The sequence below is a fragment of the Adiantum capillus-veneris genome, chromosome 22, assembly GCF_014529385.1.
Source record: "Adiantum capillus-veneris isolate H3 chromosome 22, ASM1452938v2, whole genome shotgun sequence".
NCBI classification, from domain to species: Eukaryota; Viridiplantae; Streptophyta; class Polypodiopsida; order Polypodiales; family Pteridaceae; genus Adiantum; species Adiantum capillus-veneris.
The window spans coordinates 88,611,267-88,677,710 of NC_140952.1; the positions used below are offsets into that span (position 1 = coordinate 88,611,267).

Below are 66,444 nucleotides of genomic sequence, written 5' to 3' on the forward strand. Positions count from 1 at the left end.
TGGAGGATTTTGACATGTGTCTTTTATGCTTCTTAAGTCATTTGGTTTGAATTGAACACTTCAAGCACTTAGTCAATTAAGCATGGAAACCGTTTATGTCTCTTGAGAGTTTATGTTTGAATTGAACACTTTAAGAACCTTAGTCATTAAAGCATATGAGAAGCACTTCAAACTTGAGCAAGGATCCCACAAACACTTAGCAAGCCGACAAGCACCTCATGCTTGGGTAGGATACTCACCTCAAGGTCAACCCTAGCTTGCCTAAGGTCAAAGGACTTTTTAACACTAACCTTTTGAAAGTCTTTAATGAAGCTAACCCTAAGGTCTTTTAAGCTCCATTAGATGCACATTGCTCTTTGATAGACTACCTCCTTTTGGACCCTTATTGAGATGTAACCATCTCTCCTCTTGGTCCCTTGCTGAGGTAAATCTAGAAGCACTTATTGCACATTGCTCTTTGGTAGACCGTCTCCTTTTGGACCCCTACTGAGATGCAACCATTTCCTCCTTTTGGTCCCCTGTTGAGATAGGTCTAGAAGCACATATCTATATCCTAACTCTTGTACCCCTTTTATCTTCCCATATTAAATGATCAGTTTAATATGAGAAAATCATTTGGTAAAGTTAGATATTATATTTTATGAAAATTATCATCATTGGGGACAACACAAATTATGTCCTTTTTTAAAAATTAATCTGCAAGTGCACAAGAAGCCTGTGATGTAGAAAAATACTTTGGAGCTAAAACATAAACAAACTAAGTCAATTTGAAGACACAACTTTTTAAACTTAACATGGAAACTAGAGAGGACATTGCTAGTTTAGTCAATGACTAAAAAGCATTGTTACATAGCTCACGTACCTCAAGAGCAATGCTAAAGTTGCAAGTCTATTAGGAGATTTGCCAAGCCAATATGACAAGACAATCACTATATTAGAGAAAAAAGAACCGACACTCACACTATAAAGTGTAATTTCCTTAGAAGAAGAAGAAGTGAGGAAGCTTAAGAAAGAAACACAATCAAATTCAAGGAGAGGATTTTAGCTAGCATCAACATCAAAGACCAAGTGCCACACTTTGTGGTAAGCTTGGACACATCTCAAAGGATTGCTGTAGGAACAACAAGTGTACCCACCACGAAAAGTCTTTCACCTATTAAATGTTTTTTTCAAGGACCAACCAAAGAAAAATGCCATCAACAAGAAGTATGTGAAGATCAAAGCAAATGTTGCAAAAGAAAAACACAAAGAAGAAGATCAAGGGAGCACACACTTTGCCTCCTTTGATTCAAACTCAAGATATTTTGTAAATCACACATGATTACCTCTACCTTATGTTTATTGTATCACTGTGGAGATAGCTTGGGTGTATCTACATTTGCAATAGTCTAAAACAAAAGGGGATACTTTAGAACATTCATTTGGCCTCTAAGGAGTGTATACCTACATCATATACCACGTTATCACAAGCTTACCTCTCGACTATAAAGAGAGCCCCTTTGCTTTTGATATCTCAATAATCAAGTTCTACTTTCATTTTCAATCTCTATTGGTGTGTGTGTTTATGATTATGTTAATCATGAATGGTAGTTCCCTTAATCCTCCATAGCTAATGTTGTTCCACAAGAAAATCATGAATCTCTTTCCATTATGGTCCTTGAATGTGGTATTGAACACCATTGTGTGAAATGCTTGTTGATTGACATTTTTCACCCCAACATGTGGCTCTTCTTGTCCAATTAGAATGGCTCTAAAGCTGATAAATCATAATGTCTTTGACATCCATGGTGGTGTCGCCAACAACCTTTCAACTCACGTTCTTTGATTGAGGTGATTTTTGGTTAGCGTTTGCAGGCGACATAACCCTCGAGTGCGATCATTGATCTTAGTGCTATCAAAATTTTCATTCGAGCCCATTTTGACCTCCATTGGCACTATTGACAAAACCATGCAAGCAATTTCATCCTATTATGCTTGTTTTTTCATAGAAAAAAATATTGTAAAAGAATCACTTTGCAAGCTTATAGGTTCTACTACATAGCATTGGTTAATGCTGTACAATTTTTTCTTTGATACAAGTAGTTCTTGCATTAGGTGCAGTCACCAGCCATGGTTGACAACAATGATGTTTTTTGCATGTTGTCTACTAAGGACAAACTAGATGGGGAACACTCTCCACATTAGGCATACATGTTGCACTATATCCTTGTTGACAAAGGCATTTGGAACATTGTGCAGGGTTATGATGTAAGACCAAGTTTTGTGCATAGAGGTTCTAAGAATGATGGTGCAGGTTCTAGTAGTTTGGCTACTAGAGCTGTTTTGTCTACTAGATAGTAGGCATGTTGGGATGCTAGAGATCCATAGGCTCATGCATTGATTGCATTTTTCGTGAAGTGTTCCATTATTCCGCACATTCGATTGATAAGAAAAAAAATAGGCATGGAAAAGGGTAGCTTCTTTTTATGCAAGTACAAATTTGGCATTACCTGTGTAAAGAGCTAGAGTCCAAGGTTATACACAAGGAGGATGATGTGGATGTATTTCTTATAGGGATTGAATATTTCAATGAGCAATTAATTTCCATTGGCAAGACCATCCCTTGACATATCCTTGTGTAGAAAATTCTTAGTGCTTTGCCATATTCTTATCAAGCTTTTGTCTCCACCTATAAGCTTGTGACAAATATTAAGCTTGATAAAGTGAAGTTTGAAGGACTTGCATCTATTAATATTGCAAGAGGGCTAATCCAAAAGATATAAGGCTAAGCAAAATGCTAGAACATGCATTTAAGGTTGCACAACAAAAGAAGAATGTTGTTGTTGCCACTTCTAATGCTTTTGTAGCGGGCCTACCCCCACAAATCTTGCATCTTCAAGCAACAATAGGTATGAGATGCTTAGTGATAAAGGGCAATAAGAAGTTAAAATGTCATTATCGTAGGGCAACTAATCATCTTATCAAGAAACTCCCTAAGCTTAAGGCTAGAAAGGCCCGAAAGAAAGAGGAAAATGCAACCATTGCGGATGTTTCTTCTAATGCAGATTTGACAAAACGTTGTGCGTGATGTAGAATGCGCTTTTAGTGTGTAGTGTCAATATGCCTTATCTCTTCATTACGCACACATTGCAAAAGTTGTGGATCATGTGTGGTACTTTGACAGTGATGCAACTAAGCACATTACATATCATGATTTGTTCATTTCTTTTGAGACTGTTCCTAACAAGAATACTATCCTGTGTGCCAACAATACCTCTTATCTAGTTCAGGGCATTGGGAAGATTGTGCTTAATGTTGCAAATGGTAGCTCTTTCATACTTTTAGAGGCTTTGTATGCACATGGGATAAAGAAAAACCTTATGTATATATGTACGCTTGCAAAACTTGGTCTTGTAGTTAAGTTTGTGGATGATAGATGTAATATGCATGTTCTCAATATTAATAATACTATTTATAGAAACTAAAACTTTGTTTTGTGGGTTGTATATGCTCAATGCTTACAAAAAATGTATGGAAGATTTAGCATGTGTAGTTTCTAATTCAAAGGCTATTTTAAATGCAAAACTTTGGCATGCTCGTTTTGGTCATATGAAATTTTCCAATTGGCTACATTTGCAGAAATTTGATATGGTTGCTTCATTGCCCCCTCTTGGGGCACCATTGGAACATGTATGCATATGGTGTAATTTGGGCAAAACGTGTTGGGATTGTGGTCTTTGGCCTATACAGACAACTGTTGTGTGAACCATTTCTTCTACAGTCAGTAGTCTAGTCATGATATGAGCATGTGAAGGCACATGGCCTAGCACATATGGCATGGTGAGTTGCACAAGAGTCTAAAAGATATTCTCAATCACCATACATTTCCCCATTATGTGGAGTCAACCTTGCCCTTTGGGAGTTTCCCCTTAAACCTTGGGAAAGATGCTTATGTGACCCTTGAGAGGTGTACCTAGCCATATGCAGCTACTATATAAATGGCCACTTCTTGTACATGTCAGTGTCGTTGCTAGTTCATTATCAATCAAGTTATCTTTGAGTCTACGTAGTCTCTCTCTTTCTTGCATCGAGTAATTAGTGAAATAACTATTAAGTATAGAGCCTGATTTACCCTTGTAATTTTCTGTGGTAAAAGCGCACATTTGTAAGGCCCCCATTATGAGGAGAAGCCATCGTGCGTGAAGGAAAATCACTCACCGGAAACCAAAATTTTCACGGACAAGAATCAGGGGCAACTGACTTTTTTTTTCGCCGGAATATTCTTTTTCGCTGGAATATTATGGCTGGACGGCGGCCAGAAAGTGGTCGGAAAACAACCGGTCGGTTGGTCGGTGGCCGGTAGTCAATGGCCGATGGCCGGTGGTCGAAAGTCAATGACCGGTGGCCGGTGGCCGAATTCAATGGCCGGTGGCCGAATTCAAAAGCGGACTTGTCTTCTCAAGGGCGACCACACATGGGCGGATTGGAGGGTCCGATTTGGACTTATTCGCACAAGGGCGGCTACACATGGCTGTCTCTCATAAGAGAGGGCAACCCTTTTGGCCTATAAAAGGAGGCCATTTCTACACACATTTCATAGTGTGAAGTTGATGCAACAAGGTGAGTGTGAGGTGGTGAGAGTGAAGCAAGGCGGGAGCTCCATTAAGGGTATAATCCCTTTGTAAACTACTTCTTGTTTTGAAGTACTAAAGCCATTGAGTGGCTGCTTTCCCGTGGACGTAGCCCACATTGGGTGAACCACGTATATCGTGTGTACTCTCTCTCTCTCTCTACTCTATAATCTCGTGTATATAAATCTATCTCTCTCCATTAAGTAATCTACTCAATTATCTATTTAGCTACGTCTTATTTCCTAACAACTGGTATCAGAGCAAGGTTTTCGCGTAGCTAAATTATCTCAAGGAAAGGATTCCTTGAATTGAGTGGGAGTTATGGCGGAGGAAGGGAAGCTCAAGATTGAGAAGTTAAACGGCAAAAACTACCAGCATTGGAAGATGCAGATTGAAGACTATCTCTACCAGAAGGACCTGTATTTGCCACTAGGCGGTCTTGCGAAGAAGCCCGCAACAATGGCAGATGAAGCATGGATTGTCCTTGATCAAAAGGCACTGGGAACAATCCGGTTAAGCTTGGCGTCAACGGTGGCCTTCAATGTTTCGGAGATGAAGACCACGGAGGACTTGATGAAGTCACTTGACGACTTCTACGAGAAACCATCGGCATCCAATAAGGTATTTCTTATGAAGCGCTTGTTCAATCTAAAGATGACAGAGAATGGTTCAGTTGCAGAACACCTAAATGACTTTAACACAAACATAAGTCAACTTCGATCAGTGAAAATCAATTTCGATGACGAAGTGCGAGCTCTCCTTATACTATCATCTCTACCGGATAGTTGGGACAGCCTTGTGATGGCTGTAAGTAATTCTATCTCTGACACAAATACTCTTAAGTTTGATGATGTTGTGGGTGTTCTCCTAAGCGAGGAAGTGCGAAGGAGAAGCACAGGAGAATCATCAAGTGCTGCACTATCAGTGGAAACAAGAGGAAGGTTTAAGGAGAGGTTCAAAAACCAAAAGGGTCGTGATCGCTCAAGGCGGAGCAAGTCACGCACAAAGTCAGTTCTTGAATGTTGGAATTGTGGCAAGAAGGGCCACGTCAAGAAGGATTGCTGGTCCAAGAAGAAGAAGGAGACAGAGTCTCAAGACAACAAGCCAACATCGGAGGCCAATGTGGCAGGTAAAGTAGAGCAAGATGCTCTAATTCTCTCATTAGACAATATGTCTATAGTAGATTCCGGGGCTTCATTCCATGCGACACCACACAAGCAACATTTCCAAGACTACACCAAAGGTAATTTTGGGTATGTATACTTGGGAGATGATGAAGCTTGTGAGATTGTCGGCAAAGGTACAGTTTCTGTCAAAACTGCTAACGGAAATGAATGGAAGCTTAAAGATGTTAGGCATGTTCCTTCTCTTCGCAAAAATTTGATCTCTAGAGAACAATTGGACGATGAAGGTCACAACATTGCATTCGGAAACAAACGGTGGAAGATCTCAAAGGGATCTTTGGTGGTTGCCAAGGGTGAAAAAGTCGGTACACTTTACTTGTGTACTGTTAGCATGCAACCTTCAGCTTGTGCAACAACTACAGAAGTTGACAGTGTGGTGTGGCACTACCGACTTGGGCATATGAGTTGCAAAGGAATGCAAATCCTTCAAACAAAGAAGCTTCTACCAGGTTTGAAAGAAGTGGACTTAGAGTTCTGTGAAGATTGTGTTTATGGTAAACAAAAGAGGGTAAAATTTCAAAAATCAGGAAATAAAAGAAAAAATAAAAAACTTGAGTTAGTTCATTCTGATGTTTGGGGTCCTGCAAGTACACCATCACTTGGTGGCTCATTGTAATATGTAACATTCATAGACGATGCGACTAGAAAAACATGGGTTTATGTCATGAAGAATAAATCCGATGTATTTTCCATATTTCAAAGGTGGAATGCCTTTGTGGAGAATGAAACAGGTACCAAGGTTAAATGCCTCAGATCCGACAATGGAGGCGAATATTGCAGCCAAGCTTTTGAAAGCTTTTGTGCTAGCAATGGCATTCGGAGGCAAAGGACAACCCCAAGGACACCTCAACAAAATGGGATTTCGGAAAGGATGAACATGACAATCATGGAACGAACACGAAGCATGCGGCTACATGCAGGCCTACCGCTTGAGCTTTGGGCGGAAGCTGTAAGTACGTCTGTGTACTTAATCAATCGGTCACCCTCAACGACATTGGATGGGGGAGTTCCAGAAGAGGCATGGACAGGTAAACCGGTGAATTATGCATTTCTCAAAGTGTTTGGGTGTGAGGCTTTCATGCACATAGATAGAAGCCTAAGATCAAAGTTAGACGCAAAGTCCAAAAAGTGTTTCTTCATTGGCTATGGAGAAGGAGACTTTGGGTATCGCCTATGGAATCCTGAAGATGGTAAAATCTTAAGGAGTAGGGATGTAATTTTTAACGAACAAAATATGTACAAAGATTACTTGGAAAGAAAAGAAACAAGTGATGAGTACATGGAGCTTGAGGACGGTGAAGACTCAAGGACTGCAAACGGTGACAATGTGCAACAACGTCAACCAAATGAGGAGCCTCAACCTATTCCCCGAAGATCTACAAGAGCAAGTAGACCTCCAGAAAGGTTTGTTCCTTCCTTCAACCATCTCTTGATCTCAGATTCTGGAGAGCCGTAATCATATGAAGAAGCTATGCAACATGAATCCAAAGAAGAATGGACGAAGAGCATGCAAGTGGAGATGGACTCACTACATCGCAACCAAACATGGGAGTTGGTTGAGTTGCCTAAAGGTAAGCGTGCATCTCAAAACAAATGGGTGTACAAGCTAAAGGAAGAAGAAGGTGGAAAGAAAAGGTACAAGTCTAGGCTTGTGGTAAAAGGTTTTTCTCAAAAGAAAGGTATTGACTTCAATGAAATATTTTCTCATGTTGTAAAAATGAACTCAATTAGGCTTGTCTTAAGCCTTGTGGCTGCTCATGATCTAAATCTCGAGCAAATGGATGTAAATACGACATTCCCTCACGGTGACTTAGAGGAGGAAATCTACATGCTTCAACCAAAGGGGTATGAAGTAAAAGGTAAGGAGAAAATGGTTTGCAGATTAAAGAAGAGCTTGTATGGTTTAAAGTAAGCATCAAGACAATGGTACTTGAAGTTTGATCGATGGATGTTGGATCATGGATTCACAAGATGCAACTTGGATCACTGCGTCTACACGAAGAATTTGGGAGATGGGAAATTCATCATCCTAATGTTGTATGTTGATGACATGTTGATTGCAAGTGCTAACATGCAGGACATCAAAGACCTAAAAGAGGAGCTGTCCAAATCTTTTTCAATGAAAGATTTAGGTGCTGCAAAGAGGATACTTGGTATGAAAATATCAAGGGATAGGACGAAGAAGACAATAAAGCTATCTCAAGAAGATTACATCAAGAAGGTACTAGAAAGGTTTGCAATGCAAAATGCAAAACCAGTTTCTACACCTTTGGCTGGTCATTTTAAACTAACGAAGGATATGTGTCCAAAGACACAAGAGGAGATAGCCTATATGTCTAAAGTTCCATATGCTGCAGCGGTAGGTTCTCTAAAGTATGCTATGGTCTGGACAAGGCCAGACATTGCACATGCAGTGGGAGTTGTGAGTAGGTTCATGGACAACCCAGGTAAAGAGCATTGAAAAGCTGTGAAGTGGATACTTAGGTATCTAAAAGGGACAACAACAAATGCTTTGTATTTTGGAGGAACTGATATTTTTCTAGAAGGGTATGCTAGTGCAGATATGGCAGGTGACAAAGATACTCAAAGGAGCACTACTGGCTATGTGTTCACGGTTGGAGGCACAGAAGTAAGCTGGGCTTCAAAGCTGCAGAAAGTGGTTTCACTTTCTATCACGGAAGCAGAGTATGTAGCAATGACGAAGGCAAGAAAAGAAATTCTGTGGCTTCACAGATTCTTAGAAGAGCTTGGATTCAAACAAGACAATTGTGTCTTGTACAGCGATAGCCAAAGCGCTATCCATCTTGCGAAGAACTCAGCCTTTCATTCAAGGACAAAGCACATTGAGGTGAAATATTACTTCATACGCACTCTTTTGGAAGAGGGACAACTAAAGCTAGGAAAGGTGCATACAAGTGAAAATCCTGCAGATATGTTTACAAAGGTGGTCAACAAGGAGAAGTTGAGCTTTTGCTCATCTTCAATCGGCATTCAAGGATAAGAAGCCAGAATGGAAAGCAGTCACAGGTTTGGTTTGGAGATCAGTCTCCAAGTGGGAGATTGTTAAGTATGGAGCCTGATTTACCCTTGTAAATTTCTGTGGTAAAAGCGCACATTTGTAAGGCCCCCATTATGAGGAGAAGCCATCGTGCGTGAAGGAAAATCACTCACCGAAAACCAAAATTTTCACGGACAAGAATCAGGGGCAACTTTAAAGGCCTCGGGGGCGGAGACCCCCGAGACTTTTTTCCCGATGGAATATTCTTTTTCGCCGGAATATTATGGCTGGACGACGGCCGGAAAGTGGTCGGAAAACAACCGGTCGGTTGGCCGGTGGCCGGCAGTCAATGGCCGATGGCCGGTGGTCGAAAGTCAATGACCGGTGGCTGGTGGCCGAATTCAATGGCCGGTGGCCGAATTCAAAAGCGGACTTGTCTTCTCAAGGGCGGCCACACATGGGCGGATTGGAGGGTCCGATTTGGACTTATTCGCACAAGGGCGGCTACACATGGCTGTCTCTCATAAGAGAGGGTGGCCCTTTTGGCCTATAAAAGGAGGCCATTTCTACACACATTTCATAGTGTGAAGTTGATGCAACAAGGTGAGTGTGAGGTGGTGAGAGTGAAGCAAGGCGGGAGCTCCATTAAGGGTATAATCCCTTTGTAAACTACTTCTTGTTTTGAAGTACTAAAGCCATTGAGTGGCTGCTTTCCTGTGGACGTAGCCCACATTGGGTGAACCACGTATATCGCGTGTACTCTCTCTCTCTCTCTACTCTATAATCTCGTGTATATAAATCTGTCTCTCTCCATTAAGTAATCTACTCAATTATCTATTTAGCTACGTCTTATTTCCTAACAATAACTAAGTATGCTAACATGTATTCTACGCTTGTTGATCTACCATACCTTTCAACTGGTATCAAAGCCATTAGAGTGATTAATATCTCTTCACCACCATTAGATCCATTGGGAGACCCATGAAATCGATTTTTGCGGCTATGAGACGTGTGCTTTCCATAATCAAACCCTAAATGGACACTCGGGTCCACAAGCTGTCTATCTCACGTGCACCCATCCCACCTCTTAAAACCCCAAGCCTCTTCTAGGGGAGAATTCCCATGCTCAAGCTATAAGGCACAAGCTCAAAAGCCGAGCCCCACCCTCTACTTAAAGGGATTTCTCCGAAAAGAGAACAAAGGAGATATTTTAATGAGATTTCAAAGGAGCTTCAAGCAAAGAAATACAAAGCCTTTCGCCTTCAAATAATTTCAAAACACTCAAAGGAGTTCTTTTCCAAAAGACTTCAAAAAGGGCTTCAACAATTGAAGCTTCGAGCTTCGAGGGAAGCTTAAAAGGTTTTTATTAGAAAAATTATTCAAAATATTTTCCATTGAGGATTTCAAGGAACCAAGATTCAAGGAGCCCAAAGAAAAGAAAGCTCCAAAGAATTTTTCTCTCCTCTCTCTAAATTATTGTAATTCAAAGCTAAAATCTTGCATTCAAGCACAACATATTGCAATGTATGCCCAAAATTTCATGTACGCAAATGATATAGCCTTGTGCTACTGTGAGGAGACAGACACTACCCTTGAAGATTCTTCAAGTGGTAAGACCTCTCCATCTAGCACCATGAGAGAAAATAGAGATCTACCTTCAAAAGGAAGTGCACCATCCCCAAAATTTAAAGTGGAGGGATGATATAGTCTTGTCATATAGCACTATCAAGCACCATGAGATAAAGAGAGATCCATCTTCAAGGGGAGGAGCACCATCACCAATATTTCAAGTGAGGAGCAAATGTATGCCCAAAATTTAATTTACGGAGATGATATAGTTTTGTGCTACTATTAGGAGACAAACAGTGCCCTTGAAGAGTCTTCAAGTGGTAAGAACTCTCCATTTGGCACCATGAGAGAAAAGAGAGATCCACCTTCAAGGGGAGGAGCACCATCTACATCGCATTTAGTTTTCCATTTCCCAACAGTGCATCTAGTTTTACATCGAATAAGAAATGCTACAAATGTAGAAATCTTGGACATATATTAAAGGAATGTTGGAGACGTATGTACATACTGTGAAAGATGGGACATTCCTCTTCCAAGTGTTGAAGTAGCAACAACATCTAGAGATCAACACAATAGGAGAGATGAACATGAAGCCAGTGTCTCGTGACTTGGCAATGACAATGACAGCTTGTAGGAAAAATATGGGTGAATCCTAGCCTCATTTTTAAAGTCATCTTTGAGGATAGATCGATCTATGTGGACAGCTTGGTCCTAAGAGACTTGTGGTTTGAAGGGAGGTGTCTTTGGCCTCCATGGCACCATAGTCCATTGGGTCACTATATCTTTGTGGTCTGGCCTTTGTGGTAGTGTGAGTGCTAGCCTTTGTGGTAGTTTGAGCTCCTTGTAGTGGGTCACTAGTCTAGTCCAAAGCCTAAGCGAAGGTTTGTTGGGATTGTGGCCTTTGGCCTATATCGACAACTGGTGTGTAAACCATTTCTTCTGGAGTCAATAGTCTAGTCATCATATGAGCATCTGAGGGCACATGGCCTAGCACACATGGCATGGTGAGTTGCATAAGAGTTCAAAAGCTATTCCCAGTCACCCTACCTTTCCCCATTTTGTGGAGTCAACCTTGCCCTTTGGGAGTTTTCCCTTGACCCTTGGGAAAGATGCTTATGTGACCCCGAGAGGTGCACCTAGCCATATGTAGCTACTATATAAGTGGCCACTTCGTGTACAGTTCAATTGTTGTTGTTAGTTCATTATCAATCAAGTTACCTTTGAGTCCACACAATCTCTCTCTCTCTCTCTCTCTCTCTCTCTCTCTCTCTCTCTCTCTCTCTCATTGTGTAATTAGTGCAATAACTAAGTATTCTAACATGAATGCTACGTTTGCAAATCCCCCCTAATCTTTCAAAATGTAGCGTTCTAAGTTTCCAAAGGATGGTTCTCTATGGGCTACTCATAAATTATAGTTTGTACATAGTGATGTTTGTGGTCCACCAATGCACACCCCTTGGACTTTGTGAGCTCCATTGATAATTATTCTAAGAATGCATGGGTGTATGTCTTAAGGTAAAGTCCAAAGTATTTATGTGCTTCATAAATGTTTGCTTATGGTGGCTAAAATGTATTTGGTTCTAGTATGGGCACCCTCCATTCTTCGTAAGGGGGGAGTACATGTTTGAAAAAATAAGTGCATTTTTCGCTAGTCGTGGGATAAAACACCAATGTACAATGTCATATACCTCTCAACAAAATTGTGTTGCAAAGAGAGAAAAATGCCATTTTTGGAGGGCACAATCGATGGTCAAAAGCCAAGCTTTGCCACATGTATTTTGACTTGAGGCTGTCATATATGCTACATATGTACTAACTAACTTGGTGTCCCACTAAAGCATTATAGTCTATCACTCCTAATGAGGCTTAGCACGGTAAGAAGCCATCTATTATCCACCTGCATGTGTTTGGTTGCTTGGCTTTTGCCTTGGTGCTTGAGCAAAATCCTAAAAATTGGATGATAAGGTTGTGAAATGTATATTTGATGGTTTCAATATCGAAAGAAAATTTCATAGATTGAATCATCCGCAAACAAAATATATCTTGATTAGTTGAGATGTTGTTGAAGATCTCGTGGTTGTTTGTAATGTGTGTGTACGGCGAGGAAGGAGAAGAATAAGCAGACACGCACAGTGGGTGGAGCACATCTCAAACCAAAAGTGAGAGAGCCCCTTATTCTATATCTGGAAAGAATAAGGTATCATGTGTATATAGTGGTGGACCGGCCATTGACGTGTGTGCGGCTCGAGAAAGGTAGTTGCTTTACCCCAACATACTCCAACTTAAAGGAAAATGTACCAATAAGTATACTTATTAACTGACTTTAATATATGCAAGTGATAGGGGAGAAAAAATCTCAACCTATGCACACTGTCCCTCTTGAAGTGTATGCATGCAACTGTATGCATTCTAGTGATAGCCAAATGCTAGAGCCTCCATGCATATTTTGTAGGTATCCTATAAGAACTTGCAAAGCTCCACCATGCATCATGCCAATGCTAGTCATCACACAAATGACAATCCCAAGTGCAAATGCTCCCACTGCAGCTACTAGGTCCAAGGCTATCTACGTCAAATGCATCATCACCATTAGGACTACTCACGTATGGATGTATCTCCCCCTTATCCATAGGGACTTGATGCGTGTGTCCTGGCATAACCATGTCAGCTTCTAGCATGAGCATATCAAAGAACTCCATATTCGACATCTCTAACTCAACCTGATATGACTCATGAGATCACTCCGACTCTACCTATGTATCCACAAAATCCATAGACATGTCATGGACAACATCCTGGAGCTCATCCATGAAAGATACGTGTTGCATCTTTCTACATGCCTGCAAAGTGAGAGAGACACAACCATCGTACATGAGAAACATGCAAAAGGTAACCAAGACACTCCGGGCACCTTTCGCAATCACTAGCAAACCCTTATGCATCTAAAAATACTACTGTCCAAGCAATGCATGGCATACACTATTTCGCAATTGTCTCACTAAGATCAAACTCTATCTTAGCTTAGGAACATAATGCACTCGATGAAGCGTGTAAGAAGCACCACTAGTCAATGACAAACATACATCTTTTTACCAATAAAATTGCATGTTGAACCATCAACAAGATGTACACAACTAAAATATCCCACTAGAAAAACTATTGAACCACTCACGGCATGGCACGACATGAAAAATAACATCATCATCTAGCAACCAACACGGAGAAAGTGTGTGCATAAAGTAGATAGTAGGTAAATTGGAGGCAAAGGTGACATCATCGTCACTGTCATATTCTACCACTACACGTGCCTCACTAATTGGCATCACTACCATATCTACATCATGTACGTGTCTCTTGTGTTGCCTCATATACATAAAGCAACACCGTTGAATGTGCCTTGTATGACCACAATGCCAACATCGCATAAGCTCACAAGAACAAGACCATTGTCTCTCAAGAGTCAACCCTACACACTCAACATCATACATATTTGAACGCATGTGGTATCAAAACATGGCGAGAAAATTGGAAAAAATCAAATAGAGTCTCCCCAAAAAATTGATCAAAACCTCAACCAAAATTGGCATAAAAAGCACATATAGAATTGCTATTAGAAGAGCACAAGCAATCAATATTGCATAAAGTGCATAAGTGTATGCATGACAATATGCATCCCACAATAAATCTTACACATTCCTATATTTGTGTTCAAAATACATGTAAACAATGTAAACCGCAAGCCAATCGGTGGCTAAATGCAAAACCTCGCAAGATGGCCATCGCAAACTTTACAAGACTAAAAATTGGTTGCACCTTTGTCTAGGCATACTTGTTCAAGTTTTAAACATGCCTCTTATGCATCAGATTGTTACGTTTTGTACATTTTGGCTATGTCTAGTATGTATGATGAGGAAGCGCCTCTATCATTTGATGAAGCACAAAATTTTGGATATTAGTTGGCTAAAATGCAATCTAAGTATGATGCTATTGTGAAGAATGGAATATGGTCTTTGTGTGATTTGACTCCTAGCAAAAAAGGCCATTGGTACTAAGTGGGTTTTCAAGTTGAAATGTAAGCCTAATGGTAGTGTTGATCGTTGCAAGGCTAGACTTGGAGCAAAATGGTATGCTTAGGAGAAGGGCATTGATTTTGAGAAGACTTTTGCTCCCACTTGCCATATGAATAACATTTGTAGCATATGTGCATTGGTAGCACATACTGGTTGTAATGTACATCAATTGGGCATAAAGACTACATTTTTTAATGGAGATTTGCATGAGGAAAGTGCATAGATCACAACCTTGTGATTTTGTTCAAAAAGGGCATGAAAACAAGGTGTGCATGCTTAAGAAGGCATTGCATGTTTTGAAGCAAGCACCATGTGATTGGTATGAAAAGATACATGCTTACTTAAGTGCACATGATTTTTAGAATAGTCCAACTAAGAGCACTTTGCATGTCAAGCATACAGATGATGTATTTTTTATCACTGTGCTCTATGTGGATGACATGTTGCTCACTAACTAATGAAGAACATATCGTTGATTTTAAGATTGATTTGAATGGCTCTTGTGAGATGTCGATTTGAGCTTTTACGTTATTATTTGGGCATACAATTAAAGCACTTTGATGGAGGTATTGTTTTGTGCCAAACAAAGCATATTGAGACACTATCATGTAGATTTATTCTTGAAGATTGCAAGCCTATTTCTACTCCTATCAAGATGAGCTAAAAGCTTAGTCTTCATGATGCTAGAGATTACTTTGATGTGACACTCTGTCAACAAACTATTGGTTTCCTTATATCTATATGCAAAATAAGGCCACATGTTCGATATGCAGTCTAATAGATGATAAAATTTATGCGTAGCCTAGGGTCCATGCATTGGGATCTATTGGGTCCACATTGCATCACCAACTTCCAGCCCCCCCCCCCCTCTCTCTCTCTCTCTCCCCCCATCTCTATATGTACCTATCATAGGTAGCACCATCTCTATCTATCCATCTCCATCTCTATATCATATAGCATTGTCTCTATCTATCCATCTCCATATCTCTCCCTAATTTCCTTAGTAGGTAGCCTCTCTCTCTCTCTCTCTCTCTCTCTCTCTCTCTCTCTCTCTCTCTCTCTCTCTCTCTCTCTCTCTCTCTCTCTCTCTCTCTCTCTCTCTCTCTCAGACACCACAATGTGGTTTGTAGAAGATCTTACACCCACTCAACTCAAACAAAAGAAGGCAGAACTTCAAAAGATGCAAGAAGCGAGCGCAGCAGGAAAATGGGCAGTTTATCGTGGAGGTAAAGCTATCATTGAGGATTTTAGAACTCCTAAACCAGCTCTGTCCTCGTCTTCCCCTCCATAGGTTTTTCCAACTTATCTTCCTTTTTATTTACCCCTTGTTGGACACTCAGTCCTTAACTGAAAATGTATCTCACAACTCCCTCGTTTTGATGAACTTTTTTGTAATGTCTGGTTTTCGGTCCCATGGGTCATATCTGACCTCCGTGGACGATAATTAATCTCTCTCTCTCTCTCTCTCTCTCTCTCTCTCTCTCTCTCTCTCTCTCTCTCTCTCTCTCTCCCCTTTTTTTATATGGATTAACACAAGGTCTTTTGCATTCTTAAAAGCTCCTTTCTGAGGGAACACCCCCTGATAAAATGAGAAGGAAGTGGTAAATGGACCAATCTCTTAGGAGGATTAAGGGCCTCCTTTCTAGCCTTCAATTCTCCACTCCTTTGAACGTACCCTCCTAGAAAAATCAAAGAGGAGGCTACATGGGATACCCCACCCCCCACTCCTCCCTAACCGATTTTGGAGATTCTCTCTCTCTCTCACTCTGTTTGTCCCTACCCCTTCCACTCTCTCACCCCCACTCATTACTCCTGACAAACGACTTTTTTTGCAAAAAATTAACAAAGGAAATGCTTACACCTTGGAGGCCTATTTAAGGGTATGGGTCTTGACTAAGACAGTACACATCAAAGAAACTTTTACCCACAAGCTGCAAGAGGATAACAAACACACACCACCTACCTCCTTGGAGTTTTTTGATGGATCCTACTACACAGGCGTGGTCTTTAAGATTAGATTTATTAATTGGACATCTATAGCATGTAAGAGCCCCCCTTGACACCTGTCTTCCACCTTGAACTAACTTTTTGTTTGTTTCTTTTGGTGATGGTGGCAAGTTCAGAATGCTATACCTCTTGTAAGCAGGATCTAAGTATCCGGGCAGTCCCACCCCTTACTTATGGGCGGATCCTTCCTCTGTAACTTTTTATTTTCTAATATAATTCTACTCTTCTTTAAAAAAAAAGGGGGGGATTCGATCTTTTGATTTATATACCTACTCCCAAGACTCATCTATGCTCTCTTACCCTTGATTTCCCTAGCATTTGTTCAATTTGAAACAAATACTAACCTCTACCCTATAATTCTTGCTCCTTTAACTCATCTATACTATAATAAAAGGGGGAGGATTTTTGGTTCCCTCCCCCGGACACGTGGCAACATTTGCTTCAACCGGCGACCTTTGATGGTGTGTGCCCTACAGTTTGGCCGCTGAGAGAGAGAGAGAGAGAGAGAGAGAGAGAGAGAGAGAGAGAGAGAGAGAGAGAGAGAGAGAGAGAGAGAGAGAGAGAGAGAGAGAGAGAGAGAGAGAGAGAGAGAGAGAGAGAGAGAGAGAGAGAGAGAGAGAGAGAGAGAGAGATTGACTATGTCGAGAGGCGGCCGAACACATGTCAGCACCTCCTGCTGCGACTGTGCCCTGCAGCTCCCCTACCTGTGAGAGAGAACGAGTGCCTTAATGCGAATGAAGTGAGTCCCGGCTTCTTTACTTTGCACGAGGCTCGCTTCAATTAGTCATTTCCTGTGTGTGTCACGTGTGTGAGAGAGAGAGAGTAACTCTTGAGATTTGAACCGGGAGAGCTAGAAGAGCTTGCAGAGAGAGAGAGAGAGAGAGAGAGAGAGAGAGAGAGAGAGAGAGAGAGAGAGAGAGAGAGAGAGAGAGAGAGAGAGAGAGAGAGAGAGAGAGAGAGAGAGAGAGAGAGAGAGAGAGAGAGAGAGAGAGAGAGAGAGAGAGAGATGAAAACGGACTGCAGTGTCTCCATACACACACAGAGAGGCTCCACAATAGCTCGCTTCCCGGATTTCGTGATGCTTTGCAACCTGTGTGTGTGTGTGTGTGTGTGTGTGGATACTGCACCAAATGTTCCTTGAGAGTCTTGGCGAGCTAATTGACACCTTTCGAAATGTGATCAATGGTCCAACCGTCCAACTGATTAGTGCTCATCTCCATCGCCCACCTGAGTAACTTTGTGGACTATGTGCCCTCCATCATCAAAATTGACACGAGCATGCATTTGCAAAGCTTGCCACAGGCGCTTGCATGCAAGCTGACTGTGGAATCGAAGCACTGATCACCTTTCAACCCCGCTATGTTACATGATCATGGAATGGAATTGATTACACCAGACCGCATGTCATAAGCTGCCTTGAGACCTCCATAGTTGACAAGATCAGAGAGAGAGAGAGAGAGAGAGAGAGAGAGAGAGAGAGAGAGAGAGAGAGAGAGAGAGAGAGAGAGAGAGAGAGAGAGAGAGAGAGAGAGAGAGAGAGAGAGAGAGAGAGAGAGAGAGATTCATAGCACTGATTGCACCAGAGCATTGCATAGGCTGCTTGGTAGCTGCATGTCCAACAGTACTAAACGTTCTTCTCTGTGTGTGTGTGTGTGTGTGTGTGTGTGTGTGTGTGTGTGTGTGTGTGTGTGTGTGTGTGTGTGTGAGTGAGAGAGAGAGAGAGAGAGAGAGAGAGAGAGAGAGAGAGAGAGAGAGAGAGAGAGAGAGAGAGAGAGAGAGAGAGAGAGAGAGAGAGAGAGAGAGAGAGAGAGATTTTATTATCGTCCTCGGAGGTCAAATATGACCTATGGGACCAAAGTTACATGTGATGTAGTATGTGTATGGCTGATGAGTGACTCTCGATGCTCCAAAATTGTAGTGATGAGAGTCGCAATGGAGAGCCCACACTTTGGCTGGGAGAGGAAAGTGTGTAGGTCTAAGTTATGGCTGAAAATGTGAGAGAAGCAAGTTCGGATGTGACCAAAAGCTGAGCACTCTAGTAGTGTGTGGTACTCAGATTCTCGAACTTGCAATGAGCATAATGTGCACAGTCGATTTGACTCTTCTCCATTGCCCCAACACCCTATCTCGCATCGAAGGAGCTAGGAGCTAAGCCGAATCACTGTGATAGTGCGTATCGCAGACAAGAGAATAGGCTCAAGCATGTAAGTGTGAGTACGGTTTCCTCTCTCAACGAAGAACATGGTTTTGTAGCTGGGGGCAATATGGGTGGTGTAATGTATGAAGCATGACCCACCGGATTTCTCCCAAGTCGTAATACATTGGCATTGTAGAAAAGCTTCATTCACTTGAGAGTCAATTGAAGCATCATGTAGCAAGTGTAATGCATCCCATCTCCCAAACCACTTCTTTATGTCTTGCATCCATCCCTTGCTCAAGATCTTGCTTTTATACGTCTTTTGAACTTTTTTGCTTGCTTCCCATGCAATTGTAGGAAGTCGATGTGAGGGGTTTTGACGCATCTTTATCATGTACTCCACAACCCTTTCCATGCCCATAACCTCAATTGGAAGGGATCCCGACTCAAGAAGTAGGAGCATATATGGTGTTTGTGTCTTAACTTGGAGAAAGTTTGTAAGAAAACACTTTTGGACATTCTCAAACTCTTTCCAAGTAGACTTTGAGATGCTCCCGCCCCACACTTCAACTCCATAAAGAAGAACCGATGTCACCAATGCATCAAATAGATACTTCTTGAGAACCCAAAACTTGATGTTTCCCGCATTACACATCTTCTCAAATGCATAATATGCTCTCTTTCCCGCTTCCAAATGACGCATAACACATTCATGCCACTTGTGATTGGATGGAACCTCAAGGCTAAGGTACTTAAAGCTCTCAACAACTTCAAGTGTCTCATTGTTGTACACAATGCATGGCTTCTCCTTATGGTTGGTTTTCACAAGCATAACCTTTGTTTTGGATTCATTTACAATCAGCCCACTATGCAAGCAAAATTTCTCAAGGACAACCATAAGCTTTTGTGCATCTTCTAAAGTGTGTGCTAGAAGCACTACATCATCCGCATACAACAAAAGCATGATTACCGCATTGCAAATAGTGACCTCTTCAATGCCTTCTTCTTGCATAAAGTCAAGTACCATTTGTTCCAATTGATCGATGCATAGACCAAAGAGAGTTGGTGACAATGGACATCCTTGTTTAACTCCAATAATGCTTACAAATTTTTTTGAAATTTCTCTTTCCATGCGCAATTGACAAATCACCTCCTCATAGATCCGAGAAACCGCAAGCATAAACTCACTTGGCACTTGGAGTTCTTCCATCCTTCTCCACAAATTGTTACGTGGAATCATATCAAAGGCTTTCTTAAAGTCCACAAAACAACAATACAATCGCTTGCCTTTCAACCGACTTTCCTCCATGAGAACACGAAGAGTGACAAGATGATCAATGGTGCTATGGCATTGACGAAAACCCGCTTGTCCCTTTGCACGCTTGCCATTCTCTTCAGCCCAATCACTCAATTTCATCTCCATTATGCACCCAAACAACTTTGCCATAAGAGAACCAATCATTTTTAGTCCGGTAGTGGCTTACATTCTTTACATCCCCTCCTTTATGCAAAGGCTTAACCCAATTAGTACTCCAATCATAAGGCATACCATGTTGAAGTGCAAGGTTGAACATATCACACATCCACTCATGGGTTAAATCTCCCGTCCATTTGATCATCTCCGGCTTGATACCTTGAAGATCTCCCGCTTTGCGAGTGGCCAACTTTTCAAGCCCACCGCATACATCCTCATATAGTAAAAAAAGAGGGCATACATGGGAGTGAACCATAAAATGGCATTTTTTCAGCATTTTCTTGCTCATATAATTGCCTACAATGTGTGTACATATCCATAGAGAGAGAAAGAGAGAGAGAGAGAGAGAGAGAGAGAGAGAGAGAGAGAGAGAGAGAGAGAGAGAGAGAGAGAGAGAGAGAGAGAGTGTTGCAGCCAGATTAGCACCGTGGGTTCAACTTAATTGTTGAAGCTGGTTGATTAGTAGCACCATGTCTAGTATAAGTGCGCGCAGCAAGGGAATCTCTCTCTCTCTCTCTCTCTCTCTCTCTCTCTCTCTCTCTGAGCGATGCTAGCATCTCGAGTAGTGCAACAAGAGAATCTATCTGTCTCACAACAATGCCAGCATGCAAGCGATGCCTTCAAAGGTGTGTCATACATTCATCTAGTGACACATGCGTGTCTCCGTGGGGAGAGAGATAAGAAGAAGATAATTTTAACACCGTAGGAAACTATCCCGAGAGCTTCAACATCTATCTGACGAAGGGAGTTGAACTCTAGACATGTTATAACACAGAGAGAGAGAGAGAGAGAGAGAGAGAGAGAGAGAGAGAGAGAGAGAGAGAGAGAGAGAGAGAGAGAGAGAGAGAGAGAGAGAGAGAGAGAGAGAGAGAGAGAGAGAAGCTACATTGCTATTTGGCACTCTCTTGACCAGTGATGCCAGCATGCAAGTGGCACCCACTAAAACTCTTTAAATAATTTGATCACCGACACTACTGCCCATCTGCCCATCTTACTACAACGTCCGAGGCCTCATGAGAAGAAGCTGCATTCTGCTTACGTAATGGTGTTGACCTGGTGCATTTGCAATGGACCTGGTGTTTATTACCTCACTTGCAAAGCGGCAATTTGATGCTACAAAATTTGTTTTCTCGAGCATTGGGGGGATTCACCACAATCTGGGTGAGCGAGAAGGCGTTCAATAAGAAGCCAAAAGAGTGGTCAATCTTGCATGATTTTTGATCAATGGAGGCAAACATGGGATGCATGTGCCAATTCTAAAAATGCACTTGCCTATTACTTTGGTAATCTATACTATAATAAAAGCGGGACACATGGCATACGCTCCTTCCTCCGGCCAGTGCTGCCTGCAACTTCGGTGACACAATAGGCAACTGAACGAGAAGAAGGGAAGAGAGAGAGAGAGAGAGAGAGAGAGAGAGAGAGAGAGAGAGAGAGAGAGAGAGAGAGAGAGAGAGAGAGAGAGAGAGAGAGAGAGAGGTGACGGCGTCTCGAAGTCAAATGAGGACACAAAGGCGTTCAATCTCATCGGGCAAATGCCTGAAAGGGACTTCGTCCTCAGTTGCAAATGTAAAGCATGTGAATGCCGCTATCTTTGCAGAACTCAGGTGTCTAGAGAGAGAGAGAGAGAGAGAGAGAGAGAGAGAGAGAGAGAGAGAGAGAGAGAGAGAGAGAGAGAGAGAGAGAGAGAGAGAGAGAGAGAGAGAGAGAGAGAGAGAGAGAGAGAGAGAGAGAGAGAGAGAGAGAGAGAGGTCATTGCAAAAGGTGGCCCCTACCCCTACATGTGTAGGTTGGTTATGCTCGGGTGGACCACCACCTTGGCATAGATTCAGGCTGCAGGGCAAGATTCACTCTCTATGGACCCTTTTTTACATTGCATGTACGAGCAGCATTAGATGCAATCAACACGAAAATGCCAAGAAATCAAGAGTGCAACAAGTCCTTAACAAGCTTCATGTTCGCAATGTTGTCTCATGCAGTGCATTGATTGCACGATATGTCCAACACAGTCAAGGTTAGTGAGCTCTGTGCTATTTTCAGCAGATGCAGAGAGGGTATCTCTTCAAATGCAATCACGTACTCTTGCACCTTGGCATAGATTAAGGCTGCAGGGCAAGATTCACTCTCTATCGACCCTTTTTTACATTGCATGTGCGAGCAGCTTTAGATGCAATCAACACGGAAATGCCAAGAACTCAAGAGTGCAGCAAGTCCTTAACAAGCTTCATGTCCGCAATGTTGTCTCATGCAGTGCATTGATTGCACAAGGTCAGTGAGATCTGTGCTATTTTCAGCAGATGCAGAGAGAGGGTATCTCTCTAAATGCAATCATGTACTCTTGCACCTTGAAGGCCATGTGGTTGTATCACGATGTCCTTTGATTAGGTTGTATCATTATGCAATCTCTCACCCTCAAAACTCCCATGGCGTGTTTGTCATCTCTCTCTCTCTCTCTCTCTCTCTAACCAATCGTCTGAGCTGTCAAGCAACACCAGGTTTTGGCCAAGGTGAGAGAAGGCGAGAAAGGGGTTGGGAGAAAAGAGGGCGAGTGGGGCCAAAGGCAGGGCAGGGTGAAGAACCGGTGGACGAGGCAATGTTGTCCCATGGCTATGTCTAGCAATGAACTATCTTTAAAGCTCAAAAAGTGCTTGAGGAGCTTCCTATCGGGGATGTCATCTCTTGGAATGCATTGATTGTGGGATATGGCCAACTTGGGCAAGTCCAAGAAGCTCTGGGATGTTTTCGCCCAAGCGAAGCAAGGGTGTCTCTCTAGGCGAAATCACATACGCTGTCAATACGAAGGCAAGTGTCAGGGTTAGGAAGTCTTGCACCGTTTTTGATAGATGGAGAGAGAGGGAATCTCTCCAAATGCAATCACATACACTTGCACCTTGAAGGAAAGTAGCATTACACAAGATGCTGATATAGGCATGTGTCTCCGTGGGGAGAGATAAGAAGAAGAGAATTTTAATGCCGTAGGAAACTATCCCGAGACCTTTAAGATCTATCTGACAAAGAGAGTTGAACTCTAGACATGCTATGACAGAGAGAGATAGAGAAAGAGAAGCTACATTGCTGTTTGGCACTCGATTGACTAGTGATGCCAGCATGCAAGTGACACCCACTGCAGCTCTTTAAATAATTCGATCACTGACACTACTGCCCATCTTGCTACAACATCCGAGGCCTCATGCGCAGAAGTTGCATTGTGCTTACGTAATGGTGTTGAACTGGTGCATTTGCAATGGATGTGGTGTTTATTAGCTCGCTTGCAAATCGGCAATTTGATGCTACAAAATTTGTTCTCTCGAGTACTGGGGGGATTCACCACGGTTTGGGTGAGTGAGAAGGCGTTCAGAAAGAAGCCAAAAGAGTGGTCGATCTTGCATGATTTTCGATCGAATGGAGGCAAAAATGGGATGCATGTGCCAATTCTAAAAATGCACTTGCCTATTACTTTAGTAATCTATATTATAATAAAAGCGGGAGGGATTCCCCTTTCCCCCCCCCCCCCCCCCCCCCCCCCCCCCGGGACACATGGCAGACGCTCCTTCCTCCGGCCAGTGCAGCCTGCAACTTCAGTGACACAATAGGCAACTGAACGAGAAGAAGGGAAGAGAGAGAGAGAGAGAGAGAGAGAGAGAGAGAGAGAGAGAGAGAGAGAGAGAGAGAGAGAGAGAGAGAGAGAGAGAGAGAGAGAGAGAGAGAGAGAGAGAGAAAGAGAGAGAGGTGTCATTGCGAAAGGCGGCGCCTACCCCTACATGCGTAGGTTGGTTATGCTCGGGTGGACCACCACCTTGGCATAGATTCAGGCTGCAGGGCAAAATTCACTCTTTATGGACATTGCATTGAGGTCAGCTTTAGATTCAATCAACACGAAAATGCCAAGAACTCAAGAGTGCAACAAGTCCTTCACAGTCTTCATGTCCGCAATGTTGTCTCATGCAGTGCATTGATTACACGATATGTCCAACACAGTCAAGGTCAGTGAGCTCTGTGCTATTTTCAATAGATGCAGAGAGAGGGTATCTCTCTAAATGCAATCACGTAATCTTGCACCTTGAAGGCATGTGGTTGTATCAGGCTGTCTTTTGATTAGGCTGTATCATTATGCAATCTCTCACGTTGAGAGACTCTCTCACCCTCAAAACTCCCATGGCGTGTTTGTCATCTCTCTCTCTCTCTCTCTCTCTCTCTCTCTCTCTCTCTCTCTCTCTCTCTCTCTCTCTCTCTCTAACCAATCGTCTGAGCTGTCAAGCAGCAAACAGGTTTTGGCCAAGGTGAGAGAAGGCGAGAAAGGGGTTGGGAGGAAAGAGGGTAAGTGGGGCCAAAGGCAAGGCAAGGTGAAGAACCGGTGGACGAGGCAATGTTGTCTCATGGCTATGTCTAGCAATGAACTATCTTTAAAGCTCAAAAAGTGCTTGAGGAGCTTCCTATTAGGGATGTCATCTCTTGGAATGCATTGATTGCGGGATATGGCCAACTTGGGCAAGCCCAAGAAGCTCCGGGATGTTTTCGGCCCATGCAAAGCAAGGGTCTCTCTATAAATGAAATCACATACGCTGTGAGCGGGATGAAAACACACACAGCGCCTCTATAACGACCCGACACACACTCTTGGGAAGATACACACACACACACTATGGGGCACCACTCGGCTTACACAACACACCTGGCCGAGACAGGGAACACACCTCTGGAGTGAGAGGAGAGAGACTATCCACTTGCCCACTCCACACAGACACACACACACACACACCCAAAAAGCTCAGTTCAAAAGAGGAGAATTTCTGATGTTTAGATACAAATGAGCTTGGGCCAACACCAATGGGGCAAACAGCTCACACAATATGGGTAAAAGATACCAGATACAATCACAAGCTAGAGCAGAAACTTCGCTCATAGGAGAAACTTACACAGAAAAACAACAGGAAAAGAGTGAGGAATTTGGCAAAATGAACAGCGCCATCGCGTCCGGAACGGCCCAAAACCCCAGTCTACAATGTCAAAGTGCTCAAATCCGACCTCGGATGAGCAGTTTACGGCCAAAATAGGCTCCAAAATGAGCAAAAACACACCTGCGGCTGTTCCTCCTCTCTTCTCCACGTTTTTTTCTGGTCTTCTCTCTCTTTTTTCAGTTCCCACACTTAGCTTTATTACTTGGGCACCCTTGGCCTTTTAGATGACCTCAAACGGACCCCGAACAGGCCAAAAACTGACCTCGCAGTGCATAGTTGTCACCTTTTTGCATCATTCGCACACCTGGCACTCAGCTTTTTTCCAATAATGCATCTCGCCACCACGTAGAGTGGCCCCAAAAAAAGGTCCTCATGATGACCTTTCTGCATAATTCTCACAAGCAAACACCCACGTTGTGTTCGTACTTCTCCGCGTGCAAGAATTGACCCCATTCGACGTCCTGACACCACTAGATGCCATCTGACGCACCTGCTTACCTCATGTCTTCGGCCCGCGGATAGCTTCCTCGAGAAGTTTTACGCGCTACCAACTCCTCATTATTGTAGAAAAAACACACTGGTACTGATAATAGTGAAAATTGCTGCACTATGTACACCCTGTCCTACTTGTACACACGTGGGCCCCACGTAACCACCTGGCTCTGAAAAATGGGCAATCCTTTATTCGATGCACCATGCATGTGTATGTACATATGCGCAATCCCTTGCTCCAAAAAACTCCTGACAACGCTGTCAACTCGAAGGCAAGAGTCAGGGTTAGGAAGTGCTGCACTATTCTTGATAGATGGAGAGAGAGGGCATCTCTCCAAATGCAATCACATACACTTGCACCTTGAAGGAAAGTAGCATTACACAAGATGCTGATATAGGCACGCGTCTTCGTGGGGAGAGAGATAAGAAGAAGAGAATTTTAACACCGTAGGAAACTATCCCGAGACCTTCAAGATCTATCTGATGAAGAGAGTTGAACTCTAGACATGTTATGACAAAGAGAGACAGAGAAAGAGAAGCTACATTGCTATTTGGCACTCGCTTGACCAGTGATGCCAGCATGCAAGTGGCACCCACTGTAGCTCTTTAAATAATTTGATCACTGACACTACTACGCATCTGCCCATCTTGCTACAACGTCCGAGGCCTCATGCACAGAAGCTGGATTGTGCTTACGTAATGGTGTTGACCTGGTGCATTTGCAATGGACGTGGTGTTTATTACTCCGCTTGCAAAGCGGCAATTTGATGCTACAAAATTTGTTTTTTCGAGCACTGGGGGGATTCACCACGGTCTGGGTGAGCGAGAAGGCATTTAGTAAGAAGCCAAAAGAGTGGTTGATCTTGCATGATTTTCGACCGAATGGAGGCAAAAATGGGATGCATGTGCCAATTCTAAAAATGCACTTGCCTATTACTTTAGTAATCTATACTATAATAAGAGAGAGAGAGAGAGAGAGAGAGAGAGAGAGAGAGAGAGAGAGAGAGAGAGAGAGAGAGAGAGAGAGAGAGGTGTCATTGCAAAAGGCGGCGCCTACCCCTACATGCGTAGGTTGGTTATGCTCGGGTGGACCACCACCTTGGCATAGATTCAGGCTGCAGTGCAAGATTCACTCTCTATGGACCCTTTTTACATTGCATGTGCGAGCAGCTTTAGATGCAATCAACACGAAATTGCCAAGAACTCAAGAGTGTAACAAGTCCTTAACAAGCTTCATGTCGGCAATGTTGTCTCATGCAGTGCATTGATATGTCCAACACAGTCAAGGTCAGTGAGCTCCACGCTATTTACTAGCAGATGCAGAGAGAGGGTATCTCTCTAAATGCAGTCACGTAATCTTGCACCTTGAAGGCATGTGGTTGTATCACGATGTCCTTTGATTAGGTTGTATCATTATGCAATCTCTCATGTTGAGAGTCTCTCTCACCCTCAAAAGTCCCATGGCGTGTTTATCTCTCTCTCTCTCTCTCTCTCTCTCTCTCTCTCTCTCTCTAACAAATTGTCTGAGCTTTCAAGCAACAACAAGTTTTGGCCAAGGTGAGAGAAGGCGAGAAAGGGGTTGGGAGGAAAGAGGGTGAGTGGGGCCAAAGGCAGGGCAGGGTGAAGAACCGATGGACGAGGCAATGTTGTCTCATGGCTATGTCTAGCAATGAACTATTGTTAAAGCTCAAAAAGTGCTTGAGGAGCTTCCTATCGAGGATGTCATCTTTTGGAATGCATTGATTGCGGGATATGGCCAATTTGGGCAAGCTCAAGAAGCTCCGGGATGTTTTCGGCCCACGCGAAGCATGGGTGTCTCTCTAGATGAAATCACATACGTTGTCAACTCAAAGGCAAGAGTGAGGGTTAGGAAGTGCTGCACTGTTTTTGATAGATGGAGAGAGAGGGCATCTCTCCAAATGCAATCACATACACTTGCACCTTGAAGGAAAGTAGCATTACACAAGATGAGGATATAGGCAAAAGAATTCACAATGATATAATTGTTAGTGAGGGGTCGTTGAAAGAAAATGTCGTGCTTGGCACTACCTTGGTCGCAAGGGTGTCTCTCAGATGCATTCACATAGCACCTTTGGAGGTGGTGCCGCAGCCGAAGGCGGCGCCGTTGTACTAGTGAGCATAAAGGGCACACCCCTTTACCAGATCTGTACAAATAGTAAATAACTTTAAAATACTCTCTGCTACACTGTGGAGAAGACCACCACATTACTCAACTCAAGTTCTGTTTTGGGATTACTCGATTTGCTGCTACGCCAAGGGACTACCTCTCTGCGCATGATTGATTGCTATGAACAACCTAGGCAAGGGGGTTTCAGGTTCAAGTGGCCCTCTCTCTCTCTCTCTCTCTCTAGTTGCGTAGCTCGTGCTACCGTGGCACACAAGATGTTGGTAGACGGAGACAACGTCATGCAGAAGGGCGGGGTCAGGGACTCCCCACCCAAGGTGCTACCATGCCAAAGGACGATGGCTGCTCCCTGAGGAGAGAAGGGCATAGCCACCATATCTACAGCCTTGGTGTCTGGGCCTGATTCATGTGTGTGAATGTGGAGACGGATTTACTGATTTGTTGCTTGATTTGATTGCAGCAAAACCTCTGCATTCAATTCACTGATTCGTGTATGGAAACGGTTCTAGAGAAAGTTGACTCGCTATGCCTTTCAACAGGTTTTCTAGTGGAATGGAGCCTTGTCACAACTACGCTACAATGCCCTCGCCCCGCGTTTGTCACCGATAGTCCAAGGGCTGCTGTTATGCATCTCAGACTTGGGATTTCACAGCACTATCGTGCAATTGGACCGCGCAGGCTTGACGAATGATGCCGCTGACACATTAGTAGGTTCTCTTGACACATCTGCATGGTTCAAGCTCTATGCTATGGCACACACAAACCCTCAGTCGGCTGTGGAAAGGCTAAAGAGCATCCATGCAAACCTACACACCATCCAAGAAGCAGACAATGGCGAACAGAAGGAATGGCTAGAATAAGCTCCGAATTTAATGAGGAAATTCATGGAAAGCTATGGCAAACGATTGCGAAATGACCCGCTGGTGCTCAGCGCAGAAAGTCCCTGCTGAGTGGCTACACCAAAACAATTCTTAGTCCTCCGACGGTCGCGGATTGCCTCCTTCTACCTGCTGATCTGGACGAAGAAGAGCAGGACCTTGTCAATCGTGACCTCACTATGGCTACACCAAGTAAGAGTCTATGTAAGAAGCCCCTCAGGCTGCTGGAGATTTATTTGGGGGAGGCCCAACATAAGGCCTAGAACTTTGGTAACTTCACCCTCTTAGCTCCTTTTACAGAAAACTTGCTTCTTTTACTTCTTAAGACATGGATAAAGCCTCTGTTAATCTTGGACTGTAACAAATTCTCGAAACTAATGCGTCTAACCTTATTGAAAACACCTTGATAGCTACACCATTCGCCATGTCCTGTTTTGAAACACGCAGGTGTAAGGCTATGTTTGGTTGTACAATTGGGGTAAAGGGAATGATCTCCACCACTGGGAGAGACACTAACTATACTATGCAAATATGGAAAGTGCATCGACCCTTCATAAAATGCGGGTGCGAGCACGTAGGCCAAGGAGAGTTCTACCGAGACAACAGTGTCCTGTGGTTTGACCATGCATTATGGCTGATTCTCGACCAACTCCCCTCTTTCTTTCCCGCCCCATCTCTCAAAAAATCAACAATTGCCTTCCTTAGTTGGATGGCAAAGGAGGCACAAGAGGTCATTAAGGCCCTCTTGCTACATTTTTTCTACAGACAAAAACTGAGAGAAGCAATTTCACGCTCTGTATTGTTCAACCAAGCCCCTCCTACTCATGACTCCAGGAGGACGGTTTTATACAGGCAGCTGTATTTGCAAGAAAAATGCTACAAGAAGCCCGTCCACACAAGAAAGCAAGAGGCGATGGTGGCCAAGGTGGTCGTGGACGTGGTCGTAGCCACACACCACAACAGACCCACTCATCATCAAATTGGTGGGCTGCCTCATCACCAACAATCTCATCCGAGAGCAGCCACTCACCTTTCCTAACTCCTACCCTTCCTTCCCCCTCACTCCACTCAACCCCCCTGCTAGCCTACCGGCTGCCCAACCTACTCGCTCTAAGATTATGACAAATCCGAATTGCCTTACAAGCGCTAAAGCATTGCTCTATGACTGATGCAGGTAACCACAGGCATACATGGACGCTATCGACTAGCCCCCCACCACCGCAAAGAAGGCTGCTGTATCCCTCTCTTTTTTGTAAACCCTCTCATGGATTTGAAAAATGTTGCCTCGTTCTTCACTTGTTTTTCTTCGGTCTATGCCTCACTACTACTCCGTTGTGGGATGAATGCATATTTACTTGGGCTTTTGACCCCCCACTCAAGGTAACCCCTCTAATGCTAAAGAGTTTTTTACCTCAAAACATGATGTTACTTGCATTTGTAATAATTTTTTGGATCATGACCTTGGTGATGAACATATAATTACTTTGAAATTGCATAATTTTATGACCCCGACATTAGCAAACTTATGCAATAATGGGTTAATAATGGAACATGCATGTGAAGAACTTAAACGAGTACTTCAAGTAATTTTAGAGTGTGGATGTGTGATTCTCCCACCACACCTTGAATTGAGATGATGTTCTCCTTATTTCACTCCTATTGCATCCTACACCTCCCCGTGAAGAAACAACATAACACTCACCCCATTATCACGAATGAGATTGTAGACATTCAATCTAGTTTTTTTATTACATGCATTGACAAAGCCCCCAATAATGTAGTTCTCATATGTAAAAAACTCATCACAAAAGAGGCCAACAAAAGATTGCAAGGAAGAGACTTCACTCTTTGGCAAAAAAGCAACGAGGAGATCTCACAATACCTCATCGATTTCCTAGCCAAGATCATCCCCCCACTTTACTTGACACTCCCTTACCTTACTGCCGTATACAAGCTCCACAAGGCATCTTTCAGATGGATCACTTGTGGATCCTCATGTTGTTATTTTGAGGCTTCACTTCTTATGGCCTGTCTCTTAAAGACATGCATCCCACAACTCAAGTCTCGAGCCAGGAAGCTTAATCAAAAGGCATTACTATGCCACAACATTCACTTACAATCCTGGTGGATCATTGAATCCGTCTATGATTGTGTCATAAACCTACCCCAAAATGCAACAACCCTTTTTGCGGGGGACATCAAAAAATGTTACAAAAACATACTTATATGAGTGAATAGGGCCTTATACATCAGATCAATAAGCTCATCACATATGCTTTCAGCAACACACATGAAGATTTTATCTCTTTCAAGAGATTTCCCTCTCAATGTAAGGAAGGGACTTGGTCACCACATCCCTACAAATTAGGACTCTCCTTCAATCTAGAAGAGGTAATTGTGCTCATTACAACAACATGTATGTGCAATGTTTTGGGGAGGTATACAAGCAGACCAATGGAATCCCAAAGGGCCTTGCTTGTTCACCTCTGTGGTGCAATCTTTTTTTACATGCCCTAGAATACAATTTTTTGTACGCTACTTTAAATTCTCCACAACCCCAGGAGGTCCTCTCCAAATTAGGAACACCTTATAGGTATTTTGATGACATGCTGCTCATAGATTCTATAGACCCAAAATTTTTTATCCTACAAAGTAGAATTTACCCCAAATGCTTGACCGTGGAATCATCCTCAGGAACAATATCCAAATTTCTTAACCTCTCCCTCTCTTTGGAGAACGATTGCCTAATAACACATCTAACAAAAAAAGGTATGGAACACGGGCATTGCTTTGTTCGACAATTGCTCACACAATACACAAACAAGCACGACATTGTTGTCTAGGTTGAAGGAGAATGTGGGTGCGTTGGTTTTGTTGGGGACCCAAATGGGTCATACCGTGACAATATTAAAGAGCAACAAGCAATTCTCCACCAAACTACGCAATGTTTTGGATATGCAAGCCCTTCGGCTTATAGATGCAGGAGCAAGGCAAGATGCATGCAAGTGAGGCGAATTGTGCGCTAGGGGAAGCATCTTTGGTGGGGCCACTTCCAAACATTTTGGAGTTACATCTAGCAGTATAGTAGATATTTTAGGTTGCGCTTCACATTATGCAAACAATGATCTTTTTTGTAAACCGTTATAAATGGTCGCTTTTTACATGCAATTCAATAGAGATGTGTTTATTGTCAAGTGGTATGATCTTGTAACTATATGGATTTATTATGTTCTTGTGACCTTTACGTGAACTTGAGAGAGAGAGAGAGAGAGAGAGAGAGAGAGAGAGAGAGAGAGAGAGAGAGAGAGAGAGAGAGGGGGGGGGGAGAAATTGCGAAAGAGGAGTGAGATGGAGTAGATGATGCATGGCTAGACCTACTTTTGCAGAGCAATCTTTTTTGAGACAAGTAGGGAATCCAAGACAAACTTGTTGGAGAGAGATTTTTCAATAATTTTACCATCTGGTCCATTTTCTAGAAAAAGCTCCCTCCAAAGCTCACTCCATACCCCTACTCGATCGCGTATGGTTTGACACTTCCCTATAAATGGATGCCAGCTCATGTTCAGCACATCACTCCCAAGGGGCATTTGTTACCATATTATGGTAATGATATGTGTAAACACACCACAAACCTAACAATTCAAACCATTAAAATCAGTGAAACATGCTGACATGCATGTATGTTTACTATAAACAAATCCCTAGATGGCCCAAATCACAATTTGACAAATATAGGCTTTGCTTTGATTTCACTTGGTATCTTGTATATTGGTATTATATAGATGACATCCCCAAAGTTTGGCAAGGTTTGGATCAATAAAAATTGACATAAGGGTGAAAACTTTTCTCTGCAAACCTTTGTGTAATGGCCACTTCTCCTTGTTAGGTGATCATTTTGGGTTGAAATTTGCACTAGATTGTTGGATTGGCCCAAGGGATTGAATAGAGGATACTTGTTAATTTGGTTCATGGTGAGCTGTAGGAGGTGAATTTCATAAATTCATAGTGTCAAAAGTTCCTCACTAGGCTTGGCAAATCGTTTGATGAAGATTCTTAGTTGTTTTGAGCAGGTCAACTCTCTCTACCTTCTTTCTCTAAGAAATCTTTCTCATGAGGACTTCAAGGCCAACATTTGAGACAACATAGCCGGCCATGGGATCTGATACCATGTTAGCTTGTCATATCTAAGGGAGATAGAGGAGAGGTGGAAGGTGTAAAGCAAAGAATTGCATAAGCAAGAAACTTCACCATAAAAAGCGCGTTGTTTACCACATCAAAGTATTACATATACAAAGGTTTAAGGTGTTGACCCACTTTTTGTGTTGTAATCCTACCCTCTAAAATTTGATTTATGAACTAAGGGTTGACTTTCGTGTATAATAACACTCGATTATCCAGTTCAAACAATGCCACTTATTGAGAAATCCCACCCCTAGGGGTCTGTGACGTATTGCTGACCTATGGAAATAAATTTAGATCATTGGATTATCTTTCAAAATCTAATGTGGTAGATGCTAGATGCTCCTAGATAAACCAACTCTATTTATAAATGCTCTATCTCTATTCTTGTATTTATGGCATATTAGTAAGATTCTTAATGTATGGCATTTGACATCCACAGTTAGATTTTGAAAGATGATGAATTACTGTACATCTACAAGCTTATGGTCTTGTAGAACCGATAGGATTATAAACGTGCTAATCTCCTCCCAACCTCTTCTTATAGGGGCTTCTACCCACTATCTTTAGAATACCCCTTTCCTTAGCACTAAACATAGCTTGGCCTTATCTCTTGGCCTAAGGACCATGTCCCACCTTGGGATAGACCTACCCTAGTCTTGACATCTACCCCCCTCCTGAAGGAGGAGTTTTCATCTTTAAAAACATCAGTGAAAAATAACTTCCTAAAAGCACCAATATATTCCTAATAAACCAACATTTGATCTATTTATTTCCTCATAAAAAAGGTTGAACATCCTTGATTGCAATTAGAGTGTTAACTAGAAAGTCAAAAGGGAATTTCCATTTGGCCAAGAGGGATTTCAACTAATAGAAAAGCCTACCTCAATCAAGGTGCCCTAATTGAGAAAAACTTATTGCTCCTACTCTTGAAGTAATTTTGTCCAAAAACATGGTATGCTTACATATTAATTCCATCCCTGACTGAGCAAAACTTATTGCTCCTACTCTTGAAGTAATTCCATCCCTAACAGAGCAAAACTTATTGCTCTTACTCTTGAAGTAATTCATCCAAAAACATGGAATTCTTACATATTAATGTAGATCAACCAAGTGAATGATCATTAGCTAGACTTGCTTGTGCTTGTTTTTAAGTCTAAGGGTACATTTGTTGTCCACATGTGGAAGAAATCCCAAAAATGGTGTTGTTCTCCCAACAAGAAGAAGAGCCTTGTGTGGAGTTTCTTTATTGCATTGACGTAATGGGATTCCAATTTTTTTTACCACACAAGCTATTGGGTCTAAATCTTGACGCGTAAAGAATTGAGGCCTATGCTACTGCACAAAAGTTCCTATGTGAGTAAACAAAACGTGATCCTACATAAGATCAAGGCTAACTCAAGCTACACACTCATAGTGTCCTGATGTAGTGAGAATGTATTTGGTTTTAATGTCGATCAAGGCATTACACTCATAAGTCACACCATACCTCCCCATATAGGTATTGGTAAAATCTACAATAGAAGTACATGTAGTACTTGCACTTAGAACATATCACATGAACACCATAAAATTACTTGGAAAATCTGAGAAAGCACTTCCCAAATACTTTTGGTGTCCCATACCACCAAATATGCAACAAACAATCACTTTGACAAACATCCGATATCCTTGCAACAAGCTCACACAAGTTTGTATCCCATACCACATAAAATGCATAAGGGTTTGATAATTGTGGACTGCCTTAGTCCAAAAAAAACTTAGCAACATGTAAAAGACCCTACAATGGGCACGTCACATTAGTGTCTCTTGGTATTTAAACAATATCCTAGTGAAAGATACCCCTTGGTATAACCGTCCATTGAGCACTTTGGTGTAGGAAGTCACTATCTAGGACCCCAATCAAATCAATTATGACATTTAACTTTGATTGGATCTAGTCATAGGAAACACTCGAACTCGTAATTAAGGAATACAAACTTCATGGCTCTTTGTCTCTTTTATTCTTCTACTACAAGCCAAAATTGCTTTTGGATACTAGTATAATTTACCACAAGTCCACTATCTTGCCAAAAAAAAAGAAGAAGAAAGATCGTTTAGTCAAAACCACTTAAGGCGGTTGCAAAACCATGCTAAATCAAAATCTCAACGATATTTATGAATTTTCTTAAAGGTGGAAAGAAATGCATTCAAAATTTTTACATTCTCCATAGCCAATGTGTAGGCGACAAGAAAAAAATGAGCCGCTCGTAGTGTGCTCTATAAGTCAAAACATGTGAAAATTGCTTATGGCTTGGATGACCCTTAGACTTTTAGATAAAAACCAATCGATAAACCCTTCAAATACAAGGAGGTGTCCTAACAAGGGCTGCACTTAAAGTTTCCTTGAATAATTAAAAGAGTGAAAGCTTCTTTGCAAGCATCTAAAGAAAAAGGTCCTTCACACAGTGTCCACAATACCACTATAGAACCATTGTGACTTGGAACATACTAATCTCCTCCCAACCACCTCCTCTTACGAGGGCTCCTAACCGCTATCTTTAGGAGACCCCTTTACTCATCACTAGACATTGCTTGGCCTTATCTCTCGGCCTAGGGACCATGTCCCACCTTAGGGATAGAACAACCCTAGTCTTGTCAGATACCAAGCAACACTTCCATCAACATGTTAATGTAAGCCCAAATAATGATGCAAAAGCGCCAAGTCTTACATCTCAAAAGAGGTAGTTAAGCTAACCTTAATTTAACTATATATCCCTCACTTGGTCCAATGAGTAAAATTTCCTCAACGCACATCATAATGATAAAAAATACATCATCCATACAATGGACATACAAAATTCTCTCAATTGGACTATTCTAAATACCAAGTGTAGCCAAGTAAGCAAGAATCTTTTCATACCAAGCATGTGGAGCTTGCTTTCAAGGACTGGATTGCATGTTCTACAAAAATGTCACCTCGGATGATCAAGTTACACTTAGTTTGTCGATGATGCAACTTGTAACCTTTGCTTTCTAGAATGTAACCAACAAAAATACATTTCAAAGTCGCATCCTCCAATTTTTTGCATCGTTGCTCAGGCATCAAGGAATAAACTAAGCAACTAAACATATGTAAGTGACCAATGGATGGATTCTTGCCATGCCAATGCCTTAGTGGGACAAATGCTTAGTACATATGTAGCACACATAATAGCTCTAAGCCACAATGCATGTGGCAAAGATTAAATTTTGGCCCATACATCATGCATACATCATGCTATCTCCATAAGGGCTATACATGTGATCTATTTTCCTCTCAGTAGCACCATTTTGATGAGAGGTATACGGCATTGTACATTCATGTTTAATCCCATGACAACTCGCCAAAGGTGCATTGAATTCCTATTTTGCCAATGTAGATATAAACAAAAGGTTATTTATGATCCCATGTAATCCAAAAGTGTGAAGAGCTACCACCTACAATAGTAAGCACACTCTTTCCACTTCCCTTGATTGGATAAGAGGCATTGTTGGCAAACGTGATAGTATTCCCATTAGGGATAGCCTCAAGAGAAGTGAACGGATCACCATGAAGACTCTACAAATCCTTACTCGTACCATTATCGAAGTACCACACATGATCCACAAATTCTACAATGTATCCATCATAAAAAGATGGTCATACTGACATTGCACCCTAAAATCCCATTCAACATCTTGCACAACGTTTACCAAATTTGCATTGGAAAAAGCATACAAAATGATTGCATTTTCCTCTTTCTTTTTAGCCTCTTTAGCATTAAGCTTACGACATTGCTTGATGAGATGATTGTTTGCCCTATAGTCATGAAATTTCAACTTCTTTTGGATTTATTACTTGAATTTTAGGACTTTTTGCGGTTTGAAGAAGTAACAGTTATGGGGCCAAGCTTGCTACTTGCACAAGCATTGGAGGTGGTAATAATGATATTCTTTTTTTGCGGTGCATCTAGAAATGCATGTTTAATAGCATGTTGTTTAGACCTATTATTTTGCATTGGGTCTCTTATAGCAATATAGAGACAAAGACCATCAAACTTCACATCATCAAGTTTATTCTTTATCACAAGCCTAAAGGTGGAGGCAAACATCTAATAAGCATTTGGCAAAGCATCAAAAACTATTTGCATAAGAGTATCGACATCACCAATGGAAATCAACTACTCATATGGATATCTTTAATCTCTACAAGGAATACATCCATATCATCCTTCTTTTGCATAAGCTTACACTATATTTCTTTATGTAGGTAAGCAATGTTTACCAAATTTGAACCTACAAATAGAGAACCTAGTCTATCCCATGCTTGTTTTGCTATTCTTGATGAGAAAATATGTGGCATAATGAAACGCATAGTAGAAAGTGCAATCAACTCATGAGCTTGTGCATCCTTAGTATCCCAACGTGCTTCCTTAGTAGTAGGCAAAACAACTCTAGCAATAGAAATGATGGAACCTCCACCATCATCCACAAATTCTGTATCTCCACAGAATTTGGCCTTACATCATAACCATGTACAATCTTCCTAACACCCTTTGCAAAAAGAAAATGTTGTAGCATGTACACTCAAAGTGGGTAGTTGTCCTATCTAGTTTTTCCTCAAGAGATAGCACGCACCATGGTCAATGACTACACCTAATACATAAGTTTCCTATACATGAGAAAAATTCCACAAAACCAACCTATGCTATATAGCACAACCCACAATGAACTACGAAGTGCTTGCTTTGCAAAAAATCTGCACTATCAAAACACTCACACAAAAGGATGGAATTGCATATGTATTTCTAGTACTCGAAACAAAAAAATCACCTTAGTAGGAGAGTGTGAGCTAGAAGGGTACTAACGATGTTTCCCTAGATATAAAAGCCTTCTTTGATACCAATTGTTAGAAATACACATGCACGAATGCATGCAAAGATGGAAAAGATGAAGGAGAAGCACACAACATAAGAAGTAGTATTACTGAGTGTGCCAATACAAAGTTAAGGCTTGCTCTACAATGATGGGTGTCTATACAAATTAGGGAAAAACAACCCTCCTAAGAAGGGAAAAAAGTGTCCCAGCGTCCTAAGTGTGTTTACAAATTTTGGTTGAGGACCTAGTTTAGAACTATCATATATTGGTAGTTTCATATTTGGATGGATGCAATGACAAACTTTGCCTAAGAGTATATATTTTGTTCTACTAGGCTTTTTGTAGGTTTTATTATCGGTGTGACATGGATAAAAATTGGGTTCCAATGTTGACTCTTGCAATATGCATAAATAGGTATGGTTTCTAACCTTGTATTTTTGTGTGAATGCGTGGAACCACTAGAATTACGAGCAGTAAAGGCTTCTCTAAAGGCTACATATATTTGATTTTGCAATTATTTTGTAATATTCTTCCTTAAAAATGCATAGGAAATTATCATTCTCAATCTAAAATTCTATAAAATACTAAAATATATCATTTAAAAATAAAAGTGCAATATTATTTAAGGTATTATTTATGCAATTTTCTTTCAAGCTGGTTCAATTAATCGGGGCATGTTTATTGCAAACACACAAATTTTTTCTTCCTACTAATCCTTGGTTGAATTATAATTATGAAAGAGTATTGCTAACAAATAACTCTAATTAGTGGTCATATTGGTATAATGAAAGAAGATTACATATAAATAATACATTGAATAATAGTATACTATTTGAATTTAGTTCATCTTGGTGATAACCAAAGGGTTATTGCTATGATGTAGGATGGCACTCTCCTATCCAGGAGAGAAGGACTAATCATGTAACCTACTCTACAAAGAGTGATAGTGAGAGAAAAAATTCCTCTGACGATGAGGTAGCTCCATGAAGAAGACGTGTTAAGCACTTTCTAGAGAGTAAAACCAAGCATAAATGGGCTAACCTCAATTCCAGCTCTTCCTCTTCTCTTGAAGAATCAAGCGATCATTGAAGATCACCCAAAAGATTAAGAATGAGGACATCACCTTCATCCTCTTCTCCCTCTTCTGATTCATCAAAAAAACTTCCCTCGAGTGAAACCGTCATGCCTTTAAGGGTAAGAGGAAGAGAAAACATCATTGTTCTTACCTTGAATGGAAGAAAGGCCCGTCGTATGCAAAGATTTAAAGAAGATGGTAAGAACATCACTTTCCTTTCTTTTGATGGAAGCTATGGTAATATTGATGAAGTATTGAATTTCATTCTACAATTTGATGCTGCTTTTGGTGGAGAGAATTTCATGGAGGGGTCCAAGCTAGCCATGTAGCTATGTACCTACAAAAGACTGGCAAGCAATGGTGAACTAGCTTCAAAGTACAAGGAGAAGCACCAAAGACTTGGAAGGAGTTCCGACTTGCAACCTTATCACCATTCCTCACCAGGAAAGCAAAGGATGATGTCCTAACTGACTGGAGAAGTCTCAAGTTGGAAAGAGGTGAGTTCATTCAAAACTTTGTGGACAAATTTTGGGACTTACATCTCAAAGCCATTGTCTATAAAAGAATAGATTTTGTTGAACAACTCCAACAATTCTTTGTGGGACTTCCAAAGGATATGTGAGAATATGTCAATGCACAGATTTGCAAGACCATAGGGAAGTGAGTTATCACACTATGGTTGCCGTCAAAATCTTTTCTCCTTTTGGGAAAAATTCTCACAAGTTTCTCTAGAAGATGGATAAACCTCAAGGAGGAGAGAAATCAAACTCGGAGTCCAAAAGCCAAAAGCCAAAGCAACAAGAACCATAAAAAGAAGGAGAAGGGAGTTTACAAAGGTAGAGATAAACTCTCTCCCAAGGAGCTTAAAAAGTACGAAAAGGAGCGTAAATAATTTTTGATGTGGTGAAAGCAGTCACAGTTATCGTGATTGCACTAAAAAAAAGAATAAAATAGGATAGTGCTTAAGCTACTCAACTTCTCATGCTCAACAACTCAAGTCAACAAGGAGCTCCACTATGTTATGCATGGGGTAAGATTCAAAATCAAGATGCTTTAATTTTATTTGATCCTGGTTCTACCTACTACAACTTCATCTCTCACAATATGGCTATCAAGTTGGGGTATTCTCTCTTCTGCCAAAGAAGAAGATGGAGCTTTTGAAGGACAAGAACCTCAAGTTACTCCTCTATAATTGGTAAATTACTCCGAGTGCACATCCAGGGATATGTTGATCAAGAAGACTTTTATATTTCCCTTTTGATGCATGAGGATGTTCTTTTAGGCTTAGTTAGCTTTCAATTTCCAAAGAGAGTTATACATTTTAGCATAAGGGTAGAGCAGTAGTCATTCAGGCTAATACCAAAGGTAGCACAATTCCTAATGTATCCCAAGAAATCAATGAAGAAATCTATTTTTCCGTACATGGTTTATCATAATTTTTTTGTGTCCAATGGCAAGCTACTCTCACCTCATAATTCTGATTTATCTAAAGAAGATTTGTCTTTAAAAGCATTTCTTGATGAGCTTGCCTCTCTATTTACTAACACTATTCTTGAGGAACTTCCTCCTTCTAGAGGTGAAGATGACCATAAAATTGAACTCTTTCCTAGAAGTTCTCCCCCTAGCAAACCTCCTTACTGTGTCTCTTTTGCACAACAAGAAGAGATCATGATGCTAGTCAATGAGTTAATGGATAAGGGAATGATTCGCCCAAGCTCATTCCCCTTTTTGCTCTCCAGTACTTTTAGTGCAAAAAAATGACGTTTCATATCGTATGTGTATGGACTATTGTGCACTAAATAAAATTACCGTAAAGGATTGATTTTGCTCCGAAGAATTGAGGATTTGTTCAACAAACTGCAAGGCTTTTCCTAGTATACTTGGATTGACCTTAAAAGAAGTTATCACCAAATCTAAATAGAGCCAAAAAGTATTTATAAAACCACTTTTAGAACCACTTTTGGCTTATTTGGATACAAAGTGAGGCCTTTTAGCTTCACTAACGCACCGACTAAATTTGATTGGATGATGGATATGCTATTTTGTAAACATCAAGCTTACACAGGGGTCCTTTTTTATGATATCATGATCTCTTCAAAGACTCTTGATGAGCTTAATCACCTTAGGGAAAATTTTCAAGAATTGGATGATCATATATAAGCTTTATATCAATGGCAAGAAAAGTGAATTCTTTTTGTAAGAGATACTACATTTGGGTCATATCATCTCCAAAAATGGTATACAAACGGATCCACAAAAATTGAAGGTCATATAGGAATGTCCTATTCCAAAGAATCTCCATGAGCTTCAAAATTTCCTCAATATGTGCTTCTATTATAGGAGATTTATAAAGAAATTTTTGGCCTTAGCAAGACCATTACATGACTTAACCAAGAGAAAGGTTGAGTACCAATGGACACCAAGAGAACAAGAAGATTTTGATACTCTCAAGCAAAATCTTATTGCTCAATTGATACTCCCTAATCTCTCCAAGCCTTTTGAGATCCTTTGTGATGCATGCAGAGATTGTTTAGGTGTTGTTCTACTCCAAGAGGGCCATGCTATAGCACATGAAAGTTGTTTCCTTTATCAAAATGAATGTATTCTTGGCATATATGAAAAAGAAAAACTTGCAATAATGCATGCTCTTAGCTCATGGAAGCATTGTCCTTTGGGTACCCCATTTTTTTGTCTCACAGACCATTGCAGTATCAAGTACTTCATCATGACTCAAACAAAGTCACCCGATAAACAAATGAGGTGGACAACTTTTCTTTTGCAATTTCACTTTTATATTGCTCACATTCTTGGCAAGCACAATCAAGTAGTAGATGCACTTTCTTGTAGACCAAAAGTTAATGCTATATCTATTGCATATCACATTGATCTTACCATAATGATAGATCACAATGCTATAGATCCAAATTATGCCTAGGTTATGTCATCATCGACCAATGTGCTGGAATTAGGGTTGCAGAGAAACGCACACAGATTGGAGAAGACGAAGGAAGCTCAAGGCACACAATAGAGAGTGTGTTACTTAGTGTGCAATGGAAAAGATAGATAGCCTTAGAGTGATGGCGTATATACAATGCTCGGGGGAAAAAACCTCCTAAAGAGGGGAAAAATGCCTCGGCGGTCCTAGTGTGTTCACACACATCACTACCACATGTATATGGTAACAAATCCCCCCTGGAGTGATGCGGTGAACGAGAGCTGGCACATGAGTAAAGGGAAGTGCCATGCCTTGAGGATATGATCGGCCCACAAAGGGGAGTAAGCCTAAAGCTTTGCGGAAAGCTTCAAGCTTCTCACGAGACAATGCCTTTGTGAAAATATCAGCAAGGTTGTCCTGTGTTGGCACATAAGCCAACCTGATCTCTCGTGCTGAAAGCTTTTCCCTGACATAGTGGTAATGCACCTCAATGCGCTTTGTGTGAGCATGAATAAGTGGGTTCCTTGCAACTGCCAATGCACTCTGACTGTCAGTGTAGATAGTGTTGGCAGTGTCCTGTCCAATAGCCAAATCAGCCATAAGGCGTCTGAGCCATACACACTCAACCGTAGCTGTGAAGACTGCCCTGTACTCAGCCTCACAACTCAAAGTGGGCACAATAGGTTGCTTCTTGCTCAACCATGATATACATGAACTGCCAAGCATGAAACAAAAACCACTTGTGGATACTCGCGTGTCAAAACAACCAGCCCAATCCGAGTCCGAAAAAGCATGTAAGTCTAGCGGCAATGATCCCCCCTTGGGATAAAACAAGCCAAGATGTAAAGTGCCACTAAGGTAGTGGAAAATACTCTTGAAAGCCTGCCAATGTTTAGACCCTGGGCTATGCATAAATCTGTTGACCTGTGAGACTGCAAACTGAATATCCGGTCTCGTGTTGCATACATAAATGAGGCAACCAACAACAATTTGATAAAGAGTGACATCAGTAGGATCGCCAGCATCATGTAGACTCAACTTCAAACCCGTTTCCATGGGAGTGGCAATAGGTTTGCAATCCTCAAGTCCAAACTTACATAGCAATGTCTCTATGTAACTTTTCTGACACAAGGCAATACCACCATCACATTGCTTAAATTGTATACCCAAGTAATGATGCAACAGCCCCAAATCTTTCATCTTGAAAGTAGCTTTCAAATCAGCCTTAAATTCAACAATATGTCTCTCATTTGGTCCAGTGATTAGCAAATCATCGACATAAAGAACCACAATGAGAAGTACATCACCCTCACACTTACATACAATGTGCTTTCTGTTGGACTGTTACGAAAGCCTCGTTTGACCAAATGAGTATCAGCTTTCTCATACCAAGCACGAGGAGATTGCTTCAAACCATACAAAGCCTTCTTACATCTGCACACTTTGTCCTCTTGTCCTTTTATGACAAAACCGCGAGGCTGCGTTACATAAACTTCCTCAAATATGTCACCATTCAAGAAAGCAGTAACAATGTCTGATTGATGTACATCCCAACCAAAATGAGATGCCAATGCACATAGAAAACGCACAGTAGTCATACGACAAGTGGGAGCAAAAGTCTCTTCATAATCTATGCCTTTTTGCTGTGCATAACCCTTTGCAACAAGTCGAGCCTTATGGCGATCGATCTCATAATCCGGCTTGCATTTCAACTTGTAAACCCACTTCGTACCAATGGCCTTTTTGCGAGGAGGCAAATCACATAAAGTCCATGTGTCATTTTCTATAAGTGCATCATATTCTGATTGCATGGCAGCGAGGGATCCCTAACTTTGAGCAAAATTTTCCGAGCAATTTCTAAACCGAGCAAAAGAGCAAGTTACAATAACAAAAAAGCAAGGAGCTCTCTTAATTTTGAGTACACAAACCAAGGGAGCTTTTCACATGATTTCAATATTTTGTTATAGCTTATATATATATATATATATATATATATATATACAATCACTAAAAAGTACACACTAAGCTAGCAATGCTCAAAATTGAAATATTGTGACATGTCAATAGAAAGATATATAGTGCTATTACAATGTATGGAACTTCAGGACGACTGTCTATGAGTTGCAAGTCCTCTAATATGCAAGTATAATGAGCTAGTGATGGTTGTAAAATAGAAATATTTACTATGGACTATAATAGTATAAGGAATAAAATAAACAATTATAAAGATACTAGCAATTTTGCACAAGCATGAGTTTTACAAACACTTTTAATTTTGTCCATTCTAGAGACCTCTTTCTCAATTTTAGACCAATTCGAATTGTGTAAAGCTAGAAACCCCTTTCTTAGAGTAGTGCTAGAACGCTCCCATAAAAAAGAATAGCTTTTCCTATTTTAGGTGTAGTTAAAAATGTCGGGCCCATGGAAAATAGCTATAAAGAAAAAAATTTGTATTAGAACACAAGGCTAGATCCACACTAACAAAAACAAAACGGTTTTGACAATTCTCTTGTAAAAGAGCTCCTCATTCTCTTGGTTTTTCTATTTTGTTCAACATCATAACATTCTACTGGATTGACACAACTAGGTTTGGTATGGGTGCAAGATTGTTTCCTCAACTAATAGGGTGAGTAATTTTGTCACAAGAAGCCATCATTCCTCCCCCTATTATTCCCACATTGTGAAGTATGGCAACCTCATGTGCTTCTATTGTCTTGTCTTTGCTTAGCTAGCTAGGTTTGACACTGGAGAGGTAGGGGGACTATCGGCCTTTGTAGCCCTCGCACACAAATGCCATCCGTTTGTAAACTTAGCTAGGCCATGCATTTTTGTGCGAAGTCTACAAATGCCGGTAGTCCTCCTACCGCCAATGTCACACCTCTATTGGGTCCATGTTTGGGAAAGGTCTGCCTCAGCTTAACCTTGGGCTGATTGAAGATCAAGATTACTGGACTACAAACATTTGGAAAGGAAAAACAAATCGATAAAATATATAAAAAATAGTTAAAAAATCCTACAAATTTGTAGATTTTCACTTGTACTTCTGGTTTGCATGTTTACAAGGAGGAAGCGCAATGGTTTAGGAAAAAGAGAATAACGGACTTTCTTGAACATGACCCTCTTAAATAAAATCGCATGGACACATACTAATAACAGTGTTTTCAGATGGTGTCCCAGCCAAGGCTTGCCCAAAACACACTTTTGTAATTGAACAAAATAAGGGCATACTAAAAACTAATAGACTCTTAGGTCAAAATTTGAAGCATTTCCTAGTTCTCTTATTCTTCAAACCATGCTCAAAATCTAGTTAGAATGTTGTAATTCCAACTCGTAGTCTACTTTTAGCTTAAACTTTCCTCCAATTTGGAGATTGATAAAGGGCTCAAGATGCACAACTTGACCATGCCTGTAGAATAGGTAAACAATCTTTGATTTGCATCGAGCTTTCGTTTGATGCCTTTGTCATATTTGCAGTAGTAGGTCATGAACGTGTGTGTGTGTGTGTGAGACACAGAGAGAGAGAGAGAGAGAGAGAGAGAGAGAGAGAGAGAGAGAGGAGAGAGAGAGATCCCTCTAAATTCAAGAGACATGTGCCTGGTGCCACATAGAACACGTGCATGCTTGAGATGGCTCACGAAGAGATTGACCCTACAAATTAGCTGTGCAATTTCTTGATCTCGGTGACTCGTGACTCATGAGGGATCTTAGTCAGTTATCGATGCACTATTAGTGTCCAGCTACATGTCCCCACCATTGGCTCTACAACCAAGTGCAAAAGCTTAATCCTGGCTTGAATGCACTTCTTTATTCTGTATTGCCTGGTAAATAAGTTGCATATGCTTTTGTTTATCAGACCCTCATGTTTGATGCCAGATTAATGAGATACATCAACGTATCTACACTACCAATCTGAATCATACTCGTTGGTTGCAAGCAGCGAACTATCGAACGGGAGGTCCTCAGAGATTCAGACTTGAAAAAGCAAGTGAAGGTGGCAAGAGCAATCGTAGCAGCGACCCATCGTGGAGTCCAGTCGCGTTAGTGCCTGCTCAAAGGGCAGCAGCAAGCACTCGTGCGACATCCAGAAGTCAGTGCTGGTCATGAGCGGGTGGTCCAGCGTTAGCCCGCCAACGGCCCCCATGAAGCCTAGGGCCTCGTCCACCCGCTTCAACAGTTCCCGGTACCTGCAAGCAGATAGATAGAGAGAGAGAGAGAGACAGAGAGAGAGAGAGAGAGAGAGAGAGAGAGAGAGAGAGAGAGAGAGAGAGAGAGAGAGAGAGAGAGAGAGAGAGAGAGAGAGAGAGAGAGAGAGAGAGAGAGAGAGAGAGAGAGAGAGAGAGAGAGAGAGAGAGAGAGAGGGAACATTTTGCTGATGAGCTCAAAATATAGGTAATAGGAATGCAGCAACAGTCATTGAAATTTTAGGTGATGACCTGCTGCCTTGCTCACTACTGTGAGAGGTGAAATCAAGGTTCCAGTGGGTCACTCTTTGCATGGTAGCAATATAGCCAGCAGTTGAGAAAGACCGAAGCAAATTGAGTGATGCATCTGCCCGACTGTAGGCTCTGATCATACGATCCGGGTCCGGGTACCTGGACTTCTCATCAAAATAATCTCCATTGATAATGTCCACTCTGTAGCTTGGCAGCTTCACCCCATCTTTTTCTTCCAGGTCCTGTGATCTCGGATTTGCAAATTGTCCGGCCATCCGCCTGACCTACACCATGTCAATGCATGTACGGATTTAGAACCCATGTAATGATATCATTCAAGGACATTATCAAATTCTCCCGAACCTGTTACAGAGCATATCAAGTAAAGCTTATAAGCCTCACAATTAATGATGTCCATTCATCATAAGGCCAATGTAATTGGTATTCTTACCTTGATCACAAGCAATTGGCCACTGAACATCAGCCATTCATTGCGCAGGAAGACTCAATAAAAGCAAAGGGCCGTACGTCCTGCAGAAGTCAAAAGGGAAAAGGGCAAATGAGATGGCGTGGGCTGATCTGCAGCCTGCTCTTCACCGCCGCTGTCAGCAAGACTTAATCTCCATCACGTGCTCTCTCTCTCTCTCTCTAGGACCGCGCGCCGGCGCGCGCTCTTTACGGCAGTTCAAGGGCAGGCTCTCTCTCTCTCTCTCTCTCTCTCTCTCTCTCTCTCTCTCTCTCTCTCTCTCTCTCTCATTTTATGGCAGTTCAATGCAGAATCGCAGATTCAACTCTCCTCGTCTTAAGATCTCTTGGGATAGTTTCCTACGACATTAAAATTCTCTTCTTTTTAGCATTTCAATCACCCAAGTGTGATAGATTGGTTATGCCATTTCCCTCTTGAATAAAAGGTCTTGAGTTCAACTCTCCTCGTTGATTCGGAAAAATGCGTCTCAGCTTAATATCGTGCCGTCTTCAAATTCAAAAATGCCGGTTGAGAGCAAGAGGACAAGGAGAAATTCCGCCTCAAAATAGAGAAAGATAGTGCAAAAACCCAAAAAGATAACCTAATTTTCTAAAATCTCTTGGCAAATTCAAGGAAAGGAATTTTGTATGTTTCAAAAAATGATTTTTCTTGAACACTGATGAGCAACTACAAGCGTAAATATGGTGCCTATGGCCATCAAGTCCCTAATAGCTTTGCAAGAAAGTGACCCATTCATCCTTAGTCAATCTGAGAGGATGGATGGGATAATAGATTTGTACTTCGGAACCTCAAAAAGAAGCTTATCATAAGTAATCTCATCAAACAAAATCATAATATTGTGGACCTTCTCCTTTTGCTTTCCCTTGCTCCATTTCTTCTGCTTCTGCTTGCCCAATGTCGCCTCCTCCGTTCTTTCTCTCTCTCTACCGCTGCACGCCGACGTGCATTCGTGAATGCAATTTAGATGGCAACCAGGTGTTGCGGCAAAAACGTTGCCAAATACACAATCCGCCGTGAGACTCTCTCTCTCTCTAGCACCACACGTCGACGTGCACCCTTGAAGGCAGTTAGATGGCAGGTAGATGTCACAATAGAAACGCTGCCGAATAGAAACCATCGGGGATGAGAGTCTCTCTCTCTCTCTCTCTCTCTCTCTCTCTCACACACACACACACACACACACACACACACACACACACACACACACACACACACACACACACACACACACACACACCAGCGTGCACCCTTGAAGGCAGTTTAGATGGCAGCCATGTGTCGCAATAGAAACGCTGTCGAATACAAATCGCTAGGGAAGATGAGCTACAACACGGGTGTGTTGGAAAGTTGGCAACGCATGTGGAGGCCGCCAAACCTCAGTCCAAGGAGAGCCAGTTTCAAACGAGGTTCCCTATCCTTGCATTCCACGAGTGTTCGGGTAGATCCATTGAGTAAACTTAACCTATATTTTTTGCAATTTAACTCTATTTTCTTAAACTTTTCAAGTGGATTTTCTCCTTCTGTATTATAAGGCTAAGCTGAGGTAGAATTTTCTCGAACACTACATTCCACTCTCCTATTCACACAGGGGGGGTAGTAACTCAATACGCCTAGCATAAAAGAATAAAAGAACGTTTTTGAATTAAGGTTCGAGGACGAAAACTAATAGAAGTAAAGCCACACACCTTGACACAAGCAGGTTTATTCAAACTAGAGGATGGAACTTGGAAAAGTTGTTTTTTTTGTGAGGGGGACATCGCCTCATGTTCTGTCGAAGTTGTTAATGTGCAGATTTGTTGCCACTGCATCTTGTGAACGCCTCTCGAGGCACATGAGAAAACACACATGCACACACAGAGTGTATGTTATCTAGATTGAAGGATTCTAAAGCATTCTAATTTGTCGAGCCTCTTGCCATTGGACAATTACTTTGAAAAAACATTTGAATATGGAGTCTCGTTGAGTCTTGCACTCCTTATATATATATATATATATATATAAGCATGCTCAAGATAAATAGAGCTTATTCTTTTCCTTTTGCAACTGAAGTGAACACGGTTAAAGCCTCTGGGGAAAATTTTGAGAAGGTTTCACTAAACTTCTCCCTTATTTTTGAGATCCCCCCCCCCCCCCCCCCCCAAGCATGCTTGAGGAGGCTTTGGATAAACTAGACCTAGCTTTTTCGAGTCATGCTGAAATTATCACACACACACACACACACACTCCCTTTCTCCCTCCCTCTCTCTCTGTCTCTCTCTATCACGTGCTCTCACTCTAGCAGAGCGCGTCGGTTCTAGAAATTTTCCAAAAGAAAAAATGAACCAATGTGAAAATGGGCATACTTCAAAATTGTAGGGTCAAAAGAAGGCACGTTCCCCATTGATATAGAAAAGGCACTCTTGAAAAGATCCAAGTTTTAAGTTAAAATTTGAAGCATTTTCTCGTTTTTACACTAAAACTCGTTCAGTTTTAGCACTTTTCTCAAGGGCAAGCTCAAGTGGAGCCGGGATTTCTCAATTGAGGCCATTAAAAATAAGGTATACCACGAGCTTTTATAAATACTGTTTCAAATCCTCCCAATTTAAGGTTAAATTTAAAGCATTAGATGACTTTTACACTAACACTTGTAAAATTTGAATGTTTTCTTAATCGAAATTAAGCCCAAAATCTAGCCTTTGGATTTCTCAAGTTTAGCTTGTTAGAAATACAAACATCTCAATTTTTTGTTAACGATGTGTAGGACTAATTGTAGCTCACAATCTTCCAAAGGTAAGACGTCATGAACTACAAATGTTGCAAGAGGCTTGGACTTAGAGGGAGGTCTTATGTGAACTTACCAACAAAATGTTTACATAGGCTGATGGGAAGTGTAAAAGCATTATGGTATTATATAGGAGGCTCACCAACTAACAAACTCGCTCGGACTATAGGTTGCTCGGAAAACTTTGCTCGGTGTTTGGTAAAACTCCATGGTAGCCATTCAATTTTTTGAATTCTGTGCTTCATCAAAAGACAGAGGCTCCTCAACATCATGTAAGCTAGACGCAACCAAAGCATAAGAATCTGATGCATAAGATGCATGGTGAGAGCCTGAACGAGTACGACTAGACAAAGGTGCATCCAATTTACTATCACGCAAAGTGTGCACCAGCCATTTTGGCATACCTCTAGCCTGCTCATTTTCAACCCTTTCCTCATCAAGTACATCATGTACATCTGCATCAGTAATAGGTTGATCTGTAACATTTTCAGAAACCCCCCATAGGTTGTACATTTGCCTCATTGGAACTTACATTTGTATTTCCACCACTGAAAAGAGGCAACAAAGTGTCATAAATGTCCTGTGAGCTTACATTACTGTCTCTAGTACATGACAACAAGGACTGAACATAATCTTCCACAAACACTACATCCCGTGAAACTAGAATTCGTTTTGTTTGTGGATGATACAACCTGTAACCTTTGCTTTCAGCACAATAACCAACAAAAATATATTTGACAGCCTTATCATCCAATTTTCTACGCTGTGTTTGTGGCACCAAAGCATATGCCAAACAACCAAAAACACGCATGTGCTCAATAGAAGGCTTTCTATCATGCCATGCTTCATATGGAGTAATAGACTGCAAAGATTTCGTAGGACACTTGTTAAGTACATAAGTGGCACACATGATGGCCTCAAGCCAAAAAGAATGCGGCAAAGCTTGACTTTTGACCATACATCGTGCCATTTCCGTAAGTGACCTGTTTTTCCTCTCAGCAACACCATTTTGCTGAGGTGTATAAGGCACTGTATATTGGTGTTTTATCCCACGACTAGCCAGAAATGCATTAAATTCATGAGACACATACTCCCCCCCTCAATCAGAACGGAGGGTGCCCATAGTACATTTCGATACATTTTCAACCATAGCCAGAAATTGTTTGAAGCACATAAAAACTTCGGGCTTCGCTTTAAGCGGAAATACCCATGGATGCTTGGAGTAATCATCAATGAAAGTCACGAAGTATAGGTAATTGCCCAAGGACGGAGTTTGCATGGGCCCACAAACATCACTATGCACAAGGTGCAACCTGCATGTGGCCCTAACTGAACCATCCTTAGGAAACTTAGAACGCTGCATTTTACCCAAAATACAACCTTCACAAACATGTTTGATAGGTGCTTCAAGAGGCGGCAAAGAAGAAACTATATCAGATTTCTGCAAACGCAGCAAACTGGCAAAATTCAGATGACCAAAACGTGCATGCCAAAGTTTTGCATCTGAAATAGCCCTTGAATTTGCAACAGCATTTGCAAAATTTTGTCCACACTTGTCATACAAAGGGAGCTTATACAGTCCACGGCACAAAAGGCCAGATGCAATAATTTCATCACCAAAATTGAGATCATGAACTGTACATCTGTCATTCATAAATTTGACTACAAGTCCAAGTCTAGCAAGTGCGGATACATACAAGAGATTCTTCTTGATCCCAAGTACATAAAGTGCATCAACAAGTGTGAAAGAACTGCCATTAGCAGCAGTAAGCACAATCTTTCCAACTCCCTGAATCGGATAACATGCATTGTTGGCACAAGTGACTGAATTCCCATGAGGGATAGACTCGAGAGAGGTGAACAATTCACGATGTGAGGTAATGTGCTTTGTAGCACCACTATCGAAATACCACACATGCCAATCTGCAGCAACAACTGACAAGCATGCATCATGGACATCAGGATTGTAAGTGCACTCTACGCTAAAATCCCAGTCTGCATCAACATCAGCATTACAGTCTCCTTTTACATAAGACTCAACAATGGCTGCATTTGTAGTGGAACCAGGATTTGCAATGGAACCACCCTCTTTCTTCTTAGCCTCTTTTGCCTTCAAATTAGGACACTGCTTGATCAAGTGATCATTAGCTTTACAATAATGGCAACGCATTTTCTTTTTGCCCTTATCACGAATTGCAAGACGAAGTGCTGCCAGTAGAAGCATTGGGAACATAAGTTTTGCCACTCGCAACAGAACCATAAGAAGTGGCTGCATTGCTGTTACCACTGTTTCTTTGAGAAGCAATAAAAGCCTGTTCAACTGCACGCTGTCTAGTCCTGTTTTTTTTGGAAAGTGACTCTTGCAACAACAATGTGCATGATGCATCAAACTTGACAACTTCTCGATTTCCTTGGGTCATAAGTCTCCAAGTACTAGCAAAAGTCTGGTAAGAATCTGGTAAGGCATCAAGAACAGTCTGCACAATGGAACTGTCTGAAATGACTTCACATGCAGAAATAAGTTACTCATTGATATCCTTGACACTAGCAAGGAAATTGTCCATATCATCTTCCTCATGCATAATCTTCGACTCTAGCTCTTTATGCAACAAAGCAAGTTTAGCCTCATTGCGGCTTGCATAAAGACCTGCTAGAATATCCCATGCCTGTTTTGCAGATTTTGCTGAACGGATGTGAGGAACAATGGTGTGCTTCACAGACAACACAATCAATGCATGAGCCTGCATATCCTTTACATCCCAATGAGCTTGTTCTGCCATAGGCAAAACAACTCTAATAGCAGCAATCCTTGCAGCAAGACCTGCAACATCCTCAACATCGCCTACATCCTCAGAACCAGGACGTACATCAATGCCCTGCACAATATTCCAGACGCTCTTTGACACAATAACGTGTTGCATCATATAAGCCCACATAGGGTAATTCTCCCCATCCAACTTGTTCTCAGCAGCAAACATCTTGAAGACATCTGTGTTGTTGTTAGCCATGGTAAATGCTGCACTTGATGTAAAAACTGGACGAAAATAGGAGAAACGAAGCGGGAACAACACGTGCTATATAGCACAAACCGTAGAAGACTGTAAGGCACTTGTTATGCAAAAAACGGCACTGACAGAAATTCTGCACAAAATGATGAAATTGCCTGTGCAGACCTACCTGTAGTGGAAATGGAGGTCGAAATGAGCCCGAATCAAAAATCTGAGCAGACTGAGCTCTGCGAGTTTCCCCGAAATTTTTGTCAATCCGCGAACGCTTGCCAAAGCTCACTGAAATCAAAGAAAGTGAGTAGGCGTGTGCTGGAGTAGCTGTCAACTAAGCCCGAGAGGACATAACCTGCTATGATATTGATTGTTGGAATTAGGGTTGCAGAGAAACGCACATAGCTTGGAGAAGACGAAGGAATCTCAAGGCACACAATAGAGAGTGTGTTACTTAGTGTGCAATGGAAAAGATAGATAGCCCTAGAGTGATGGGCGTATATACAATGCTCGAGGGGAAAAACCTCCTAAAGAAGGAAAAAATGCCCCGGCGGTCCTAGTGTGTTCACACACATCACTACCACATGTATATGGTAACACAATGGAAGATCAAACGATCCATTCACATTAAAAGATGGATTTCTTCTCTATGGCAATAGACCATGTGTTACACAAGCTTTACGCAAAAAAGTAATGCAACAAGAATTGGATGCTCCTCCTTATGTATGGCATCGTGGAATAACAACTACCACTCATGCTATAGAGACATATTTCGATTGGCCATCAATAGAAAAGGATATTCATGAGCATGTAACACAACGTATGATGTGCTAAAAAGTGAAATACGATAGAGGTAAGCAAACAAGTCTACTATTACCATTGCCCATACTTGATGAGAGTATAACTATGTATTTTATCTTTGGTTTACCCAAGTCTCTTTATTGCAACAATGGTATTGGGACAATAGTAGAAAGATTTAGGAAACAAACACATTTCATACATATCAAGAAGACCATCAAACCTCATCATAAGGATAATTTGCTTCTCTATTGTCTCTAATAGAGACCCAAGTATGTGTTACCATATACATGTGGTAGTGATGTGTGTGAACACACTAGGACCGCCGGGGCATTTTTTCCCTCTTTAGGAGGTTTTTTCCCCCGTGCATTGTATATACGCCCATCACTCTAGGGCTATCAATCTTTCCATTGCACACTAAGTAACACACTCTCTATTGTATGCCTTGAGCTTCCTTCGTCTTCTCCAAGCTGTGTGTGTTTCTCTGCAACCCTAATTCCAACAATTGGTATCAGAGCAGGTCACGTCCTCCCGGGCTTAGTCGCCAGCTGCTCCAGCACACGCCGGCTCACTTTCTCCGATTTCAGTGAGCTTTGGCAAGCGTTCGCAGGTCGACAAATATTTTGGGCGAGCTCGAAGAGCTCGGTCTGCTCAGAATTTTGATTTGGGCTCATTTCGGCCTCCGTTTCCACTACGGGCAGTACTGCACAGGTTATTTCGTCATTTTGTGCAGATTTTCTGTCAGTGCCGTTTTCTGCATAACAGGTGCCTTATAGTCTTCTACGGTTTGTGCTATATAGCACAAGTTGTTCCCGCTCCATTTCTCCTATTTTCGGGCAGTTTTCACATCAGGTGCAACATTTACCATGGCTGACAACAACAACACAGATGTGTTCAAGATGTTTGTTGCTGAGGACAGGTTGGATGGGGACAACTACCCTATGTGGGCTTATATGATGCAACACGTTCTTGTGTCAAAAGGTGTCTGGAACATTGTGCAGGGCATTGATGTACGTCCTGGTTCTGAAGATGTAGGCGATATTGAGGATGTTGCAGGTCTTGCTGCAAGGATTGCAGCTGTTAGAGTTGTTTTGCCTACAGCAGAACAAGCTCGTTGGGATGCTAAGGATGCGCAGGCTCATGCATTGATTGCGTTGTCTGTGAAGCGCACCATTATTCCTCACATCCGTTCAGCAAAATCTGCAAAACAGGCTTGGGATATTCTAGCAGGTCTTTATGCAAGCCGCAATGAGGCTAAAATTGCTTTGCTGCGTAAAGAGCTAGAGTCGAAGATTATGCATGAGGAAGATGATATGGACACTTTCCTTGCTAGTGTCAAGGATATCAATGAGCAACTCATTTCTGCAGGTGAAGTCATTTCTGACAGTTCCCTTGTGCAGACTGTTCTTGATGCCTTACCAGATTCCTACCAGACTTTTGCTAGTACTTGGAGACTGATGACCCAAGGAAATCCTGAAGTTGTCAAGTTTGATGCATTATGCACATTGCTGTTGCAAGAGTCACTTTCTAGAAAAAACAGGACTAGGCAGCGTGCAGTTGAACAGGCTTTTATTGCTTCTCAAAGAAAGGGTGGTAACAGTAATGCAGCCACTTCTTATGGTTCTGCCGCGAGTGGCAAAAATTCTGTTCCTAATGCTTCTGCTGGCAGCGCTTCGTCTGGCAATTCTGGTGATAAGGGCAAAAAGAAGATGCGTTGCCATTATTGTAAAGCCAATGATCACTTGATCAAGTCGTGTCCTAAGTTGAAGGCCAAAGAGGCTAAGAAGAAAGAGGGTGGTTCCACTGCAAATGCTGGTTCCACTACAAATGCAGCCATTGTTGAGTCTTCTGTGAAAGGAGATTGTGATGCTGATGTTGATGCAGAATGGGCTTTTAGCGCAGAGTGCACTTACAATCCTGCTGTCCATGATGCATGCTTGTCAGTTGCTGCAGATTCACATGTGTGGTATTTCGACAGTGGTGCTACAAAGCACATTACCTCACATCGTGAATTGTTTACCTCTCTCGAGTCTGTCCCTCATGGGAATTCAGTCACTTGTGCCAACAACGCCTCTTATCCAGTTCAGGGAGTTGGAAAGATTGTGCTCACTGCTGCTAATGGCAGTTCCTTCACACTTGTTGATGCACTTTATGTACCTGGGATCAAGAAGAATCTATTGTCTGTATCCGCACTTGCTAGACTTGGACTTGTAGTCAAATTTGTGGATGACAGATGTACAGTTCATGATCTCAGTTTTGGTGATGAAATTGTTGCATCTGGGCTTTTGTGCCGTGGGCTGTATAAGCTCACTTTGTATGACAAGTGTGGAAAAAATTTTGCAAATGCTGTTGCAGATTAAAGGGCTATTTCAGATGCAAAACTTTGGCATGCACGTTTTGGTCATCTGAATTTTGCCAGTTTGCTTCGTTTGCAGAAATCTGATATGGTTGCTTCTTTGCCGCCTCTTGAAGCACCTATCAAACATGTTTGTGAAGGCTGTATTCTGGGTAAAATGCAGCGTTCTAAGTTTCCAAAGGATGGTTCAGTTAGGGCCACATGCAGGTTGCAGCTTGTGCATAGTGATGTTTGTGGGCCCATGCAAACTCCGTCCTTGGGCAATTACCTGTACTTCGTGACTTTCATTGATGATTACTCCAGGCATGCATGGGTATTTCCGCTTAAAGCAAAGTCCGAAGTTTTTATGTGCTTCAAACAATTTTTGGCTATGGCTGAAAATGTCTCAAAATGTACTATGGGCACCCTCCGTTCCGATCGAGGGGGGGAGTATATGTCTCATGAATTTAATGCATTTCTGGCGAGTCGTGGGATAAAACACCAATGTACAGTGCCTTATACACCTCAGCAAAATGGTGTTGCTGAGAGGAAAAACAGGTCACTAACGGAAATGGCACGATGTATGGTCAAAAGTCAAGCTTTGCCGCATTCTTTTTGGCTTGAAGCCATCATGTGTGCCACTTATGTACTTAACAGGTGTCCTACGAAAGCTTTGCAGTCTATTACTCCATATGAAGCATGGCATGATAGAAAACCTTCTATTGAGCACATGCGTGTTTTTGGCTGTTTGGCATATGCTTTGGTGCCACAAGTGCAGCGCAGAAAATTGGATGATAAGGCTGTCAAATGTATTTTTGTTGGTTATAGTGCTGAAAGCAAAGGTTACAGGTTGTATCATCCGCAAACAAAACGTATTTTGGTTTCACGGGATGTAGTGTTTGTGGAAGATTCTGTTCAACCCTTGCTGTCATGTACTAGAGACAGTAATGTAAGCTCACAGGACATTTATGACACTTTGTTGCCTCTTTTCAGTGGTGGAAATACGAATGTAAGTTCCAATGAGGCAAATGTACAACCTATGGGGGTTTCTGAAAATGTTTTAGAACAGCCTATTACTGATGCAGATGTACATGATGTACTTGATGAGGAAAGGGCTGAAAATGAGCAGGCTAGAGGTATGCCAAAATGGCTGGTGCACACTTTGCGTGACAGTAAATTGGATGCACCTTTATCTAGTTGTACTCGTTCAGGCTCTCGCCATGCATCTTATGCATCAGATTGTTATGCTTTGGCTGTGTCTAGTTTACATGATGTTGAGGAGCCTCTGTCTTTTGATGAAGCACAGAATTCAAAAAATTGGATTGCTGCCATGAAATCAGAATATGATGCACTTATAGAGAATGACACATGGACTTTATGTGATTTGCCTCCTGGCAAAAAGGCCATTGGTACGAAGTGGGTTTACAAGTTGAAACGCAAGCCGGATGGTGAGATCGATCGCCATAAGGCTCGACTTGTTGCAAAGGGTTATGCACAACAAAAAGGCATAGATTATGAAGAGACTTTTGCTCCCACTTGTCGTATGACTACTGTGCGTTTTCTATGTGCATTGGCAGCTCATTTTGGTTGGGATGTACATCAATCAGACATTGTTACTGCTTTCTTGAATGGTGACATATTTGAGGAAGTTTATGTAACGCAGCCTCGCGGTTTTGTCATAAAAGGACAAGAGGACAAAGTGTGCAAATGTAAGAAGGCTTTGTATGGGTTGAAGCAATCTCCTCGTGCTTGGTATGAGAAAGCTGACACTCATTTGGTTAAACGAGGCTTTCGTAACAGTCCAACAGAAAGCACATTGTATGTAAAGCGTGAGGATGATGTATTTCTCATTGTGGTTCTTTATGTTGATGATTTGCTGATCACTGGACCAAATGAGAGACATATTGCTGAATTTAAGGCTGATTTGAATGCTACTTTCAAGATGAAAGATTTGGGGCTGTTGCATCATTACTTGGGTATACAGTTTAAGCAGTGTGATGGTGGTATTGCCTTGTGTCAGAAAAGTTACATAGAGACATTGCTATGTAAGTTTGGACTTGAGGATTGCAAACCTATTGCCACTCCCATGGAAACAGGTTTGAAGTTGAGTCTACATGATGCTGGCGATCCTGCTGATGTCACTCTTTACCAAACTGCTGTTGGCTGCCTCATTTATGTATGCAACACGAGGCCAGATATTCAATTTGCAGTCTCGCAGGTCAGCAGATTTATGCATAGCCCAGGGTCTAAGCATTGGCAGGTTGTCAAGAGGATTTTCCGCTACCTTAGTGGCACTTTACATCTTGGCTTGTTTTATCCCAAGGGGGGATCATTGCCGCCAGACTTACATGCTTTTTCGGACTCAGATTGGGCTGGTTGTTTTGACACGCGAGTGTCCACAAGTGGTTTTTGTTTCATGCTTGGCAGTTCATGTATATCATGGTTGAGCAAGAAGCAACCTACTGTGGCCACTTCGAGTTGTGAGGCTGAGTACAGGGCAGTCTTCACAGCTACGGTTGAGTGTGTATGGCTCAGACGCCTTATGGCTGACTTGGGTGTTGGACAGGACACTGCCAACACTATCCTTCGTCTTCTCCAAGCTGTGTGTGTTTCTCTGCAACCCTAATTCCAACAGTATGCCAAGTCTCATTTGGAGAGGTTTGTTTAAAATCTAGGTACAAGATTAAACTTTTCCTTTGCTCACTCACAGATAGATGGGTAGAGTAAAATGGTTAATTCTACTATTTTGGATTTACTTAAAAACTATGTCAATGAAGTAGGCCAAAGAAATCAGTGGGAGAAGTATCTACCACTTGTAGAATATGTATACAACAACACTATGCATATTTCTACTAAAAAATCTCCATTCAAGATTGTTGAAGGAAGATCTACTCCCATTTGGGAACACATAACAAGATCTTCACTATTGATGAGTATGTGCATGATTTGCAGAATACGTTTCAAAAGGTTAAGGATTCCATAAGCTATTCTCAACATAAACACAAGCTAGTTATAGATAAGAACCGTCATGCTCTCCAATCATTCAAGGATGATGATTGGGTTTTGCTCAAGTTTCCAAAGGCTTCAAGTTTCCAAAGGCTTGACTACAACACACTAGTGGTAAGAACTGGCAATGGGAGAAACCGGACATCAAAAGTTCTACACAAAGCTAGCTTATCGTTATTATGGACCATTTCAAATTTAGGGCAAAAACTAATGATATGGCTTACATGCTTAATCTTCCATCCAATTGAAGCATACATAATGATTTCCATGTTAGCTTATTAATGCGTTATAAGGGAATCCCTCCTATAGAACCCATACATGAAGATCCTCCTGAATTTGATAAAGTAGACGAAATACTCCTACCAAAATTCATCTTGTGACATGAAGATAACCTCCTTGTAGTGTTAAAAATTTGTGTAAGTATTTAGTTAAAAGTTTAAGAACTATTCTTTTGATGATGCAAAATGATGATGGAACCCCAACATAAGGATTCTCACTCCATAACTGATGATTATAAGCGTACGTACCGGTTGGGTAAAGAACAAGACATTGATGTATAAACACATTTAATGAAGTCATAACTTTGTCTCTTTAATTGTTTCTTGTCTTCATTTTGTAGCATAGTGATATTTGCATGCATACAATGTTTTACACGTTTGCGAAAAGTATTCACTTTTAAAGCACCAAATAATGTTGCATACTATTGTGGAATGGTGTCCGGCTACTTATGTTTGCAACAACTACATTTTCTCAAGAAACAAATGTTACCATATACATGTGGTAGTGATGCGTGTGAACACACTAAGGACCACTGGAACGTTTTTTCCCTCACTAGGAGGTTTTTCCCTGCGTGCATTGTATATACGCCCATCACTCTAGGGCTAACTTATCTTTCCATTGCACACTAAGTCATACACTCTCTGTTGTGTGCCTTGAGCTTCCTTCATCTTCTTCAAGCTGTGTGTGTTTTCCTGCAATCCTAATTCCAACAATTGGTATCAAAGCAGGTTGCACGCTCCCGGGCTTAGTTGCTAGCAACTCCAATAGACGCCTGCTCACTTTCTCCAATTTCTATGAGCTTTGGCGAGCATTCGTAGGTCGACAAATTTTTTGGGGAAACTTGAAGAGCTTGGACTGCTAAGAATTTTGCTTTGGGCTCATTGCGGCCTTCGTTCCCACTACAGGCAGTACTTCGCAAGCTATTTTGTCATTTTGTGTAGAATTTTTGTCAGTGCCGTTTTCTGCATAATAGGTCCTTACAATCTTCTACGGTTTGTGCTATATAGCACGTTTTGTTCTTGTTTTGTTTCTCCTTTTTTTGGGCAGTTTTCACATCAGGTGCAGACATTTGCCATGGCCGACAACAACACACACGTGTTCAAGATGTTTGCTGTTGAGGACAGATTGGATGGGGACAATTACCATATGTGGGCTTACATGATACAACCTGTTCTTGTGTCAAAGGGTCTCTAGAATATTGTGCAGGGCATTGATGTACATCCCGATTCTAAGGATGTAGGCAATGTTGAGGATGTTGCAGGTCTTGTTGCATGGATTGTTACTGTTAGAGTTGTTTTGCCTACGGCAGAACAAGCTCGTTGGGATGTAAAAGATGCACAGGTTCATGTATTGATTGCGTTGTCTATGAAGCGCATTATTACTCCTCACATTCGTTCAACAAAATTTGCAAAACAGGCTTGGGATATTCTGGCTGATCTTTATGCAAGTCGCAATGAGGCTAAAATTGCATTGCATAAAGAGCCGGAGTCAAAGATTATGCATGAGGAAGATGATATGGACACTTTCCTTGATGGTGTCAAGGATATCAATGAGCAACTTATTTTTGCAAGTGAAGTCATTTCAGACAGCTCCCTTGTGCAGATGTTCTTGATGCCTTGCCAGATTCTTACCAGACTTTTGCTAGTACTTGGAGACTTATGACCCAAGGAAATCCTGAAGTTGTCAAGTTTGATGCATTGTGCACATTGCTGTTGCAAGAGTCACTTTCCTGTTTTTCTTGAGACCACCATGTGTGCCACTTATGTACTTAACATGTGTCCTACAAAAGCTTTGCAGGTCTATTACTCCATATGAAGCATGTCATGATAGAAAGCCTTCTATTGAGCAATGCGTGTTTTTGGATGTTTGGCATATGCTTTGATGCCATAAACACAACACAAAAAATGGATGATAAGGCTGTTTAATGTATTTTTGTCGGTTATAGTACTAAAAGAAAAGGTTATAGGTTGTGTCATCTGCAAACAAAGCGTATCTTGGTCTCACAGGATGTCGTGTTTGTGGAAGATTCTGTTCATCCCTTGCTGTCATCTACTAGAGACAATAATGTAAGCTCACATGACATTTATGACACTTTGTTGCCTCTTTTTAGTGGTGGAAGTTCGAATGTAAACTCCAATGAGGCAAATGTACAGCCTATGAGGGTTTCTAAAAATATTATAGATCAGCCTATTACTGATGCAGATGTACATGATGTACTTGATGAGGAAAGGGCTGAAAATGAGCAGGTTAGAGGTATGCCAAAATGGATCGTGCATACATTGCATGACAGTAAATTGGACGCACCTTTGTCTAGTCGCACTCGTTCAGTCTCTCGCCGTGCACCTTATGCATCAGATTGTTATGCTTTGGCTGTGTCTAGCTTACATGATGTTGAGGAACCTCTATTTTTGCTAACCATAATAGGTTGGCCACTTTTGGTTAATTCAAGTCCATAATCTAGCTAGTTTAGTAGATAAAATGCATCCCTTAATGGTCGATCTCATCTAATGTGCTCTACAATTATCGTTCAACTTCTCTTTCTGAGTCCTTTTCTCACTAATTCCTTATGCTATGATGGAAGGAAAAATAAGAAATCAAAGAAGTAAAATTGAACATGTATGAAAAAGATAAGCCAATATGGCTATGCTTATTATGTGTCTATATGTGGTCTACTACCTTATTCGTCCTTTGTAGGTGGAGGGAGTCACCTTAGTAGGCATTGTTAAGGCCTCAAGTTGATGGCTTCGGGTGATGGTGGTGGCCGTTGTCTTAGAAGGCTAGTAAACTCATGGATAAGGCCTTGTGGGTAATGAGGAAGCAAAATTTTCATGAAAATTTCAAAGAATGTGCATACGTGTAGGTTGTCTTATTAAGGAGTGACTTTGTTTACTAGACTTACATGGCTGTGAGTTTGCATTACCCTAAGGTCACTATTCTCTTGCTTGTACTATCACCAATAAGTTTGGAATTTTTGATGGTTTAATGCTCACAATTACTGAAGTGTTTTTTGTTCTTGTGCATGTTTGGTTATGGCTATTGATTTCAATCATGTTTTGAGCATTCTTTCTTTGCACGATTCTATCGTCATCATGCTTTACCTCACTTACAGTCTGATTTTGATACCTATTATGTGTTTTATTTTCTTAACACTTCATCCTTCCTTCCATAAACCTCAATTCAACAACCATGTCACCAACATTTCAATCTTTCACTTTACACAAGGACGTGCGCTCGACTAGGAGGGGGGAATGTTGGATTAATCCAACATTAGGAGGAGATTGAATATTTGATCATCTTGCTATGGCCATGATGTATATGTTGTATGCTCTTTGAAGTTCTAAATTGTATAGTTTATCATAGATTTTATGCCTAGTTGGGAGGCCAACATACACCATGTGCATGTATTTTAGCCCTAGGTATAAAAGGTAGTGTATAATCTAGAAACCCTGGGATTTTCATTGAGAGAAGGCTCCTCCCATTAATCTCTCTAATATTCTTTGCTGAGCACTCTTGTTACAATAATTTTCTTTGTGTGATACAATTAGGATTAGGCATACTTGATTAGTATTGTTAGTGTATGGTTAGTTTCATCCATGTTAGTGTGTGTCCTATTGGAGTTCCTATATGTGTGCTTATGGTTTGAGATCGTCAAGTAGAGATTAGCTAGATTTGTGCAAGATGGTTGCTTTGTGTGTAGGATTGAGTGAGTAGAATTGAGAACTTGTGAGTTGGGGATTGCAAATCAATGACATAACTTCTCCTTGCCATCTCACACACTAGTCTCAATTGTGCATCGTTAGCTCTTATGTTGATAGATTATACGCCTCCATGCCCTTATGTGATGTAGTCAATCAAAACTATGGGTATATAGAGGCTCCCAAAATGCATCCTAACCCCTAGCATGTTATTGGTGTACAATATGCTCTCTATGTAAGAGTCTACTTCCCTCTTGAGGACATGCTAGGGTGAACAATAAAATACATGGTAGAGGCTAAGATGACTGCTTTGAGTAGAACTATGCGTGTGTGAGAGAGAATTTAACCAATGTGGGAACAATCTTGAGAGACCTCAAAGATCTATCTGTGATGGGGAGTGTTCAAACTCAAGACATGCTACTCGAAAGAAAAGTTGGATAACCAATTCACCAAAGGAAGGACTTTATTTGAGCTTTTTTGAGGCCAAAATCAGCCTTGGAGACAGAAGGTTGAAAGCTAGAAAGCCTACATTGATACATGGGTGATGAAGGATGGAGCTAAGAATCATCACAGCAGGTGCTTTGCACTAGTGAGATGATCTAAATGCCAATATGTATGGGCCGCACTCATGCTAGCTTGACTAAAATAAAATCACACATACTAGCAAATATCCCCTCCTGCTTTTCCCTCACCGTTGTGCACCTTCACCACCACACTGCCCTTGGCCTCATTGCCTCTACTTCTGCACGTCTTCTACATGCTATGAACACACGCCTTCTCATCATGCTACCCTACATGTCCTTTGCTTGCACTATAGATCAAAAGGTGCCTCCACCTTGCATCTCTAGCCTCACAGTATGGACACACGCACACAAATCTACCTACGCCATGCCCTATGCATCCCCATGCCAACTATGTCATCAAAGCACCATACACAAAAAGAGAGGTAAACACAAGACACCCAATCAGAGGCTAGCGAAGGAGTCTTCTCATCGTCTTGGTTCCAATCTGAGAGAGAGAGAGAGAGAGAGAGAGAGAGAGAGAGAGAGGACTATAGGTTTTGGCAATGAAGAAAAAATTGTATGCTCTCCCTCTTAAACATGAAGAAACAATTGTATGCTTTCCCTCTTAAACATGGAGGATCCCCCAAGATTTAGGGTAAGAAGCATTTTTCAAAATTTTAGGTACAAACTCACTTCACAAATTTGAGGGAATGCTTTCTTACATTCTGTGATGCACTTAGATTCTCATGAAAATGTGTGTATTTTTCTTTGAAAGCATTTATTTGAGAACTAAATACAAAAGTTAACGGGACGCCTATTTACTAACATCACTAAAATTCACTAATATCACTAAGGCATTGTGAGACCCGGCTCTAACTTGATAGTACTTACCCAATGAGGTATTAAGGCCTTCATAAAAACCTTAGTATTTTCCCATCTAAATCCCTACATGTAGGCACTTATCTTATGTTGAACACAAAAGAGAGAAGGTTGCAAGCTTCTCTATGGTCCAATATGGTTGCAGGAGACATGCCATTCTCACATCAGGCTTTTGGTAATGAAGGACAATGGCCAAGTTACAAGCAAGAGGATGCTGCAAAATTATAATGCCTCATATTGCAATGGCAAGGTTTGCCTCTACTTTGATCATCACACTAACCTTATTTTGTAATGAGCACATCATTGATGCAATATATCTCACAACCATGAGAGCTTTCTCTTGCTCAAATCAATATGCAGAACATTGATCATTAATGACCATGTAGAAACGACATTCTAGCTGTCACAAACACCTACATTTTGCCACTTCATTTTGATTTCTCAACAATCCTCGTTTTGAATTACCGCAATTCAATGCTAAGTGCATGGCAAATGAAGTAGATGGTGAGTGAGAATTACCACTAATGCAAAAAGACTTGCATAATTGCTATGCTTATTAAAAAATATTAGAAGTTGGGTCGTGAAGCCAATGATAATAAAACTTTTTACAATTCTCTGTATGTCATCCACGTGGTGTTAGGGTCCTACCAAAGTAAACAATAGCTACACATTTCATAGAATGAACGTCGTTAATGATAGAAATATGCATGATATGGTTATTTAGTAGAAAAGTGCATCGTGGTCTAGCGATTCTACCATTTTGTTGCTTGATCTTCATTAAAATAGAGCTTCATGGACATAGTTGACATGCCTAGATGATCTCATTTATCATGATCTTGAGCACATAAAAAGCATGTTTTCCTTGACTCATACTAACCTAGTTGATGATATTATGACCATCTGTTATTAGCACAATTCAAGACTACCACGTGGTAAGGGAAGTGTTGTAACTTGCCTTATCGACACTGTACGAATCAAAATTGAAAAGATGAGCAATTTTGATGACATGTCTGAGAGGCTTAGGGATAGGGAACCAAGTGCGCCACCATCCTTGTCCATTTTTATAGACATGCCCCTACATTGGTTCCCCACTGTTGGCCTCACATTACTCCCCCCCTTGGAGAAGTGTTTTCAACAAAAGTGTGGTATTTCTTCTTAAGGACACTAATGTTTTCCCAAATGATGCCTTCTTTAGGTCATCTTTCCACTAAACTACTTGGCGACGCACATGATGAGACAAGTTCATAAATTGTGATAGTCAGAATCGCTCAAGTTCATGCTCAGTTCATGTGATTGGGTTGATGGTTCACTAAAATCGACCAGAAGTTTATGATCAATTACATTGTCATCCCTATGCAAGTGTTTACGTAAACAACTTACATTAAAAACCGGATGAATACAAGAATGTGGAGGTAAAGAAAGTTTGTAGACCATATCCCCAACTCTCTTACGTATTTTGAATGGAACACAATACCTAGGAGAGAACTTAAGCGTATGATCAATCTTCAGACTTTTTGAATGCTTTGGAATACGTAAGAATACCTTTTCACCTTCCATGAAGGTGATTTGTCGACATTTCTCATTAGCATACTTTTTGTATCTTGTCGAACATTTTGACGAACAATCTATCCATTTGGTTTAGGATAAAGTCCTTAACTTGCTGAATTTTCTCAGTAGCCAACCCCACCGTAATTAATGATTTAGGTTGAAAACCATACACATGAAGGGACTAAATCTAATCGTAACATGCTTTGCATTGTTATAAGCAAACTCCAAAATAGGGAGATACTCTTTCTAGTCGGATTGTTTCTTGCTAATGTATGCTCGTAGCATATCCTCTAACACTTGTGATTAACATGTTCAATTTGCCTATTGTCTTTGGATGGTTTGCATTTCTGATATTGAGTTGTGTTCCCAATCGTTTAAACACAACTCTCTAAGAGTGACTGTTAAACTTGGGATCACTCACAATGTTGTTGAGAAATCCATATAACCTATACAAATTGTCAACAAATAGCTTAGCTAGCTCTAAAGACTTAATAATGGACTTGGTCAAAATAAACTTACAAAATTTAGTCAACATGTCTATAATCACCCATATTGAGTCATGTCCTGATATGATGATTGGTAGACCTGCAATAAAATCCATAGAGATACTCTCCCATTTACCATTGGGAATATCCAAAGGATGCAAGAGACCTCCTACCTTCAAGCGCTCTGCTTTATTAAATTGACATTTTTTGGGAATGCAAATCATAGCCTTGAACATACCCATGTAAACTTGGCCAATAGAACTATTGTCATACGATTACATAAGTCTTCTTTATGTGTGGGTGTCCTGCACTGAGATTGTCATGAAATTCATAAAGAATTTGGCACCAAGTGTCTATGTCTATTGGTACACAAACTCTCCCCCTGTGGAGCAAATACCCATTATCAATGGAACAATTCTTTTATTTATTTAGCTCATCACTCAAGAGAGGAGAGACAAGTGTGGAGGAAATAGACACTACTAGCATTAGAGCGAGAAGGATCCCTCTTTTTGCATGACTCCACACCTTGGAGTACACATCATCATGCTCACACATACCCTTTAGAGATTCTAAAAACTCACTTTAAAGTTCCGTGAAGAGAAGAGAGTTGATCTCATGCATTCTACTAAGAGCATCAACCACCACA

The 66,444-nt window shown here is 41.3% G+C and overlaps 2 protein-coding genes across 3 annotated transcripts; one reads left to right on the forward strand and one right to left on the reverse strand.

Annotated features, from left to right (window-relative positions):
• Positions 1-27,516: 27,516 nt before the first annotated feature.
• Positions 27,517-60,523, forward strand: LOC147429757 (uncharacterized). Of its 2 annotated transcripts, XM_086495998.1 has the most exons (6): positions 27,517-27,962; positions 28,106-28,184; positions 28,282-28,352; positions 28,577-29,903; positions 38,464-39,152; positions 59,417-60,523. In XM_086495998.1, the coding sequence occupies exons 1-4, from the start codon at positions 27,795-27,797 to the stop codon at positions 28,784-28,786; spliced, it is 528 nt and encodes a 175-aa protein (XP_086352124.1). In that variant the 5' UTR covers positions 27,517-27,794; the 3' UTR covers positions 28,787-29,903; positions 38,464-39,152; positions 59,417-60,523. The 2 variants fall into 2 exon arrangements, 1 of the variants encoding a protein (XP_086352124.1); XR_015185900.1 differs by lacking the exons at positions 27,517-27,962; positions 28,106-28,184; positions 28,282-28,352; positions 38,464-39,152; positions 59,417-60,523 and adding an exon at positions 32,594-33,051 and having other exon boundaries at positions 28,786-29,903.
• On the reverse strand, positions 45,944-46,555 carry LOC147429758 (phospho-2-dehydro-3-deoxyheptonate aldolase 2, chloroplastic-like). The gene is made up of 2 exons (XM_086495957.1): positions 46,475-46,555; positions 45,944-46,307 (listed from the first exon to the last, which is right to left on the reverse strand). Exons 1-2 carry the CDS (start codon positions 46,502-46,504, stop codon positions 45,969-45,971), a joined length of 369 nt encoding a protein of 122 aa, XP_086352083.1. The 5' UTR covers positions 46,505-46,555; the 3' UTR covers positions 45,944-45,968.
• Positions 60,524-66,444: the final 5,921 nt, after the last annotated feature.

Excerpts from the sequence above, each read along its gene's own strand:
- LOC147429758 (XM_086495957.1), bottom strand. The coding sequence starts at position 46,504 with ATGTTCAGTGGCCAATTGCTTGTGATCAAG. Across the intron at positions 46,308-46,474 it reads GCCAATTGCTTGTGATCAAG|GTCAGGCGGATGGCCGGACA; the intron begins GTAAGAATACCA and ends GACATGGTGTAG.
- LOC147429757 (XM_086495998.1), top strand. The coding sequence starts at position 27,795 with ATGATTGATTGCTATGAACAACCTAGGCAAGGGGGTTTCAGGTTCAAG. Across the intron at positions 27,963-28,105 it reads TCAGGGACTCCCCACCCAAG|CAAAACCTCTGCATTCAATT; the intron begins GTGCTACCATGC and ends ATTTGATTGCAG. Across the intron at positions 28,185-28,281 it reads CTCGCTATGCCTTTCAACAG|ACTTGGGATTTCACAGCACT; the intron begins GTTTTCTAGTGG and ends TATGCATCTCAG.